General features: G+C 48.2%; 2 protein-coding genes across 6 annotated transcripts in view; one reads left to right on the forward strand and one right to left on the reverse strand.

The window, feature by feature from the left end:
* Positions 1–13,841: 13,841 nt before the first annotated feature.
* Positions 13,842–39,953, forward strand: NUB1 (negative regulator of ubiquitin like proteins 1). Of its 5 annotated transcripts, none has more exons than XM_021693019.1 (15): positions 13,842–13,860; positions 16,504–16,621; positions 18,662–18,829; positions 21,371–21,429; positions 22,436–22,506; positions 25,179–25,361; positions 25,539–25,630; positions 27,586–27,692; positions 32,833–33,019; positions 33,680–33,787; positions 34,517–34,669; positions 36,782–36,928; positions 38,382–38,477; positions 39,260–39,437; positions 39,660–39,953. In XM_021693019.1, exons 2-15 carry the CDS (start codon positions 16,505–16,507, stop codon positions 39,836–39,838), a joined length of 1,845 nt encoding a protein of 614 aa, XP_021548694.1. In that variant the 5' UTR covers positions 13,842–13,860; position 16,504; the 3' UTR covers positions 39,839–39,953. The 5 variants fall into 5 exon arrangements, with proteins under 5 accessions (XP_021548694.1, XP_044776129.1, XP_044776127.1 ...); XM_044920194.1 differs by lacking the exon at positions 13,842–13,860 and adding an exon at positions 14,050–14,059; XM_044920192.1 differs by lacking the exon at positions 13,842–13,860 and having other exon boundaries at positions 16,370–16,621.
* Positions 39,954–43,892: 3,939 nt separating this feature from the next.
* The window catches only part of WDR86 (WD repeat domain 86), a 22,553-nt gene continuing 14,663 nt past the window's right edge, over positions 43,893–51,782 (reverse strand). The window contains exons 4-7 of the mRNA XM_021692875.1: positions 51,174–51,588; positions 47,932–48,067; positions 44,304–44,407; positions 43,893–44,118 (exon numbers count right to left, since the gene is read on the reverse strand). Of these exons, the coding sequence (XP_021548550.1) occupies positions 43,948–44,118; positions 44,304–44,407; positions 47,932–48,067; positions 51,174–51,588 (826 nt within the window). The 3' untranslated portion in view covers positions 43,893–43,947. The remainder of the gene's footprint in view (positions 44,119–44,303; positions 44,408–47,931; positions 48,068–51,173; positions 51,589–51,782) is intronic.

Consider the following 51,782-nt stretch of genomic DNA (forward strand, 5'->3'; position numbering starts at 1 on the left):
GGGGGGGGGGGGGGGGGGGGGGGGGGGGAGGGGGCGCTGAAAAACCAACCCTCTAATCAGGGAGGTTGGTTCCCCTGGCAACCAGCCTCCATCCTGAGGTTTATCCTGGAGCCCCCAGCCCCAGCCATCTCCTTCACATCTAAAAAGACACTTGTCACTTCAGAGTTTCCAAGGTTTTGGAAGTCACATACCAGGAAGTGGGACAGAGAGCAAATATATATTGCTCATTATGTCAAAGGCACTGTTTTATCTCTGTGTTCATTGGGCACCTAGCCCACGCCACTGTCTATTTTTATTTAACTAAAATTTCTTTCTAGCTTCACACAAATGTGTCTTCTTTTCCTGGAATGTGCCGAGAATTCTCTATCTCCTTCACAGCCATGGCCACCTCCGACTTTGGACCATCGTTTGGATTGTAAACCTCTAGAGGGAAGAGGTCATGTTATTTATCTATTTGAACTTGAACACCTAGCAGCATTCAATAAATGTCGATTGCATGAATTAAGATAGATCTCCTGTCTTCTTGACTAGATTATAAGCTCCTTGAGGACAGAGCTAGGGTTAAAGTTGAGGGAACTCAGGGAGGTCATCCCTCAGGGGATGGGGGGAAATGAGGCCTGTAAGGGCATGTCCTCAAGGCCCTGAGGGGCAAGGCCACATGGGTGTCACCTTTAAGTTCAGTGCTCTTTCTCCCCTTCGTGTGTGTGTGTGTGTGTGTGTGTGTGTGTGATGGGGTAGGAGGGCAGAGATGGAGTGAGAAGTAGAGTCTGTCCCCCTGGGCCCTGGTGGCTGAGACAGTCATCTGTCCTTCTCCCCATTCTTGGTGCAGGTAAGTGTGTCGGGAGGAGAACCCCAAGAGTCTGTTCTTTAAAAATCGGAGTGGGGGCCTCTGGCTGGCTCAGTTGATGGAGCATGTGACTCTTGATCTCAGGGTTGGGAGTTTGAGTCTCATGTTGGGTATAGATATTACTTAAAAAAAAATCTTTTCAAAAATGAAAATGAAAAATAAAGATGAGAGTGGTTGGGGACATGTGATCAAAGCCTTCCAAAATTCCTGACAATCTCAGCAGCAGGCTGGGGCCGAGGTCCTAACAATAGTCTAAAAGGGGGAATTAATGGGTCAAGAAGTACAAACTTAAAAAAATGTAATATTCTTCATTTTCCCTCAAATTGTTGTACCAATTTATAGCCTCATTAACAAAGTAGGAAGATGTATATTTCTCAGATGCCCCAACCTCGTCAACCTTGGATATTATCGAGACTATGCCAATATAAAAGCTAATGATTCCTCATTGTGGTTAATTTGTGTTTCTCTAATTACTGGAGGGGTTGAACATCTTTTTAAATGTTTGTGGGTCAAGAAGACATATAAATGGTCAACAGACACATGAAAAAATGCTGAACATCACTAGGCATCAAGGAAATACAAATTTAAAAAAACCACAATGAGATACCACCTTACACCAGGCAGAATGGCTAAAATTAACAAGTCGGGAAACGACAGATGTTGGCGGGGATGCGGAGAAAGGGGAACCCGCCTACACTGTTGGTGGGAATGCAAGCTGGTGCAGCCACTCTGGAAAACAATATGGAGGTTCCTCAAAAGGTTAGAAATAGAGGTACCCTATGACCCAACAATTGCACTACTGGGTATTTACCCCAAAGATACAGATGTAGTGATACAAAGGGACACCTGCACCCCAATGTTTATAGCAGCAACGTCCACAACAGCCAAACTATGGAAAGAGCCCAGATATCCATCAACAGATGAATGGATACATAAGATGTGGTGTATATAGACCATGGAATATTACTCAGCCATCAAAAAGAATGAAATCTTGCCATTTACAATGATGTGGGTGGAATTAGAAGGTATGCTGAGCGAAATAAGTCAATCAGAGAAAGCCAATTATCATATGATTTCACTCATGTGGAATTTAAGAAACAAAACAGAGGATCATAGGAGAAGGAGGGAAAAATAGAATAAGATGAACTGAGAGAGGGAGACAAACCATAAGAGACTCTTAACTAGGGTGCCTCTGTGCCTCAGTCGGTTAAGCGTCTGCCTTCGGCCCAGGTCATGATCCCAGGGTCCTGGGATTGAGTCCCACATCGGGCTCCTTGCTCAGTGGGAAGCCTGCTTCTCCCTCTCCCTCCTCCTTCCCCCCTGTTTGTGCGCTCTCTCTCTCTCATGCTATCTCTCAAATAAATAAATAAAATCTTTTTTTAAAAAAAGGAGACTCTGTTTTTTAAAGATTTATTCATTTGCCAGAGAGAGAGCACAAACAAGGGGAGCGGCAGGCACCCAAAAGGAGTCTCTTAACTCTAGGGAACAAACTGAGGGTTGCTGGGGGGGGGGGGGGGAGATGGGGTAACTGGGTGATGGCATTAAGGAGGGCACATGATGTAATCAGCACTGGGTATTATATAAGATTGATGAATCACTGAACTCTACCTCTGAAACTAATAATACACTATATGTTAATTAATTGAATTTAAATAAAATTAAATTAAATTTTAAAAATAAATGTTTTTGGGTCATTTTAATTTCGGGAGGTAAAATCCTATGGTTGTTTGTTATTGCTGATGTTTAATAACAAAAATTCAATGGAGTAAATTTTATCGATCTAGTTGGTTTTATTAACCAACTCACGAACCAGGCAGCATCCTGTCTAGCAAGGAGACGAAGAGTACCAAAGGGCTACAGAGAAGGACAGATCTTTAAAGGTAGAGAGGGGGGCGCCTGGGTGGCTCAGTTGGTTAAAGGTAGAGAGGGAGTGGAAAAAAGGAAATTATTAGCAAAGAATCCATTGTTTTAGCCAAGGTGGAGGGGAGGGGGGGTCTATCCTAGTGCTGACCAGGAAATTCCCATGTTGACTGGTTAAAGGTCACATTTCTGGGGGGTTGAAACTGCAGTTAGGTTAGGTATTAAGTCTTGGTTTAGCAGCTTGGGGCCTTAACCTACGCCACCCTACTTTGGGCCTGTATTTTTCTTTCTCTTTTTTCTTTCTTTATTTTTAAAAGATTTTATTTATTTATTGACACGGAGAGAGAGAGCACAAGCAGGGGGAGAGGCAGAAGGAGAGGGAGAAGCAGGCTCCCCGCGGAGCAGGGAGCCCGATGCGGGGCTTGATCCCAGGACCCTGGGATCATGACCTACACCAAAGGCAGACACTTAACCAACTGAGCCACCCAGGCGCCCCTTCTTTTTAACACTGGATTCTTTTTTTATTTAAAAGAGCTTCTTCTTTTTTTAAGATTTATTTATTTATTTATTTTAGAGAGTGGGGGGAGGGGCAGAGGGAGAGGGAGAGAGGGTCTTAAGCTGACTCTGCACTGAGCGCAGAGCCCAACTCTGGGCTCCATCTCACGACCCTGAGATCATGACCTGAGTGGAAATCAAGAGTCGGCTGCCTGACAGACTGAGCCACCCAGGCGCCCCTCTTCAAGCTTTTCAAAAGAGAGAAGTAGAGGGCAGATTCTACTAGTGGATGGCAGCCTGCCTGTAGATCATGGAGTATCATGCTTGCACATAGTAGGTACTCAATAAACATGTGTCAGATTAGTGGACGATCATCAAGGATCCTGCTTGGTGAGGTGTGCAGGGACCGTTCTGTCCTGTTCTTTCTCTCCTGATTCTGGGCTTGGCTAGGGGAGTGAAACCTCTCCCTGCTTTTGTGGGGAAGGGAACCAAGGTGGAAATAGGACACAACGGCTCAATATGAACAGGTGTCCTAATCCTATCCGACTCAAGTTTTGTAGAGATGATTCCAGAGAACACACCAGAAGGGTGTGGCGTGTAGAACCTGGCACTTTCAGATCCTGCTAGACACTTCTCTTGAGCTGCGAGCCAACACAAATTCTGAATCTCACCACGAGAGGGAGCCCTAAACTAAGGATGAGGCTGAAGTTCGGTCACGTGACGGCTTCAAAGTTACCCTCGCAAATTTCGATTTTCCGCTTAAATTTTTCCTCACAAGTTTAAATGGCTGCAGGAGATGCAACTCCCCGCCTAGTGTTGTTATACATATTTTTTAAAATAAAACTATTATGTGACTCTTGGCTATGTGTTCAGTGATATCTAAATACCATACAATTTGATACCCACCATTTAAAAATATATAAAGTTCTCTTTTAACTTCCTCTTTCTTCATAAACTTATTTTTCCATTCACTTCCCTCATCTAATTTTATCATAGTAGAATATATATTACTTTTGGAAGTCTTTCATGGATTGTCCCTATCATACTTCTCAGCAACAAAAATATAAATTAAGGGCTACCTGCTCGGCGGGAAGCCTGCTTCTCCTTCTCCCACTCCCCCTGCTTGTGTTCCTTTTCTTGCTGTCTCTCTCTGTCAAATAAATAAATAAAATCTTTAAAATATATATATATAAATTAAAACTTAAAGAAATTTTATATCCTATGATCATGAGTCTCTATGTACTGAAAAGTGTTTTCTGGTTAGGGTTATCATTGCCATTGTTAGTAAACGTATATCTCACTAAATCAACATAAATATGTTGCAAATTTTGATAATTGTTAAACATAAAATGTCAATTTTCATTGGAGATGCCTCCCTTAATGAGGTGGATGAGGTTGTTTTTACTTTCCAATCTGCCAGAGTAGGACACACTGCTGACCAAATACACTCCTGTATGCACTGCTGAGAATGGATTTTGGGCTCTGTACAGCTGAGAACACCTGCGTGAGAGTGGTCAACGTTGAGATGCTGATTAAAGCCTGGATGAAAGCCTCTGAGCTCTGTCGTCTGAGGGCATGAATTTGGCTATTGACTACTTGTGAAAGCACATTACAACAAAATTTCCAGGTAGGTAAAACTTGACCTGTTCCTTCATCCTGCATCTAGGTAATCATCAGTCACTGTAAATTACTTTTCCTTATAAGCATTTGCATCCATTTCGTCCTCTCCATTAACTACCTTTTTTGTTTGTTTGTTTTTGTTTTAAGAGAGAGAGAGAGAGTGCATGGGGGGGGTGAGGGAGGAGGGGCAGAGAAAGAATCCTCAAACAGACTCTCCACTGAGCAGGGAACCCCACACGGGGCTCAGATCTCACGATTGAGATCATGACCTGAGCCAAAAAATCAAGGGTGGGCCACTTAACCGACTGAGCCACCCAGGTGCCCCTCCATTAACTACCTTAGCCAGGTCTGTATCTCCTTCTACCTGAGCCATGGTAGTGACGTCCAGACCCCTCTATAGTCCTTCCTGCACATAGTTATCAGATTGGTCTTACTTATGTCTCTTCTACCCTGCTCCTCTTTTGCAAACAAAACAAAACAAAGTTTCTGATCTCTTAGGATATGAAGTCTAGACTTCTGTGGCTATTATTCAGTGCTCCCTGGGATGTCCCTCTCTGTTCTCTTGAACACCGCTGGGCCTATTCTCATCCAGCATCCTCTCCCAATCTGGTGGGCCTCTCCCTCCTTGCTTACCACCCATGTTGCAGTCTCTTTGAACCAATGGGCAGTCCCTTTTGGTCAGGTCCTCTCCAGGAGAGATGGTCCCTTCTGGTCTGCCACTGTCTTCATATCATGGGAAGGGCATATGCAGTTGCTAACAGAGACAATACATATTTCTGCACTCATGTAATGTGCCATAAATCAGAGATAGAAATTTCAAGTAATTCTTCCTAGGGAATTATTATATATTAATAGTGTTGACTAAGCATCTGCTGTGTTCATCACTGTGCTAGGCACTGGTGGAAGAAATAGAAATTTAAGATATAGGTCTGTCTTCCCTCAAAGAGCTGATAATTTACTTGGGGAGACAAGAATTCTACACATTAAGATAGCAAATAAAATAGTATAGAACCAAGGGATGCCTGGGTGGCTCAGTTGGTTGAACGTCCGACTCTTGATTTGGGTTCTGGTGGTGATCTCAGGGCTGTGGGATCGAGCCCCGCATGGGGCTCTGTGCTCAGTAGGGAGTCTGCTTGAGATTCTTTCTCTCCCTCTCCCTCTGCCCCTCTGCTCTCACTCTCTCTCTCTCAAATAAATAAAATAAAATCTTTTTAAAAATCATACAGAATCCACATATTCACTATAGAGTTTTGAAAATAAAAAGTCCTAAAAAGTCGTATAGAATCAAATGCAAAATGAACCTGTTATCATGATATAAATTCTTTTCCTATGTTTTCCTTTTTTAATTTTTAAAACTAGAAGTAATACATACTCGTCAAAATGAAAAGTTTTGAAGTATACAGAGTAAAAGTGTATAAGTCCCTATTCACCCCCTTCTCAATCCTTCTTGGTGAATACCCTTCCAGATTCAATGGTCTTGGAGATAAATATATGTGTGTTTGTAAGCGCACATACACACTTACACAGTGTATTTTACAGCAGTGTCATAGACATATTGTTCTGCAACTTGCTTCTTACAATTTTGTACCTTCCCCTGTCCTACATGCATGCAAATCTACTCTGTCCTTTCTAATGGCTGCTATCGTGTTCCATAGTAAGAACATCCTCTCATTTATTTCTCCTTGCCTTCTATTGATGAACATTTAGTTTAGTTTTAATTTTTTCTTATTAGAGTCACACTCTATTCAAAATTGTGCAAATTCATTCATATGTATTCTGCAAACAGTAAAAACAAACACAGGAAAAATGAAGCAATAAAAGCAATAAGTAAGCATTAGTCGTTAAGAATGTAAGCTCACATTTTTCCTCCTCTTCGTCTCTCCTCTTCTCCCCCTCTTTCCCTCGGAAAAGGTAAATTTAAAAAAAATTATAATATCTAGGGGTGCTTGGGTGGCTAAGTCGGCTAAGCATCTCTCTTCGGATGGGGTCATGATTTCGGGGTCCTGAGATGAACCCTACAATGTTCCACGGGGAGCCTGCTTCTCCCTCTCCCTCTGCCCTTGCTCATGCTCTCTCTTGCTATCTCTCTCTCTCAAGTAAATAAATAAAATCTTTAAAATAATTATAGTATCTCATTCTGTTGGAAGAGAGAAAGGTATCAGTAAGTATAGGAAGTCTACGATTTGTACCTTTGATGTAGTAATCTACGGAAATACAACTGAACAAAACAGAACTAACAACCACAACAAAACACCCTTAGAAAAAGCTTCACATCAGAGACGACCTTCACCATTATAAATAATGAATACTTGGAAACAACCTTGTGACTAATCCTCCCCAATCAGTATCTATTTCTCTGTCTCTCACATCGTAATAGAATTCCCCACTTAGGCTGGCACAGGGCTCTCCAGATTGATTTCTACATTGCCCAGCCTCCTTTGCACCTCTGTGACCATGTGACCAAGTGCTGGCCAATGGAGATGTAAGGTGTGAAGCACGTGACTTCTGACTGAGTTTCCCCACCCCCTTCGCCTTTTCCCTTCTCTCTGCCTAGAATGTGGAAGTGCTAAGGAGGCCCCGAGCACTCTGCAGAGGAGGGAAGCTCCCTGCAGATGGCAGAGCAATGAGATAGAAAGAGTCTGTTTCCCTGCACCTTGGGGCCACCATAGCAGCCCTGGGCTGTTAGAAAAGCAAACAAAATTTCAATTTCCCTTTGTTATTTTGAGTCTGTTCCCGCAGGCAAGTCTGTATTGTAACTAACACAAATGCAAATGACCAACAATAGGAGATGATGGGCTGGTCTATTGTATTTCTACTTGGTGAGATACTAGGTAGCTATTGAAATTATACTTATGAAGGTATGAAATAAGAATAAAAACTCTTCAGATATATTCATTTTTTAAAGTATGATTTAAATTGCATATATGGGATTTTTTATATATATAAGAAAAACTCTTATTAAGAAAAATATACTGGAACATTTTACATGGAAATGTTAATAATGATTATAGTTTAGATAACAAAACATTGAGAGATTTATATTTATCTTCTCATTTTATCATTTAACTTTTTTTAAAGATTTTATTTATTTATTTGACAGAGAGAGTGAGAGAGGGAACACAAGCAGGGGTAGTAGGAGAGGGAGAAGCCCTCCCTCGATGCAGGGCTCGATCCCAAGACCCCGGGATCGTGACCTGAGCTGAAGGCAGGCGCTTAACCGACTGAGCCACCCAGGCGCCCCTATCATTTAATATTTTTTTAATAATTAAAAAATAAGGGGCACCTGGGTGGCTCCCTCAGTTAAGCGTCTGCCTTCAGCTCAAGTCATGATCTCAGAATCCTGGGATTGAGCCCAGCCCAGCAGGGAGTCCTCTTCTCCCTCTGCCCCTCTCCCTGTGTTAAAGATTTTATTGAACTCATGAGGGAACAAAGCAGATGTGATAACCAGCTCAAAAGAGGAGCCAAGGGGCCCTTGGTTGCCTCAGTCGGTTAAGAAACCAACTCTTGATTTTTGGCCTAGGTCATGATCTCAGGGTCATGGGATTGAGCCCCGAGTCCACGTCAGACTCCGACGTGGACTCGGGGCTCAGTGGGGAGTCTGCTTCAGGATTCTCTCTCTCCCTCTGCCCCTGCCCCACTCCGTGCTTGCTCACTCTCTCTTTCTCAAAATAAATAAATCTTTAAAAAAAGAAAAAGAAAATACACCTGTTGAATTAGACAGTCCCCGAAGTTTTAGGCAATAGGTTTTTTTTAGAAAATAAGGATGGTGGAGATTTCTGATTTTCCCTTTTTTTTTTTTTTTTTAAGATTTATTTATTTTAGAGAGGGAGAAAGCACACAAGCAGGGAGAGGGGCAGAAGGAGAGAGATAATCTCAAGCAGACTCTCAGCTGAGCATGGAGCCCGATGTGGGGCTCCATCTCTCCACTCTGAGATCATGACCTGAGCTAATGATTTTACCTTTTTAACTGTCATGCATACTATGTGATTTGTCATTATTTTCTGGAATCAAGTAAAGAAACAAAGTAAAGTAGTTTAGCATTCCACAGAAGGTTCTCAAACCATAAGCCTACAGCAATGACTAGCTACTTTCTTTTTTTTTTTTTTTAAAGATTTTATTTATTTATTTGAGAGAGAGAGAATGAGAGACAGAGAGCACGAGAGGGAAGAGGGCAGAGGGAGAAGCAGACCCCCTGCTGAGCAGGGAGCCCGATGTGGGACTCGATCCCGGGACTCCAGGATCATGACCTGAGCCGAAGGCAGTCGCTTAACCAACTGAGCCACCCAGGCACCCGACTAGCTACTTTCTTGCCATGTGTTCACCTTAGTTTTCATTCACCCTTGGACTTAAAATCACAAAACTAATATTGTACATCAAATTCTTTTTAACATTGAAAATAGGTTAAATGATAAAACAGAGATTATTCTGAACTTAGTTCAATAGTATGAATACCGGGGCAACTGGGTGGCTCAGTTGGTTGAGTGTCTGCCCTCGGCTCAGGTTATGATCTAGGGTAGAGCCCCAGATGGGGCTCTCTGCTCAGCAGGGAATCTGTTTTTCCCTCTCCCTCTGCCTGCCGCTCCCCCTGCTTGCGCTTTCTTGCTCTCTCTCTGCCAAATAAATAAATAAATAAATAAATAAATAAATAAAATCTTTAAAAAAAAATAGTATGAGTACCATGGTTTAATTTACTTTACCACCTCTGCCCTTATTTCTTTTCTTTTTAGAGTTGGAACATCACCAACCCACCTCTTGGGAGACAGATGAACAGAGGTACTTGGGCTAAATATCTGGGAGAACATGCCAGAGATTCGAAACCAGGACACAGAACTTGAGGACTGCATGCTTTCAGAGGGATTCTACCTGCTACCTGAGTCAGGTGAGCAGCCGAGCCCAAGGGATAGAGGGAGAGAAAGAATCTTGAAGCAGACTCCCCACTGAGCGCAGAGCCCAAATTGGATGCGGGGCTCAATCCCACAACCCAGTCTCTCAGTGTCTGAGATCCAGCCCCCCCAGCCCACGTTTCCTGGGAATCAGAGAAACTCTCATATCTGATATTTTCAAAATTTCTTTCAGCTTCTATTATCTTCCAGGGGGATTGAAATTAAGTATTCCCAATCAGGGGGGAACAAATCTCCCTCACCACCTGTTTGGTTACTCTGTCCTTCTGTGTTCTTCTCATCGAGCTAAGATGCTAAATAAAATGACCACGTCTCCAAATAAGGTTATCAGTGATTGAAAACCTACCAGACTGAAAGTGTGAGTCATCATTCAAATTCCCTGAAAATTCCAGTTTATAACCACTTCCCCCAAATTCCCATTTATAAATAGAAAAATCAAGAATGAACTGGTTTTCTTTTTAAATCCACTTCTTCATCTCTAAAAAATTAGTTTACTGCACAACTTCACGCAACACATGTATGTTGTTCTGATCAAAGCAATTCTAAATAAAGATGACCTGCTGAAACTTCCTGTTACTTTTCTAGCAAGAGCTGTTAACATTCAGCATGAAATTTCACTGTCACGTAAAGGATGTTTAATGATTTCCTGATTCAACTCCAGCAGAAGTGGCTTGATTCCTTGTTACTACGAAACCCATAGCAACAAAAACAAAAAGACAAATTAGGAAGAATTCCTCATCTTATGAAATTGCAGTCGAAGCCACTAAATGTCAGCATTAGGAATAACAGAAAGGAGGCCAGTTAATAAAATACAGCAAGAATGATAAAAGTTGAATTCCTGGGTCAAAGACAATATGCATTTTGATTTTGATAGTTACTGCCATATTGCCCTTGTAGGAGACATGCCAATTTCACCTTCCTGGGGTAACTAAGGAGGGTGTCTATTTCCACATAGCCTTGCCTTCACCGGCTGTCACTTTTTTTTTCCAATCTGATAGGCACAAGGTGGTATCTTGTTGTAGTTTGTTTTTGTTTTTGTTTTTAGAGAGGGAGAGAGAGAGAGAGAGGCAGAGGGACAGGGTGAAAGATTCTTAAGCAGGCTCCATGCCCAGCATGGAACCTGATGGGGGGCTCAATCTCACAACCCTGAGATCATGACTTAAGCCCAAATCGAGGCAGACACTTAACCGACTGAGCCACCCGGGTGCCCCAAGTGTAGTTTTAATTTATATTTATCTCATTTTGAGTGAGGGTACATAATCTGTCATATGTTTATAAACCATTTGTATTTCCTCTTCAGGAAACCATATTTTCAGAGCCTTTGCCCAGTTTTCTATTTTGGTCTTTTTCCTATTGAATTGTAAGAGCTCTTTATGTACCAAAGAGATTTGTCTTTGATGTGACTTGCCAGTATTCCCGCCCCCCCCGCCCAATTTTGCTGTTTGTCTTTTGACTAAGCAGCTGATTTGGTTCAACGTAAAGAACTTTAATCTTAGGGTGCCTGGGTGGCTCGGTGGTTAAGTGTCTGCCTTCGGCTCAGGTCATGATCCCGGAGTCCTGGGATCGAGCCCCGCATCGGGCTCCCTGCTCCACGGGAAGCCTGCTTCTCCCTCTCCCACTCCCCCTGCTTGTGTTCCTGCTCTCATTATCTCTCTCTCTGTCAAATAAATAAATAAAATCTTTGGGAAAAAAAAAAAAGAACTTTAATCTCGAGGATTTTCTAAGTATTTGTGTGCCCCAAGGAGGCTATTGAGATAGAAGACTCTTATTTGGACAGACACAGAAATCCACCAGCTTGGCATGCACTGGTGGGCCCATGGGCAATGCTTCCAAGCCAAGAGATGAGAAAAAGGGGACTGAAATTGCTCTGTATAGTGTGTGCAGCATCCTCTCCATCATGGGCGGAAACACTGGCAGACAGAGCACCTTTGGGAACATGTCTCTCCTCCTTAAAATGGATTTGGCACACATTCCACCTAAGGCTTCCCCGCCGGAGAATGGAAGGGCACCAGGAGGAGGGGTCCTGCCTCACCTCTCCTGATAGGGACTGCCCAAGGGTGTGCAGGTCCCCTTTCAGATGGTCTGTGCCAAGGCCCCCTGGTGTTATTCTAGATCCAATACATCATTTCGGAAATGTATGGCTGGGGCTAATCCCGTCCTGGGGGTTGTCCTGGTGTAGTTGATGTAGTTCTTGAATGTTGTTGGTGGTGGGGTCTGGAGTCGATGGCCAAGAAAGAATTCTTGAGATGTCTTCGGTGCAAAATGGTGGCTTTATTAAAGCACGGGGACAAGACCCATGGGTAGAAGGAGGTGCTGCCATTGCTCCCTGCTGCCCCAGGATTACGAGGAGCAAGTGATTTTATACCTTGGGGTTGGGAGAAGTCAAGAAGTTCTTTTTTTTTAAAAAGATTTTATTTATCTATTTGACAGAGAGAGACAAAGGGAGAGAAGGAACACAAGCAGGGGGAGTGGGAGAGGGAGAAGCAGGCTTCCCACCAAGCAGAGAGCCCCTTGTGGGGCTCGATCCCAGGACCCTGGGATCATGACCCGAGCCGAAGGCAGACGCTTAATGACTGAGCCACCCAGGCGCCCCGGAAGTCAAGAAATTCTTAAAGGACTTTCATATGTTCAAGAAGACTTTCAGGATCCTGGAGGAATGTTATAACCTGCCTGTCTCAAATATTTGTCAATGGGCTGCAGGTTATAAAGAGATTTAATTTTATCTACATTCCCTCTGCCTTTGTTTCCCACATCCTAGTGAGAGGGGCAGACAGATCCTTGCACAAGATTTTAGCCACCATGGCCCGGGGACTGGGTTATTATTATGCCCGGTGATAGAGAGTTAAGCAGCGGGGCGCCTGGGTGGCTCAGTTGGTTAAGCGACTGCCTTCGGCTCAGGTCATGATCCTGGAGTCCCTGGATCGAGTCCCGCATCGGGCTCCCTGCTCGGCAGGGAGTCTGCTTCTCCCTCTGACCCTCCCCCCTCTCATGTGCTCTCTCTCATTCTCTCTCTCAAATAAATAAATAAAATCTTAAAAAAAAAAAAAAAAGAGTTAAGCAGCTTGCCCAGGTACCCCCAGGCACTTGTTGGAGCTGGCTGCCAGCTAGCATGACCTAAGTAAGCTCTCAAGCCCCACGCCATCACAATGCTAGAGCAGGCCCAAGGATGGTTTCGGGATTCGGAAAGGATGGGCCAACAGCCTCATCCGAGCAAACTTTCTGAGGTCTGAGATGGACACCTTTCTTCCATTTCCCGTCCGCCTCTCTCAAAGCTTTTCCAGAACCTGTGCCCAACCACCTGGGTTCTACCAACGTTCCCAGAGCATTTCACAAGTGGCCCTTAATTTTTCTGCACCCTTGCCTTATTTTCTCACCTAGACATACGGACAGAGCCCAGGCATAAATTTATCTGCATTTACCACAGCGCTGGGCAGAGCGCTTTGGGAGTAGGCGGCTCTCCAGAGACCTTGGGGGTGGTAATGCGACGGATACCTGGTTAGCACCGCCAGCGACGCAGGAGAGAAGCGCCAGGGCGAGGAGCCGGGAAGTTCGGGTGAAGCAACCTAATTTCACCGTGAGGGGAGGCCCGATGGAGAGCGGGAGGAAAACCGGACGTTTAGGGGGACAGCCCGCCCTCCGGGGGAAAGGGTTCTTCCTGCAAGGTCCGCTGGCCTTTTTCAAGGCTTTTGGAGAAGTGAAGCCAGGTGCAATTTCCTCTGAAGTCGAGCAAACTGGGCCGGGCCTGCGGTCCCGCCCCGTCCCGTCCGGACACCGCCTCGGCCCCCGCAGGCGCGGCGCCGGACCTGCACGGCCCCGGCTGAACCCTCTCGGAGCCCGAGGCTAGAGGCCTCCGCTAGGCCCTGCCCCCTTGCCCTCCACCCTGCCCCACCCCGCCCAACCCACCCCGTCGTAGCCCCGCCCACCCGCCATCAATACCCGCCCCACATTAGCCCCGCCCACAACCTATTCCGACCCACCCTCTAACCCCGCCCACAACCCTCCTTCCTGGCCACGCGAGGGGGGTGCGGCGGCCGCAGCGGCGGGGGCGGGGCCAGCCTCACCCGGAATGAAAATAAACGGCGGCCGCTCCCGCATCCGGGTACTCGGCGGGTCGCGGCGGGCGTGGTGGTGGCGCAGGTGAGGAGGCGGCGGCCGAGCGTCCGGTCTCTGACCCGGGCCTCACCGGCGCTGTCTGGCGCCCCTGTCCCCGGCACGACCCCGACGCATCCCCCGCCCGGGGCGGGGCGCGGCCACAGCGGCGGGCAGCGGGCGGTGGGCGGCGAACGCGGAGGCTGGCCGGGGCTTGGGGACGCGCCGACGGTTCGCGCGGCCCTAGGTCTGCGCTGGGCTCGGCCCGGGTGGTGGGGTGTTTATATGGAGTTGTTCTGGGGGGTGGAGACAGAAGAAGATATGTATACCCTAAAGTAAATCTCGTTAGCCAGACAAAAAGCTTGAATCTTAACACTGCTATCCCATATATGTCATTTGGGATTCATATTTGCAGTCAAAGCTAGGTTTTCTTTGCTATTTAATGAGAAAATATGGTTGATTCTGCATTTCTCTGATCAACTGGTTCTGCATTTCTCATCTCCTTCCCTTACTCTTACCTTTTAATACAAGAATCTTTTATTACTCCGCTTAAAAGGAAATACAATGTATTTTGACTGTATGTTATATGTATATTTGAAAAGCTTTGGGTAAAGGTCCCCATAGATCGATTCAGTACGGAAGTGGAAGTGAAAATTTTAAAGTAGTTTACAACGTTTCACTTTCAGTTTGGAGCAGTAATATTAATGAATTTCTGGGCTTCCTCCCTCCCGCCCCGTTTTATTGAGTAATAATTGACATACATCACTGCTTTTTGGCTGTAATGTGAAACATTGTATGGCATGCATAATGAAACTTTCAGTTCTCTAGTTAAAATTGAAAACTGGTTGATTAAACTTCTTTCTTTTGATTTCAAGTATGTATCCTCTTTTTATTCTGGTGTCTCTAATTGAAATTTTTGTAAATTTCCAAACAGCAGATTAATCTTTTTTAAACATTAAGTCTCGTGCCTGTAGACCTCCATCTGTTCTGTTGATTTGCTCAATGGGTAGAGTGTGGGACACACAGTGTGTTTGTGAAACCCTTTGGGCCTTTAGTCAGACCTTCCAAAGAGTCCTCCATAAGCAGCCCATGAAATGATCATCCCTCCCCATTGATATTTTATCCAGAATTCATGAAGATTTATGAGTAGGGAACTATGTATAGTGGTTGTGTGAGTTATTTGTGTTTGAAAAGCTAAGTACTCATGCTTTTCTGTGTGAGCAGCAGTTTGTTAGTGCTTGAAGATCTAGGGTTCTCTCGTGGTTCACCTGGATGCACAGCAACCTCCTTATTGACATGTTTGTTCCCTACTCCCTGTCCTAATGACCCTCTTTCTTATCCCCCAGACTGATATAAAATAGATTTGAATTTTCTTTTAAAATATTCATTTATGGAATACATTGAAGTTAACAAACTTGATTTAAAAATTAGGTGAACTGGGTTTTGAGGGTGTGGAATACTACAGGCCCTATATAGAAAAAAGGAAAGTTATTTATCAAGGTTATGTTAACCCTTATATATATTTTTTACTCTATAGAACGTGTCTTCATCATTCAGAAGCTAATTACCCTTTTACTTTTCTTACTCCTTCTCTGATTCTTACTCCTTCTCTAGCAACCTTCCCCACCCCTTCAAATTGCTATGCTAAGTGGGAGATGAGTTAGACAACTCCTTTGCTGCCAGGGGCTTCTTTGGGAGAGACTAGTTACGTAACACAGGACAGACAAGCAGCAAAAGATTGCGGGACAAAATGCAAAGTCCAGTGTTGTAGGCAGAAATCCCAGGCTGGCTACGGCGCTGCCAAACTTTGTGACTTTGGCCAAGTCATTTTTACAAACCTGGGGCCTGGGTGTTTTCGGCTGTAAAATGATGATCCAACTAGTGTTAAATTTGAATAGTACATAGATCTGCTGTTTGCTTATTGCAAAATATATAAAATTTTTCTAGCAAAACTTTTTAATTTTAAAAATTCAGGTATAGAGAATGTTGATAGTTCACGGTTCCAGCTAGCTTTTATGTTTACCCTACCAAGGTGGTTGATCTTTGTGTTAAACTCACCAAAATACAAATACAAGAGAATTTATGTATCTGTGTTGAATTGTTTATGAAAGTTAACAGCTTTAGGGACTCATCTTTCTCTCATTTGATCTTTTCTCTTAGATCAGAGAACAGTAGTTTAAGAAATAGAAAAGTATAATAAACCTTGCTACGTATTAGCAACTTTGAAGTACATATTTTATGTAACGTATAATTTGTAACTATAGAGCGTATTTTAGCATGTGTATAGAATGTGTATATTTTAGAGAAGTTTAGAGCTAGTTAAAACCTAATCTAAAAGTAATTTAGAGGGGTGCCTGGATGGCTCAGTTGGTTAAGCATCTGCCTTCAACTCAGGTCATGATCCCAGGGTCCTGGGATCAAGCCCCACGTTGGACACCCTGTTCAGCAGAGAGTCTGCTTCTCCCTCTCCCTCTGCCTGCCACTCCCCCTGTGTGTGCGCGCTCTCTCTCTGTCAAATAAATGAAATCTTTTAACAAAAAAATAAAATGAAAAGTAATTTAGATTAAACAGGAGAGGGAGGTGTGGAGGGGAGCTCTTCTTACCACATTGAACACATCAATGTGTTTGGTAAGTTATGAAATGCTTTGAAAGTAGTGTGGGGTATTGCTCATGTACTGTTTTGCTTTCAAGAATGGCGCAAAAGAAATATCTTCAAGCAAAATTGACCCAGTTCTTAAGAGAAGACAGAATTCAACTTTGGAAACCTCCATATACAGATGAAAATAAAGAAGGTGGTTTGGCATTGAAGGTATTTTCTTTTAAGACATAAATAAATAGCAGTGTTGTAAGTCTCCTTGGTAAATAAGATTCTGAAGTCCCCGGAAATTTCCAGGTTTAACCGTGTAAATTTTTGGCATAATCAAAAGTATTAGTGATAAGCAGGTACCCACTTTTTACTAGGAATTGACAAACTTATTTCTGTTTAATAAGATTTTATTCATATGAGAATGTTCTCTAATTTCCCAGGCACATACTATTTTTAATACCTTCACAGTGTTTACATAGAATTAGTAACTTGGGAACTGATTTTACCCTGCTGGGGCACAGTCCTGATGCCACTAAGAGTGTGTATCACATGTTCATGGGGAGCAGCTGGTTGGTTTTCTGTTCTCCTTGCTAGTGTGGTTTGCTATAAAACAATTGTTTCCTTCCCCCGGCTTTTTTTATACTATGGCTCTCTTTCATTTGTCCAAAATACATTTTTCTAATACTTACATGTCAATTTTTTATGGTGACATCAGAAATGGCATTACTTTACGTGAGTGAGATTTCTAGAAATTGAAGTTTGCCTGCTTTTTCAAACAAAAACAGTAATCATTTTTGACAGAACTCTTATTTTGGAATATAGCATGTACTTCTTTGCTTTCTCCGTCCAAGTATCCTGAGATAAACGATGGAGTGTTTATCAGGAACTAAAGATTGTCACAAGGGCATCATATTGTCTAGTGTGGTGACACAGTGATGTGCTTGGGAGGGAAGAGTTTTCCTTCCTGTCTTTCCCGTTCCTGACAGGTCTCACTTTTTATTTTTTGCAACCCATCTTGTGACCTTTTTTCTGAATTTGCTTGTTATAATCCCTTGGCTCCAAAGCTAGGTATGGCATAATAAGAAAGCTGTTTGGTCTTTGTCCCCAGTGCCTGACACGGAGCTCCTAAAACCCTTGGAATAGCCCCAGTGGTAAGGGTGATAGGAGCATCTTTTGTGCCAATGAGGCAACTCTTGGTAATACCTTCAGGATGGGGCTGGTGGCCAAAAAGACCAAACCTCAATTAGAAGATGAGACTTCCAGGGCGCCTGGGTGGCTCAGTCGGTTAAGCATCTGCCTTCGGCTCAGGTCACGATCTCAGAGTCCCGGGATGGAGCCCTGCATCGGGCTCCCTGCTCAGCGGGGAGTCTGCCTCTCCCTCTCCCTTGCCCCTTCCCCCATTCATGCTCTCTCTCTCTCAAATAAGTAAATAGAATCTTTTTAAAAAGGAGAAAAAAGATTAGATTCTCAGCCTACTTTCCAACCTTGGGGAGAAGAGAGGGCTGGAGATTGAGTTAATCACCAGAGGCCAATGATGTAATCCATCATGCCTACGTAATGGAACGCCCATAAAAGCCCTTAAATGATGGGTTTCAGGGAGCTTCCAGATTGGCAAACATACCCATGTGCTGAGAGGGCGGCAAACCCCTACTCCTCAGGGACAGAAGCTCCTGCCCTCATGACCCTTCCAGACCCCACGTATGTACCTCTTCACCTAGACACTCGTCTGTGTCCTTCGTACCAAACTATGATTGTAACTATAGCATTCTTCTGAGTTCTGCCGAGTCGTTCTAGCAAATTATTTTACAACCAGTACCAGTGATTCAGAATTTTCTGTTAAGAAAGTTATTTAAGTCAAACTTGACTTGTTCTCACAAGTTAGAAAAATGAGATTGTTTTCTTTGTTTTTTTCTCTTTCTGTCCCCTCCAGGAGAGTTGATGACTTCACTGTTCCTTAATTTGTAATGTATTACAGTGACATAAGTCATGGTCCACCTTTCTTTTGCCATTAGAACAGTCCAGTTATTTTCGCATCTTCTGTTGGGTCTGTTTTCCTATTCTTTATTTGTTTTTATTTTTCCCTGCATCCTTTCTAGCCTCTGTACCTCTCTAGATGCCAAGCCCATCTGGATTTCCCTCTGATGGGCTGACCACCACTCCGCAGTTTTTTGCCTTAGAGTCCTTTATTAATGCACTGTTCTGTACTGTGCCCCTTTTTTGAGTTCGCACTACATTGATCTTTTTTCTGATTTTGCTTCACAGGACCTTGCTAAGAAGTACTCTGACAGGCTAGAATGTTGTGAAAATGAAGTAGAAAAGATAATAGAAGAAATACGTTGCAAAGCAATCGAGCGTGGCACAGGAAATGAAAACTATAGAACAACAGGAATTGCTACGATTGAGGTCTTTTTACCTCCACGGCTAAGAAAAGTGAGTAATTCTCCCAAACAAGTACATGTAGCAATGCTTTGTTAACTTAGTGATAAATTATGATTTTTTTTTTAAAGATTTTATTTATTTATTTATTTGAGAGAGAGAGAGAAACAGCACGAGAGGGGAGAGGGTCAGAGGGAGAAGCAGGCTCCCCGCCGAGCTGGGAGCCCGATGTGGGATCCCAGAGTCCTGGGATCATGACCTGAGCCGAAAGCAGTCGCTTAGCCAACTGAGCCACCCAGGCGCCCAATTATGATTTTTTTTTAAAGCTACAATCCAAAGTTAAGGTTCTTTTAAGTTACTTCAAATGCTGAGTGTTTATCAACTTCAAAGTTAATTTTATGGATTCTTAAACTGGAACATATACAGGGTAGGTTTGTCCCTCTTAGGCCTTCCAAACTTCACAAAGCCATGTATCACATGCTTACCTTTTCTAGAGTTTGAATGAACATTTAGAAATAATGGGGAATTAAAAGAGTACTTCCGGCTTTCCCAAACCGTGCACGGTAGGACACATCAGGAAAGATGTCTCCTTTTTTCCTGTGCTGATGGAGGCTAAAGGGTGCTCAGCTGAGTGCTCAAGCGGGGCCACCTTCTGTCAGGGCCATGTCCTCAGTAGTTCAAGTCCAGAAATGGTATTGGGGCAGGGAACCCAAAGGTCGCTGGCCTCTGAGGACTGATAGGTGTTAATCATTTTCAAAAGATATGAAAATATATATATGTGTGTCAGAGCTACCTCAGGACTCAGCAGTTTTACTCTAAGAGAAATGAAAACCATGTCCGTGCAGAAACTTGCTCATGAATGTTTATAGCAGCTCTGTTGACAAAAGAGCTCTGTTTGGCCAAAAGGTGGAAATTCCCCAAATGTCCGTCAGTGGGTGAACAGATAAACGAATGCACTGTAGCCACACAGTGGAATATCATTCAGCCATGAAGAGGAATGAAGTGCTGACACATCTTCAACATGGCGGAACCTCAGAAACATTATGAAAGAAGCCAGACACAAAGGCCACGTGTTGTATAGTTCCATTTGTATGAAATATCTAGAATGAGTAAATCCACTGAGACTAGATTAGTGGTTGCCTGGGGCTTGGGGGTTAAAGGGAGAGAATAGGGGGCACAAAATATGGTATTTTTTGGAGAGGATGATGAAAGTGTTCTGAAATTTGATCATGGTAATGGTTGTATAACTTTATAAATGTACTGGAAACGACTGACTCATATTTTAAACAGGTGAGCTTTATGAAATGTAAATTGTATCTCATTAAAGCTTTAAAAAATTTCTAGGAAAGGGCGCCTGGGTGGCTCAGTCGGTTAAGCGACTGCCTTCGGCTCAGGTCATGATCCTGGAGTCCCGGGATCGAGTCCCGCATCGGGCTCCCTGCTCGGCAGGGAGTCTGCTTCTCCCTCTGACCCTCCTCCCTCTCATGCTCTCTGTCTCTCATTCTCTCTCTCTCTCAAATAAATAAAATCTTAAAAAAAAAAAAAATTCTAGGAAAAATAAAGAGCTTTATGAGAAAAAGAAAATTACATATGAATCTACCGCAGGATGCCCGTTCATGAGTTCAAAGGGTAATATACCTGATAGGCCTCCTCTTTGCTAGTACCCAGCACCTGGGAAACCAGACCACCAGTCAGAAGGCTGGTTGGCAAGTGTGGAATCTGAGCAGATTCGCATGGTCTCCTAGGCTTTCCTAGTGATTCCAGTTTTTCCTCCTACGCCCCAGCCAGTGGGGAATGAAGAGGTTCCAAGATGGCGTTTTGCCACTCCCTGCTCAGTGGGCATGGTGCAAGGGAACGTGTCTTGTTCCCTGAGGGTGGCTGTGGTGCTGAGGTGGCAGGCGGGGCCCTTGTGTCGTATAGGCTAGCTCCCTTGAATGAAGACACATCACAAATCCCTCTGAACATCTTGCTTCCCCCCGGAGGCTGGAACCCGGCCTGGGGTGCACACTTCTGCCCCCTTGAGGGCTGCTAGGTCACAGGGTCAGCATGTGCCAGGTCATGTGCAGTAGCTTCTCTGCCAGGCATGCGTCACTTCAGTCCTTAACATTTTCTGATACCAGCCTTCCTGATTTTATAGACAGAGTAACAGCACCAGAAAGTGTCACGCTGAAGTACATTCTCTTCCTTTTTTTTAAATTTTTAAATTTAAATTCGGTTTAGTTAACATAGGGTATATTATTAGTTTCAGGGGTAAAGGTCAGTGATTCATCAGTTGCATATAACACCCTGTGCTCATCACATCACGTGCCCTCCTTAATGCCCATCACCCCATCATCTCATCCCCCCACCCACCTGCCTTCCAGCAACCCTCAGTTCGTTCCCTAGAGTTAAGAGTCTCTTATGGTTTGCCTCCCTCTCTGTTTTTATCTTATTGTATTTTTTTCTTCCTTTTTCCTATGACCTTCTGTTTTGTTTCTTAAATTCCACATGTGAGCAAAATCATATGGTTATTTGTCTTTTTCTGACTGACTTGTTTTGCCTAGCATGATACCCTCTAGTTCCTTCTGTACAGTTTCTTTGCCTTTTTTTAAATAGGATAGGAAAAACCTGTTGGAGACCCGACTGCACATCACTGGCAGAGAACTGAGGTCGAAGTAAGTATCTGCCCGGTGCCCCAGCTGCTCTCGGCCCTCCTACAGTGGCTCATGGGATCCTTTGCGACAATCCTGTTAGAGAGATAGGGCAGGTACTATTCTCCTCACTTAGTGGAAAGGAATATTGAGGCTTTGTGGTTACAGAACGTGATCAGGCTCACACTGGCAGTTCAGGGCAGAGTGAGAACTCAAGACTGGCACCATTTGCCTTCATTTCCTGGTATAACGAGACCAGTGGGAGCTCTGTGCCTGCCACTTAACAGGTACTTGATAACATGCTTGAATCAATCAATGAGTGATATACGTAGCCTGATATTCATCAGATCATTAGCTTTGAATTTTATTTCTTAGTGCATTCGTAACTTGCTGTGACATCCAGCAAAGTGTTTTAGCCAATTTCAGGCTGTTGGCCCATCTGTAAAAAGAAAAAATACCTGTCACGTACTAGTGACATTCTCACTTTTGAGAGCTGGTTGTTGGTTATGTCATCCACTTCTATATTTTTAAATGGTAAGTGTTTTGAGTACTTCCAGGGCTAGCCAGCCCTTGTTTCTGAAGCTGATTTTTCTCATTTTCTTTGGTCTACATCAGGGCTGTTAGGGATGGATTCAGGAGCAACATTCATTCAACACACATGAGTGGAAGATTGTTTGGAACAACCCTCTATTATGGGCTCCTTCAAGGAGACCGCAGAAAGTATAGAGAATGGATTTTCTCCTGACATGCAGCCAGGGCCCTCCTCTTCAGATGGATATTCCGCACGAGTGGTCTCCACTTCATAAGGAAACAAGTAGTAAAGCAGATAGTTTAAAAAAGAACATTGTCTCGTACAGTTTCAAATAACCATCTAGTAGGCTGGCTTTGTCGTAAGTGATGTTTGGGAGACAGTAAATTGAAATACTGGGCATTTCTGAGTGAAACGTTTAAAATAGCTGTCATGATTAAACTCTATTTAATGGATAATAATAAATTGATTACCTGCAGCCTCTACCGGTTTATTTTACAGAATTGCTGAAACCTTTGGATTTCAAGAAAATTATATCAAAATTGTCATAAACAAGAAACAGCTTCAACTAGGTATGTCGTGGCAAAGTGCAGATTTTCTGTCGAGTTGATGTAATGAATGCATCTTTTTTCTCACTGTTTTTCTATTTACAAATTTCTAGTGGTTTTACTGCATATATAATCTAAAACATTACTGTAGAGCTTATTAAAATAAAAACGTAAAGTAGAAAACAACCCTTCTAATCAGTATTTACTGTCTGTTCTGTGCTGGTGGGAAGAAAAGACGCTCATTACATGTCTGAGGAAATGTTATAGAACAGAAGTGTAGGTGTGTTCAGAGTGAAACGGGGGTTCCAGTAAGTTCTCTCCAAGGCAGAAGCGCTAAAGCTGAGTGAGGGCAGTGGGGCATGTTCCGATTGAGAGAACCTCATATCGGAGCCCCCTGATGTCAGTTTGAGCAATTGAAAAAGATCCAGTACAGCCGAGTATAGAAAGTGAGGGGAGGGTAGTGCTTTTTAAGGATGGAGGGCCAGGCAGAGGCCACAATGAAAAGGTTATGGCAGTTGTTCTCAACCAGGGGCGATTTTGCCACCCAGGGGACATTTGGCAATGTGTGGAGACATTTTTGGTTATTATGACTTGGTTGTGGGGTGGGGATGGAGGCTTGTGCTCCTGTCACTCAGTGAGTCAGGACCAGGGATGCTGCTGAACCATCACACAGGGCACAGAACAGCTCCCACAACAAAGATTCCCTTGACCCACAATGTCAGTAGTGCTGCTGTGTAGAAAACCTGGGCCCTGTGAACTCGTGCAGTGCTAGAATATTTGTCCTAAGAGAGGCTAGAAGCCACAGGTGCTGGGGGGTGACATGATACATTTGGGTTTTAAACATCCCTTTGGGTGCAGTAGGGGAATGGACTTGAAGGATGCATGAACGGACTTGGGAGACCAGTTAGCTGTTGCAGCCACTCAGGCAGGCACTACAATTGGTTTCCAGTAGGTTCTTAGGGCTTAGAGAGTCAGGTTCACATCCTAGCTTGGTGGAACACAGCCTGCACATGGCCCTAGCCTGCCTTCTCCGTGAGCCATTCCCCATCGTCTCTTTCAGGTGTCATAGATAGCTTTTCATTGTCCTCTCATCTCTGTGACACTTCTGTTTGTGATATTCTTCATTGGGCAGAAATCCTGGATTTTGTTGTTACCAGATCTGTCAATTTCCATCTTATTATTTGTGTTAAATAATCTTTCTCCTGGGGCGCCTGGGTGGCTCAGTTGTTAAGCGTCTGCCTTCAGCTCAGGTCATGATCCCAGGGTCCTGGGATCGAGGCCCATGTCCGGCTCCCTGCTCAGCAGGAATCCTGCTTCTTCCTCTCCCACTCCCCCTGCTTGTGTTCCCTCTCTCGCTGTCTCTCTCTCTCTGTCAAAAAATAAATAAATCTTAAAAAAAAAAAAATCTTTCCCCAAGGCCAGGGACACACAGATAGTCTTAAGGTCTTCAGTCTGTCCAGAGGCCCCCTTTGTATATATAAAAGCTAAGGATCCAGCTTTATTCTTCTGATATCACCTACTAAACTTGCCCTTTCCACACTGATACTTGGTGCCCCCTTTATTAGAACTCTATTTCTGCACTTCTCATTCTTTCCATTTACCTGTAGGTTTATTCCTGGACCAGAACCCCAGAAGTTTTTTTTTTATTGGGGTATAATGGACATACAACATTATATTAGTTTCGGGTGTACAATGTAATGATTCAGTGTTTGTATATATTGTGGAGTGAGCACAATAATGTCAACTCACATAGTTAAATGTTTTTTTTTCTTGTGATGAGAACTTTTAAGATCTACTCTCTTAGCAATGTTGAAATATACAATACAGCAATACAGTATTATTAACTCTAGTCACATGCTGTATGTTATGTTCCAGGGTGGACTTATTTTGTAACTGGCAGTTTCTACCTTTTGACCACCTTCACCTATAGAGTTTTTTTATGACTGTGGTTTTGTTGTAGTTTTAAAATCTAGTAAGATGAGTCCTGTTCTTGGCTCTTCTTTATCAAGGTGACTTGGCCATTGGTGTATCTTTATTTTTCTACATAAATGTTAGAATGTCAAGTTTCTCAAAAAAAAAAATCTAACGGAGTTTTCCAGAAAAATATTCAAATTTATATATTTATAGTTCATAATATTTCATTATTTTAAAATCTATATGCATCTATGTTTATTCTTCATTTGGGTGGCTGTTTATTTGCATCTTTGAGTTAATTTTTGATAGGTTTGTGTATTTGATTAATTTTTCATAGAACCAGCTGTTGATTTGGTGAATATGCTTTCATTCTGTTTCATTGATGTCTGACACTATCTTTATTAACATTTTATGTGTAAGGTCCTGGGTGTAAGGGCCTTTTTAACTCAGGACCACAGAGTTAAAAAGAACCCAAGAGGTTTGCCTCGAACCGCCACAGTGAATTACCTCTCGCAGGGCCCCGCTGCACTGTGGCTTCTCATCTCTTGCTGTGAACTGGGTTTATTATTTCTCCGATTAGAGGGTATGAATATTCACTGGCCGATTTTACTTTCTGCTTAACAGTGACAGAATTATACAGCCAGACGTCATGTGTTCTCACCGAGCATGTGGCGTGGTGGCTCGAGAATACTGACTTGGGTTTAAGAGTTCCATTTAACAGAATGGCCTGTGACCAGTGCATTTATGGCTCTTTCCATGATAAGCATTTCGGATTTTTACAGGGAAAACCCTTGAAGAACAAGGAGTGACGCACAATGTGAAAGCTATGGTGCTTGAACTAAAACAGTCTGAAGAGGATGTGAGGAAACACTTCCAGGTTGAAGAAGAAGAGCAAAATGAGGCCGAACTAAAAGAAAAAAGAATTCAGAGGACCAAGAGAGGCCTGGAGATACTGGCGGAGAGAGGTACACAGAGCTCTGGGCTCTTTATTTCCCTCTGGCTGTAAAGGGACGCTGGCCGGGGGGGTGCACACAGTGGGCACAGTTCTTACGGACTCGTCTTCCCCACAGTCTAATACTCGTAATGTCCCATCACTGCTTTCTAGTGTTGAATTAATGGAGTTCCTTTCGGTTTTGTTGCAGCTGAGATGGTGGTGGATCCAGAAACCACACCGTATTTAGACATAGCTAACCAGACAGGCAGATCGATCAGAATTCCTCCTTCAGAAAGAAAGGTAGGTACTATAGAAATTTATGGCTGGCGCGTTGATTTGCTGTCAGAACAGAAGTGGTTTTCTAGCTATTTTATCTTGCACTGTCATAAAGGATTAGAAACAGTTTTCCGTGGGAGCTTCTAAACAGGATGGAAGCCTGTGATGGCACTTGCATCCAGCAGACTCAGCCTGTGATTGTCGGTGCAGTAGAACAGAACGGCTCGATGGCATGTCCTGCAGCAGTGACCGAACATTCCCAAGTGACGTGATGCACTGCCCTCCACACAGGTGGCTCCCCGTGGCAGTGCTGGTTTGGGTGTGGGTTTTTGTTTTTTTTTGTTTTTACCAGAGGGCCATGCCCTCTAAGGAATGGATCAGAATAGGGAGCTGGGGGTGGGGAGTGGGGCATGCAATTTGGGAAAAGTCTGACAGGTGATTCTGCCATCTCTCCCCTGCCTTCCCCTTTCCCCATTTGCTAATTTGGAATAGGCAGGAGGTAGTTTTTTCTTTGAACACATCCCAGGGGGTCTTCACAGCAGCATTCTACAGCTGGGACCCTGAGATTCGTATCTGAGCTGGAGTCCAGTAGCTTCCGATAACGAAGAGCTGTAATGACTATGGGTCAAGTCAATTTTAATTTTTCTGTCTTTAAAGGACAAGTATGAGTAGGCTTCACTATATGACTTACATTGTTTAAAATGAAGGATTAAAGTTAAGTTTTAATAAGAGAACTTGGTAGCTATGTTGCTACCAAGTGGATTGATGCTTGTTTGTTTTTAAAATGTTGGTAATCATTTGCCCACAACATATTAAATGATGATATCCAGGGGCGCCCGGCTGGCTCAGTTGGTGGAGCATGCAACTCTTGATCTCGGGGTTGTAAGTTTGAGCCTCATTTTGGGTGTAGAGATTAATCTAAAAAATCTTAAAAAAAAAAAAAAAAGATATCCAGACTTTTTGGAAAACCATTACAAGACTGAATTATATAAAAATTCAAATTTAAATATTAATGAACTTAAAAACATTTTCGGATTGCCCTTTTTTTAAAAGTAAGCTCTGTGCCCAGCATGGGGCTTGAACTCACAGCCCCAAGATCAAGAATAGCATTCTCTACTGACTGAGCCAGCCAGGCACCCATGGATTGCCTTTAAAAAATTGTTTTAGGAATACTAGAGTTGACAGATACTTCAGAAAAAAACTTGATTAAAACTAGAAATTGAGAGGCGCCTGGGTGCCTCAGTCAGTTAAACGTCTGCCTTAGGTTCAGGTCATGATCCCAGGATCCTAGGATCAAGCCCCGTGTCCATGTCCAGCTCAGTGGGGAGTCTGCTTCTCCCTCTCCCTCTGACTCTCCCCCCTGCACTCTCTCTCAAATATTTATTAAAAACAAAACAAACAAACAAAAACTAGAAAGTGAAATGAATGGGGTTTTTTTTGTTTGTTGTTTTTAAGATAGAGAGAGCATGAGCAGGGGGCAGGGCAGAGAGGGGGGTAAAGAGAATCCCAAGCAGGCTCTAGCGTGGAGCCCGATGCGGGGCTCGATTTCACAATCCTGAGATCATGACCTGAGCTGAAACCAAGAGTCAGATGCTTAACCAACTGGAGCCACCCAGGCACCCCATGAATGCTTTTTTTCAAAGAGATACAAGCGTTACTAGCTACTTTCTTATTTATTCAGTCTTACTGATACTAGAAATAGATCTAAATCAGCAGATACTAAAATAAACTGACCGAAACAAACGGACAAGTGCTAGTTATGACCCTGTCGGCCACATTAAAGTGAGTGCTTGATCTCAGCATTGAAATGAAATGAAATTTTGATTATATTTTTCTTAATTTTGGCTTTTGGATTGAGTTGTGATCTTGGGTTTTTTTTAAATCTTTATTTGATTTCTTTAGACTTGATATGCTTTTAATATAATTTGTTTTATTATAGTTTAAAGTGATGTTTTTTTTAAATCCATATTTTTTTCTAGGCCCTTATGTTAGCTATGGGATATCATGAGAAGGGCAGAGCTTTCCTGAAAAGAAAAGAATATGGAATAGCCTTGCCATGTCTGTTGGATGCTGACAAATATTTCTGGTAGGCACTTTTGTACTTGGTGAATACCAGTTTTAAGGAAGATAGTCCAGATTATACACAGCACCGTCTTTCCCCCTGTACACTTCAAACTTGAGGTTTTCACCCAAGACAGTGGTTAATGTGAAGAGAGTAGTTGTGACGTAGACCAGTTTGTGAATTATTTCATCCCTTCAGATTTCTAATCTCCCTTCACATTAACCTGTAAAGAATTTTATAAACACGGACAGCCCGCACGTAGGAGGTCTGTCTGTTTTTTGTGCCGTGTCGTCGGTCTGCACTATGGTCATGCGTCTCCATCATTTTCCCCGGGTGGTTTTGGTGTGGATGTTGATGACCATTCCCCACATCCATTGTTTCATTAGGGGCTGCAAAATAGTGATCCCTTATTTTTCCTTCTGCATTTATTGCTGGGATTCCTCCGAAAAGAAGTGTTTTTCCTCATCGGCTATTTGGTTACAGTGAGGTACAGTTTGTACAGAAAGAATAAAATACTTGGTTCTTTCTTCTTATTTTCAGAATAAATGAGGTGCTTCCCTAGAATTCTCCAAAGAGGATATCACCAGTGAGGTTCTCTTTCCTTTTTTTTTTAAAGTATCGATGTGAACTCGGATTTTAACACATTTGATGTGTTTCAAGCCTCGGTGCTTAAGTTGACCATCTGTGGCCAACCGGTGGGTCCTGTCCTGCACCCTTTTGACCTGATCCCAGTGGTGTCTGGTGTCCAAAGGTGTTCCAGACTCCTCCTGCGTGTTTCCTGCCCCAGACCAGGGATCAGCGGTTTCCCAGGGGCTCCTGATTCCTCTTGATGGGAAATGGTGCTGAGAGACGACAGTCCTGGCAGAGGAAACATTTGAAAAGTAGCCTTGATATTTAAAAATGGATGTTTGGCGAGGAGGGGGCAAATCTGAAAGTAAGCGGAACAAGGCTTGGTTGGTTCCTCTTGGGTTTTCTTACTCTGCTTCTTTGTCTCCGCGACTGCGCTGTCTTCATTCTCGTTGGCCATACGTGGTGCAGCCTCAGAGGTCCTTCAGACGCAGATGCATTTTTCATTTCCTTCCGTAATTGTTTGTAATTTTTATGGAAAATTTCAAACATATATAAAAATAAAGATTAGTGTAGTGAATTCCTATATATATATATATTTTTTTAAGCTTTTATTTATCTGACAGAGAGAGCGAGCACACAAGCAGGAGTGCGTCAGGCAGAGGGAGAGGGAGGAGCAGAGAGCCCGATGCTGGGCTCAATCCTAGGACCCTGAGATCATGACCTGAGCAGACACTTAACTGAGCCACCCAGGTGCCCTCCTGTGCACTTCTAATCCAGCTTCAGCAGTTACTGAGACACTGATTTTGATTTGTCTCTGTGAACCTTTCTCAGTCTTTTTATCCCAGACAAATCCTTGAAATAATTTTCAGGTCTCCAGGAACCCCTGAATAAAAATAATTGTATCTTCAGTTCACAGTACATTAACATGTTCAGTAAGTAGTAGATATAATAACCCAATAATAGTCAGTGTCTCCGTAGAGAATGACATTTTTTTTCCTGAAGCTCTCCTTATTCAGGCTGACTTACTAGCATAATTTTAGTGTGAGTTTTTCCTCTTAGTAAAGGAGATCAGCTCTAGCGCAGGTCAGGGATGTGGGTGGAAGAGACTTCAGTTCTGTTTCCTTTCCCACCTCCAAGTAGGCTGAAAGTTCTGACAGAACTTTGTTCTACGTCTTGGGGAATGGTATGTAGTATGACCAAATGTAGTTTTCTTTCCCTGTTTACAACAGAAAGTGGGAATTCTGCTTTGGCCAAGATGGACTAACAGGGACTAGATGTACCCTCTCACCTGCAACAACTGAAAATGTGGGCAAAGTGTATGAACACTTCAGTTCTCTGGCAGGTTAGGACAGTGATTCCTAAGGTGGGGAAACACACTAGGGGAGCCCTGTCATTGTTTCTGCTCCCTGCCTAGAGAGTCTCTAGACTGCAGTGCAGGCACGAGAAAGCCAGCGGGGGCCTCCTGGTCTCCCTGGAGTTGGAGAAACGGAGCTAGGAATCCAGGCGGGCCAAAGTGCAAGAGGGGAGAGCAGCCTGAGGGAGGAGGTCCGAGAGCTTCAGAAGGTCTCCTTGGAGTATTCTGTTGAGTAACGATCCACACATGCTGTGAGGAAACCACCCCAGGCAGGGGAGAACACCACCGGAGAGGAGCAGAGAACAATCTTCAGAGTTCAGAAGGCCAAGAATAATTTGTGCTCCCACCAGCCACAGCAAACTTTTTGATCACGAGGCATCACAGAGAGAATTCAGAAGGGTGTTACCTCAGCAGGAGGGCAAGATTATCTCTAAAGGCTGCTGTGGTCCAACCTGACAAAGCTTAAAAGCAAGCCTTAAAAGGATCACCCTGTTTTTAAGTTACTTAACTGCATCCCAGACAAAGCTCAGTAATATCACAATACAGAAATATCCAGTCACCAACTAAATATTAACAGTCACGCAAAGAAGCAAGAAATTCAACCCATAATAAAGAGAAAAATCTAGTCAATGCAAACAGACCCAGGAGTGACACGGAAGATAGAATTCATCAGCTAGGACATTGAAACAGTTACTATAACCGAATTCTGTACGTTCTGGAAGGTAGAGGAAGGATGGAGCATGTTAAGTAGACACGGAACGTCCACCAAAGAGCCCTACTGGAATTGCAGAGATGAGTAACACAGTGTCTGAGGCGAAGGGCACTGGGTGGGATTCAGTGCAGATTGGACACCGCAGAAGAAAAGATGGGTATGTCCGAAGATGGGGCAGTAGAAATGGTCCAACAGGAAACTGAAAAGACAAAAATAAAAAAAATAGACACAACATCCAGAGATTGTAAAGCAGTTTCAGATGACCTGATATGTGGATAATTGTAGTCCCTGAAGAAGGAGGCAGCTGGGCCCCCCCACAAAAATCTTAAGGAATAATAGCCAAAATTTTTCCCAGTTTGATGAAAATTGTAAACCCGCAGATGAAAGAACCATAATGAGTCCCAAGTACAAGAAATAGGAAAAACACCACACTGAGGCGCACTGTAATCCAATTCCTTCAAGCCAGTGATTGAAAGTGACTTCTTAGTCAACCTTCCCCGAGAAAAAAAGTGGAGATACGTAAGCTTAGCTTGCCTTTCTTGAAATTGGTATCTTTATTTTACGTAAAAATTTAAAACTCGTAAGGCAAATAGAATACATTTCTGTTAATTAACTGACTTCAGCCCAAGTGGGATTTAATTTTTCTAAAGCTAGGCTCTGTAGGCTTAATTTAAATAAATGTTGCTCATTTATTTTATTATTTTTATTTTAATTAATGTTTTTAACAAGAAAACTTATTGACCCTTGAGTGTGAGAACTACTAAAACCATAAGCCAAGGCAGTATTAATAAAAATATGCTCTAAGATACAATTTTATACAAGGCCTTAACATTTTGTTTTTTTCTGAGTGACACGATCAGGTTCAAATACAGGCCTAATAGTTTCAAAATTATTAACTATAAATGTTGATTTTGTGATCCCTTTTATAGGCCTCTACCTGAATAGAAAGTGTTTTTGAAACTAAAAGAATGACATGTCCTTCGCTAGTCTGAGACTTGTGCTTGCTTTTATGCTGCACAGTAGTCCCTTCTGGACTGAACTTGCACACATGATTCTGTTTTTACCTGAAGTGAGGCAGTTTCTGTCCTTGCTCTTCATGCATATTAAACACAAATGAGCCCACGCGCACAGGTAGGGCATCGAAAACTGTGACAGAATGTCCCCTGCTTTCTCAGCGACGGCAGGATCATCTGTCACAGAAACAGGAGTCTAGAATGTAAGATCAGACCACAGTCCACAGAGTTTTTCCTCCTCAAAGGCAAGTTCTCAGGCTGAGCAGGCAGTTCAGAGACACTGCCCCCTGCCCAGGCACGGACCTGTGTGTGTGCATGTGTATGAAATGTAGTGGGCACCTTACACAACCTTCACCAGGGGTAGAAACAGTGAGAGAAAGATATAGCAAGTGACTGAAAAGCCTGCTCTGGTGTATTTCTCCCGCATCCCAGTAGACTGTCCCACTCAGGAGACTCCTGCTTCGCAGTGTAAATGACACCATCACAGTCCTTTGGTTTTTCTTTGTTTCTTCCAAGCGGATTTTGATAGGCAAGGTGGGAAGCTTGAGGGCATGTAGGTTTTGCAGTTTTATACAAGAGTGGTCTTATCTTTAATAGAATACCCAGGAAAACAAACAGGCAAGACCTTTCAAATTTGTTCCGAATGTTTTCCTTTTTTGTTGACAAAGTTCTGACTTGAGGTCTAGGTGTGCATTATGAATTTCTAAAAATCACATTTTAAAAGCAGAATAAATAAGCTTGATGTCCATCTTTGCCAACATTCCATTGTCTTGTCTTCCCCCCTTCTTTGGAGCTGGGGATAGCTACAGAGTAGCATTTAGCCTGCGCCTGGGTCCCCAGCTCAGCTAAGCATTTAGACCTGGCATTTTCTGGATTGTTTTTCCTCCCAGCTTGACTGTGATTGGACATGAATGCCTTGTTTTCATCAGTTGAGGCATTCACAGTAAGTAGTGAAGGGCGGGGGGGGGTGGTCTTTAAAGCATTGGTTCTCAACTTTGGCTGTACTTTAGAATCACCCAGGGAGATTTTCAAAATACAATATCCAGGCCCTATCTCCAGAGGTTTCTGTTATAATTTGGTGTAGATGGGGTCTCAGCACCAGTGTGACCCAAAAAGAAAAAAAATTCCTCACTTAAAGGTGATTCTGATTTGCAGTCAGGGCTGGAAACCTTTGCTTTAAGCCGTGGTCTCCTCATGTTTGCTGACCTCATGTTTTCTGACACAGTGATGCCAATTTCCACTTCCTGCTGAACCTCGTTCCCAGTGTAGCAAGGGTGTGTTTATGCCCCCCCCCCCCGGGGGGAGTGGTATTAAACTTATTCCTGAGCCCTAACTGCTTTTTTCCCATTGGGAGGATTCTGATTATAAATAGAGCTCCCTTCGTAAACATTGGGGTCTGTGCTGTGGACTAGTCAGTCTTTGGGAATACAGCAGAACCTGGGAAGGACTTCTGGTAATCCACAGAAAGGTTTTTGATGCTCCTTTTCTGTGGTGTCGTTTCCTCTGGCTCCGCAGTGCGTGCTGCAGGGAGCTGCTGGACACGGTAGATAACTACGCGGTGCTCCAGCTGGATATTGTGTGGTGCTACTTCCGCTTGGAACAGCTGGACTGCCTCGACGATGCAGAAAAAAAATTAAACTTGGCTCAGAAATGCTTTAACAATTGTTACGGAGAAAACCATCAGAGACTGGTCCACATAAAAGTATGTTACTGTAATTTGTTTTATGTATTATTGAGCCCATTTCTACCACTTGAGTTTATTCCTGTTAAAAAATTTAGACTGCTGCCACAAGGTGATTTGATAGTAGTGTGCACGGTGCTCTTTCTAAGCTCTCCTCGAAGGGGATTGTGAAATGTGTTACAAGTTGGGCTGTTAACTTTGGTCTATGCAGTGCTTAGCTGGAGGAACACAGTTTTCCAGCCCTAGAACCCCGTCGATGATCACCCCAACCAAGAGAGCTGGTCTTATGGAAGATTTAAATGCAGAAAAAATAGGCCTTTTGAATGGTAACAGTTACACGAGTGAGTCACAGCTCAAGAGCTGTGTCATCAGAATTCTGCTTGGAAATTTCAGGGCAGCATAAAACATCCCTGGTTTGGGTTTTTGTATACTTCCTTTCTGACCAGAAGGACCACTGTCCTGGGTGCCTGGACACAGGTGTTCTGGCACCATTTCTTCCTTGTGGGACAGGGGGTGTCCTTGTCCTCTAGGATCTCTACTTTTGCCCTCAGCAGTAAGGGAAGATCTAAACATTGTAGGGATGCCCCCGTAGAGATGAAGGGAATTACAAGTGTGAATGTTACAGATCTGTAATTAGAAATAAGACAGTTTTATCCTTTTTCCCCCCACCAATAATTTTAGGGGAACTGTGGGAAAGAGAAGGTATTGTTTTTAAGACTTTACTTGCTTCAAGGTATCCGAAATTATCACAGTGGAAATGGCGAAGAGGCTCGTGACTATCTCAACAAGGTAAGAAAATGAATACTCCAAAGTTGTAGCCATTTTTTTCATGCCCAAACATTCAGTGTTTCATCAAGTCAGTAGTTTGTGACTAGTGAGGAACATGCATCTGTCCCCCGTGCCCTCTGCCTCACACACGCCAGAACCATACTTGTATTTGTTAGGGTGCAGGTGAGGTGCTGTAATGAGGAAACCTCAAAAAGACAGGGACTTGACTTGGCTGCCAGTTTCCATGTCTCATCTAGCAGCGTAGAGGTGAGCTGCTCGGCTACCTGTGTGTGGCAGCCAGTCCTCTTCCAGCCAGCAGAGGGGGCAAGAGAGAGTCCCAGGCTGCCTCTGGAAGGACCAGAAGTTGGGGCTGTCACTCCTGCTACAGGCCACTGGCCTACACTTAACCACCTCGCTACACCCAGTTGCAGGAGATGGTGAGGAATGCCATGTGCACAGCTCAAATTCAGGGGATTTGATTACAAAAACGGAACAGGTAGTGGATACCAGCCCCTCCCATAATACTCAGCCTGTTTCCTTCTGTTACGTTATGATACATCACGTGGGCAGAGTGGTGTCTGTATTCTTTTTGAGCTAGCTGATAATAAGCAGAGTTCAGAGTTTTTCTCTAAAAATCTGACACACCGTAATTCACATTGGGTACAAAGCTTATTTTTTTCGGGTTTTAGCTTTGTGGTAAGCTTTAATGTTAAAGTTGCATGATTCTTGTATTTTTTTTCTTGTCTGTAGGCACTTCAACTCTTTAAAGAGCTATATATTGATCCATCCAAAGTTCACAATCTGTTGCAGTTGGGGTTTACTGCCCAGGAGGCCCGGCTTGGCCTGAGGGCATGTGACGGGAACGTGGACCACGCGGCGGCCCACATTACCAACCGCAGAGAGGTACCTTAACGTGCTCTCGGCGACACTGGGTCTCGGCCTTTGCGTAGATGTGAAACTTGAGGCAATAGTCAGCCTGTTTCCAAAATGCTATAGCTCTTGGGTATGAAAGAAGAGAAAATAGTGTTCTGTGGTAGTTATAATCACAAGGAGCTCCTTATACTTCAGATTGGAAAGAAACAGGAGAAATTTGTCTTTTTAATTGCATTAATTTTCAGGCAGTGCAGTTTCCTTCGTTTTCTTTCCTGCCGTGGTGGTCATAGCTCATAAGTACATTATCCAAGTAGCCTGTCTGTGCATGTCTCTCTCTCTCCACCGTGGTAGATTTCTGGAAACCATTTTAAAGGGGGCTTTGTTTTCCCATGGAGCCACTGTGACAGTTTGGGACGGCATTCTCAGCTAGAAACATGAGTCAAGTCACAGGAACAATTAACATTATGAAAGCAGAGGTACAAAACTGCAGTCATTTGAAACAATTACAAATAAGTAGATTAAAAAAAACTTTATAGATTTTGGAGTTGGAGGGCCTGTTACCGTATCTAATGTTGCTACGTTTACAGTACAAGAGCTGAGGTCGAGAGAGAGTTAATGATGAGGTACTGAGAAGTGGAGCCGCTGTGTTCTCCGAGAAGTCGGTACCGATTTTCTCGCAAGCCCTTTCTAGCCGTAAACTCCAGTCATGGAAGTCTCCCCCGCCGCCTCCACTGCATGGCGCAGTGCGCTACCCCATCCTCCGCCCCGTCGGCTTTATTTGTCCAGTTTCTAGTGTAGAGGGAAACATCAGAAAAAGTACTTTCCTCCCGTGTCTCTACATGATTAAAAGGAGGGCGGCCTAGACATCCATACTTAGAAGAACAGTACTTCGAGGCTCCGACTTTGTGTCAGATCCGAGTGGGATGAAACCTGAGCCCAGTGTCTGCTGGCCAGCAGCACCGTTCTGTGTGTGTGAATGTTCCGCACATTTCTTTCGGACTATAAATGGAAGAGCTGAAATCGGAAGCAGAGGGTGGGGCAGGAGAAAAGCAGCGTATGCGGCGGGTAGGTGCGAATCCAAGTCGAAATGCGAGTGGTACGGAATCGCTTCGCTGGCCTATGTGGTTGTGTAGTGGGCAGGACAAGGGCAGTGTGGGGACGTTGGGGGCCAGGGCGTTGGGACCCTGAAATCAAGAGTTGGACACTTAACTGACTGAACCACTCAGGCACCCCCAAAATCCGTTTTTTTTTAATGACATTTGTTTTTAGAACAAATTCTTAACTCTCCTGATTGGGGTTGGGATGGGAGAGAAGAGGCTAGAACCCTCTGTAGAAGGCACTTCTGAGACTCAGGGTCAAGAACTGTGGGATTAGATGATCTTTGTCTCCTGACATTGAGCATTCTGGAGGTTTTAAACAGTCTCATAGGGCCTAGGAGGCACCTGGAGTGGGGTGGGTAGATCTGCAGCTTTGGTATCACCCAGGACACTGCCCCCCGTCACCCATCCAGACTCCACATTTTAACAAGATCCCCAGGAATTAACCAGGGGCCAAGAAGGCCTCCCAGCCATGCAGGAAGCTCCTCTACCCCCTCCCTGGAAGAGGGTCTGTCCACTTCTCTGGCCTGGCAGCGATGAGCTCCTGGTTCTGAGTAGCCTGTTCTGGTGCTGGGTGGTGGTCACCAAGAGGCGCGCTCCTCCCGCCGTGGACCTCTAAGGGGTCTCCAGCTCCCACTGGCCTGCCCTAGGAGCAGCGCCGGGCCCCCTACCCTTGCAGCCCTCATACTGTTGATTGGCCAGAGAGAGGTTCATCCCCTTCTTTTTTTTTTTTTTTTTTAAGATTTTATTTATTTATTTGAGAGAGAGAGACTGAGAGAGAGAGCACATGAGAGGGGGGAGGGTCAGAGGGAGAAGCAGACTCCCCGCTGAGCAGGGAGCCCGATGCGGGACTCGATCCAGGGACTCCAGGATCATGACCTGAGCCGAAGGCAGTCGCTTAACCAACTGAGCCACCCAGGCGCCCCATCCCCCTTCTTTTGTTTTTCACTTTGCCTGGCAACCCCAAGAATCCTACAGACCAGAGATTGAGCAGGCTTCTTACAGAATCTCAATCCCCAGCTCTGTGACTGTTTTTTTCCTAAAGGAATTGGCCCAAATAAGGAAAGAGGAAAAAGAGAAGAAAAGACGCCGGCTGGAGAACATCAACTCTTTGAAAGGAATGGGCTACTCTGCTCACGCGGCCAAGCAGGCCCTGCATCAGGCCAGTGGGAACCTGGATGAAGCCCTGAAGGTAGCGCCCCCCCACCCCCGGCCTGCCCTGAGCACCCCTGTTTGTGGGCCAAGGGGCCCCTCCTTCACTTACACTCCTCTCCAGTGTCCTTCCGTGGTGCGTGGAGCCCCACTGCCAGGGCCTTTCTCCTCAGTCCCAGTTTAGGTCTAAGGGTCAGTCTCTCGTTCTCGAACCCAGTGATGGAGCCAGAATGGCGGAGCCCACGGGGCAGAACTCTGTAAGGTTTCCGTTTGCAACACCAAGAGTTTAGCAGTGATGTGGAGGAAGAGAATAGTAATGAAAGTTTTAGTATAGTTTTCTTTTAATTAAAATGTTTTGTTTGAGTATCGTTTTATTTATTGATTCAGTCAGTACATGTTGCCTCTCTGTCAGTACATAGAGCCCACAGAGTACTGGGGAGACAGAACAGAGTGGAGGAAAGGCCACCACGTGGGAGCATGGCACATGGGGGGCAGGGGGGTAGCCGAGTTGTGGAGGCAGGCAAGCGGGGTGCCTCTCCGAGCAGCCACAGGGCAGCGTGGGGCTGGAGGCGCAAGGGAGCGGGCGCCCTGGGGAGCTGCCGGGGCTGTGCTTGCTGGGGCCAGGGGCCGGGTGGGCAGGGGTCCCCTTGTTTGCCCTGCCGAGGAGTTCATACTGGAGCCTGCCCTGCGTTTGCCTTTTATTCTCAAGACCTCTTGTCCATTTCTCAGAAGTTTCCACAAGTAAATGTTTATGTTTATATGTTTACACATATAGACACACACACACACATATATAAACATATAATTTATAAATGGATTTGAGTACCCAGTTTGGCTTCCTGTGTTGGAACAATATAAAGGCAGGAGGTTCTGCCCGCGTTGGGCGACTGATGAGGCCCCACCATAGGTTTGACTGCACGAGTCGCACCGTGACCCATGCCACCAGTCTAGAAGTAGGTAAAGGGAATTTCCCCGAGGGTTTGTGAGGCTAAGAGAGGGTATCCTGTGATACGAAATCAAGGGTCCACAAAGCTCTGCTTTCCTTGACATTTTCAATCTAGCTCATGACACTCCCAAAGAGAAATGACATGGGTCAGCCCTGCAGGGCCCGAGAAGCTTTTGTTTATTGCCCTGCAGGACCTGTCTCCCTGGAGGCTGAGCTCTGACACAAGGGCTGTTTTCTTGGTTTCTTTCCACCCGCTCACTCTCGCTCACTCTCGTCCCTTCCTGCTTCCTCAGGATCTTTTGTCCGGCTCATCTTGCTCCTCCTTCAGACCTCAACTCCGATGTTCCCTTTGCGGGAAGCCTTCTTTGACACCAGCATCCCCACCCCGCCCCTGGGCTCGGGCCCCTTTTCTCTGCTTCCTTCACACCCTTTGCCTGGTGCCCCCCAGCGCCCTACCCTGTCTGCTGGTGTGTCCTGTGGCTCTGTCCGCCGAGCACCGAGTAGGTGAGCAGGTGTGAGTGAGGAGTAAATTCCTGTGTGTTTTTAGATTCTTCTTAGTAATCCTCAGATGTGGTGGTTAAATGATTCGGATCCTGAAACCAACAACCATCAAGAAGGTCCTTCCCAGGAAAACATTGACCAGGTAAGTGAGGATGTGTTTGCGCCCCTCCCCCTGTACAGCTTGTTGGGGGGGGGGGGCCTGGGTGACAAGGCTGGTGGCAGGACAGGGCTGCAGGCTGACTCCGGCCCACCGTAGGAGGCCAGCCAAGCCCGCGGCCTGCGATCGGTGGAAGGCGAGCAGGAGGTCTTTCCTTCGAGAGTAGGAAATAGAGCAACTGCACGTTCTCTCTGTGGGCTTTTCTCCTCTCTCATGCCATGGTACTTTACCCACCAGCCGTGGCGCCTCTGTCCATGTCTCCCTCCCCCATCGGCGCACCGAGCCTGTTGTGACTGCCTTGCTAAAGGCCCTAGTCTCCAGGAGGAGCACGTCGTGTCGGCCCACAAGCCCGTTGCCTTTCTGAGAGGCCCGGGCACGGGCATGTTGGGCTCAGTCTTCCTCGATCCTTCCAGGCGGCGCCGGGCACACGCTGTGCGCTCAAGAGCAGTGTGACAGGAGGCCCGTGCTGTCCACGCCAGCGGTTAGACATGTATTGCCTGTAGGGCTGTCCTCGCTGGCCGGGGGTGGGCCGGAGTGCTGCACGTGGGTCGCCCCCCACCCACCCAACCATGTTCTCCCCTAGCTGGTGTACATGGGCCTCGATGGCTTGCTGGCCGGGGGTGGGCCGGAGTGCTGCACGTGGGTTGGCCCCCCCCGCCCCGCCCCACCGTGTTCTCCCCTAGCTGGTGTACATGGGCCTCGATGGCTCATGGACCGGAGTGCTGCACGTGGGTCGGCCCCCCACCCCCAACCGTGTTCTCCCCTAGCTGGTGTACATGGGCTTCGATGCGGTGGCAGCCAGCGCTGCCCTGAGAGTGTTCAGGGGAAATGTGCAGCTGGCCGCTCAGACCCTGGCCCACAACGGGGGGAGTCTTCCTCCTGACCTGCAGCTCGCGGCGGAAGACGCTTCCTCAACACCATCCACATCCCCTTCCGATTCCGCAGGTAGGTCTGGGCTCTCTGAAATCCGAATTGAGAGCGGCCTGCTAGCTGGAGCGGCCGCGGGGAGAAGGGCCTGCCCTCCCGGGTGCGGGCGCTGGTCTGCGTGGCACGGCCAGGGAGGGCCCTGGGGACATGGACGTGGGGCAGTTCCGTCCTTCTGTGGCGTTTTCTCCTCCTCCTGCCCTTCTCCCCTTGCTCAGCTGTGACCACGCTACTCCGTTGCAGGTACCTCTAGTGCCTCAACAGATGAAGATACGGAGACAGAAGCTGTCAATGAAATATTGGAAGATATTCCAGAACACGAAGAAGATTATCTTGACTCCACTCTGGAAGATGAAGAAATTATTATTGCAGAGTACTTATCCTATGTAGAAAACATAAAGTCAGCAACAAAGAAAAACTGAGTAATGAGCAGAAATAAGTACTGAGTTTCTGCTTATAAATTCTATCATTATGAAAAGTCGAATGCAGGTCTTTTTTTCCTTCTTTTTATCTGATTTTGCTGCAAGAGTGCTTCCTCCTTGGGTGTAGGGGGTGGGCGGGGAGCAGGGGCTCCTGTGAGGGTAAGAGGAGGCTGGGGGAGGGGCGGGGTGCCAGTCCCCAATGCTGACCTCGGGGAAGGAGCTGCCTCTGGCCTGGTCCTGTTCTTCCCGGCGGCCTTCACATGCTGCACCCTAACAGGTCTTCCCCGCTTGGTTTCTTTTCACCCGGAAATGGGAAGGGCAGTTCTGGAGAATAGGGTGGTCCCCGGGGGAAAGTCTCCAGGAAGAGCTGATGGGGAGGGGAAGCATCCAGATCCATCTCCTCTTCATTTTGCCCAGCTCTCCTGCCCTTCTGAGATCACTGCCGAGCTCTTCCTCCCGTGATGCAGCTCTGCCTTCCTGCTTCGGCCTCGCTGGCCCATCTCTAAAATTCCTTTAAATCTGCAGCCATTCCTGGCGCTTTGGGGGACTAAAGATGAGGCCTCAGCTACAGTAGCTGCACCGAACTGTGGCCGACTGGAAGTCAGTGTTCTGTACTCTTAGTTTAGTAAAACGTGTATTTGAAATTCAAGGTTGAAGTTGAGAATTTATAGCTGTTCAAAATTCTTTACAAAAATAGTCTTTTATTAAATGGGAAAGTCTAACCAAAGCAATTAATTTTTAATTAGCATTTTCAGACGCTGTGCTGTCATATTAAACTCACTGCTCGCTGAGGTATCTATCAGAGAGTAAGATGTATTTTCTCCAGATTTGTGGGGGTTTTTGGCATACCTGTGTCACAGAGGACTATTTCTAAAGGTGTGTAGTTAGCCTCTTCATGGCCCAAATAAGCACACTCAGTGTGCGGTACGTTCCTCTGGAGATGTGTGTTCAGGGAAAGCCGGGTCCAGCCCCAGGACACGGCTGGCAGCAGCAGGGTGCTGAATCGAGTGTGTGTTCCTGACCCTCTTCCTGCCCTTCTAGAAGTCGCTGGAAGCTCCTGCGACGGAGGGCAGATGGTCACATTGCTGCCGTCAAGGGGCTGGCTGAAATGCTTTGACTTTTTCACTAATCATTTTCATAAAGCTTGAATGGCAGTCCGGTTTGAATGGGTGGGAATCTTTTCTGTCATTTTTAAAATGGATGATACAAATGGAAATAAAAGGCGGAAAATATATTCAAAAATTGTCAGCTTAACTTTGCAATAAGTTGCTCAAACTCCTAAACCGTTCTAAGTATTGAAAATGTCTGGGTGTCTAGAGCTTCATTTGGATTCAAGACGTGTGCTTGCATGGCGTTCTGTGAAGAAATCGAAAGCCACATTGATGTCTGTTATAAAAAGATGAAATGTAGAAAGCAGAGCTGGAGCTGATGGCGGGGAAGGAGCCTGCGTGGGAGGGGAAGGGGGGTGCGCTGGTGGTGAAGGGGCTGACGGCCGAGGTGATGCGGGGGGTCTTCCAGCCTCGCCGGGACCATGTCATCCTCGGATTTCGGGCCTGAGTTGCAGCTTCTGGCTAACTAGTTACTGTCCTGGTCTTGGGCCAGGCATGGCTTCTAGCTTCCCAGATGCATTCTTAGTGACCCTAGAAAGGCTGGAACGCAGAAGCACGCTAGCAGGGCTCTGACATCACTTCAGCCAGTTCTCAAGTAAGGAGGGCTGCCCATCCCAAGTCCGGAGACAGGCTCTGGTCCTGGCTTTGCCTCCAGCTGGTGTGTGAAACTAGACAGGCAGTGACCAAGTGCCACTCCCAGCTCTGGAGGGCAAGAGAAGCAGCAAAGGGCATTTGTGATGAAAATGTCCCCAAGTAAACAGGAGTGGGCTGAGGCCGGAAGAGTCACAGAGGAGGTGGGCCTTGGAGGCATCTCAGCTTCCTGTCAGACTCTCCGAGAGTTTGAGAAGAAAGGAGAACATTCCAGACCTGGGACCAATGAGCAGGTAATAGTCGGTGTAGAACAGGCCAAGTGTGCCATATTCATGAGGTCACGGCCGTTCTAGGCCCACCAGAGGGTGGGGCGGGGCAGAGGATGAGGTGGAAAGGACTGCGGAGTCCAACTACAGAGCTCCCTGAAAGGCAGGGGGTCTAGATTGGAGTGGCTGAATGCCCAGGCCCTTAGAGGACTCCGAGCAGGAGTGGGACGCGGATGTCTGCACTCTTCACATCTGATGCTGATCGTTTTCTTGTGAAATTCCGTCTGCTCTTGGCTTTGGTGACACTAACCCCGCCCCTGTTTCCTGCCCATGTGTCCATAAGTACTTCTGTCCTTCCCCCCCACACCCATCCAGCCGTATTTATCAAGGGCAAAGAATACCTGGTCATCTGGTCTTAACATCCTCAACAGCTAACAAAGCCTTGTGTGTTGTAGAAATAAAAATCACCCAAATTTATTCTGCTGTATGAATACAAAAACCAAACGACAAACAGGTTTCCGTTTCCTACTCTCTCCAGGAGAGGCAGGCCGGAGAACCAATCTCCAGCAGCTCCCGTGCTATGATCCGCACCCGGGGGCTCTTTCCCCGGGTGCATCCTAGCCCGTGGATAAGATGGGGCATCTGAGGTGACGTAGGAGCAGGAGCGCAGCAGCGGCTGTGAGCGTCGGTGCGCGTCTGGTTACTCAGGCCGCCTCTCCGTCGGCGCAGTGGAAATCCTGGCGCAGGTACTGCAGGTGGGCCGTCTGCCGGCCCTCCCGGGAGCCCCGCCGGTGGGCAAGGCGCTGCAGCCGCAGCTGCGGGCCCCGCCAGGCAGCCCGCGCCCCAGGCACGGCTCCCAGAGGCGGGAGCACCGGTACCGCTCGAGGCCAAGGATGCGGCCGCGCGTGCTTCTCGCCAGCCAGCCTGCTTTCCTGGGGAGGCCCCCGGGTTCCCAGGGCTTGGGGGTGTGGCCTAGAGCACAGTCACAAAGGTACGCGTCCCTTCCTACTGCCCCCGGTGCCAATCCTGTATGTATTCATGGGCGGGGGGGGGCGGGGGGGACCCGCCTTCAGGCCTGGACCTGGCCACCCCGGGGAACACGGGTCCTGCCGCGCATCCTGCTGAGGAAATAGCTCTTGCGTGAATGCAGGGCGGTGCCCGCTCCTCTGCACCAGAGGCTCCTGTCCTGGGCGAGATGCTGAGCTCTCAACCGCAGACACTGCAAGCTGCCTCTCCTGCACCAGGCGAGGGCTGGCAGAGCGCCCCCTTCAGGGGATGAGAGGGCAGCTGGGGGCGGCTCCCCTCGGGGCCTCTCCGGAGCCCGGGCCGCGTTGCCCCGTGAAGCCCCTCCGGGCGAGGACTCCAGCTGCTCTCGGGAGTGATGCCCACGCCTTCACCGCGCGCAGCGTCGGGCTGGCTCCTGCGCACGCGGCCAGGCGGCTACTGCCCCGGCCTTTCTACCGCAGACCCAGCCCGGAGGCAAGAGCCCTCCTCGATTCATGCGGACTTGCGAGCTCCAAAGCAGGGGTGACGGATCCCCGTCGTCACTCAGACGGGCCGAAGGGCCGGTTCCTTGCTCCCTGGCCTCTCCCGTGGCCACTCCCCACACGAGTGACACTGCAGGGGTCATCGGGCCGCAGCCCCTCACCACCCCCTCGAGGAGGGGCAGGCCCAGGCCGGGTGTGTGAGGCCCCCGGTTCCGGGAACCCCTCCCCCCTCTGACAGGAAGCTGAGAGTTTGCAGAACAAAAGACATATTCCAGAGCACTTGGAAGGACGTGTATTTCGGCTCTTCACTAGTGTCCTCAAGACAGTTTGCCAAACCAATGACAATTGCGGCTGGGCGGCTTTTTGAAGAAATCCCATTTCCCTTCAGGACGGGCTTGGCTTCTGGGGACCTCAGGCTCTGGGGGCTGTGTGGCGGCAGACCCTGGGTCGGGAGGGTCCCGCTGAGTCAGGTGCAGACCTGAGTGCAGGGCAGCTCTGCGGCGGGGGGGGGGGGGGGGGGGGTTGGGGGGGGGTGGGGACAGAGACGTGGTCCCCGAGGGCGAGCACGGTCGCCGTCCACGGGACGGGAGGGGGCTTCAGAAGTCCACGGAGCCCTGCCCAGGGCGGGGGTGGGTCGGCCCGCGGTCTCGGGGCGCTCAGGCGGGCTGCAGGGGCGCGGCGGCGCAGCCCACCTTGTTGCTGAAGAGGCGGGAGCGGCTGCGCGCGGGGGCGGAAGGGCGCGGCGGCGGGGCGCACGGGAGGCCGCGCACGTCCCAGAGGCGCAGCGCGCCGTCATGCGAGGCGGTGTAGAGCACCTGTTCGTGCACCTGCGGGCGCGGGGCGGCGCGTGGGGCGGCGCTGCGGGAGCGCCCGGGCCGCCCTCCCCTCCGCGGTGCCCGCAACCGTCGGTGGCCTCGCCGCCGGGGGAGCCCGGCCTCGGGGTGCCGGGGTGGGGGCCGGCCTGCCCCTCCCCGCCGAGGCAGAGCCCAGGAGCCGGGCGGGGAACGCCTACCTGGATGCAGTTGATGACGAAGGCGTGACCGCGGAACACCCTCTGCAGCGCTCCGGAGCGGGCGTCGAAGGCGCGCGCGCGGGCGTCCCCGCTGCCCGTGAACACTGTGGACACAGGGCGCCGCTGGGCCTCCCGCCCGAGAGCCGCCGCCTTCTCCCGGACGCCGCGGGGCCGGGGGCGGGGGGCACGGCGGGGCAGGCCCGGAAGTGACCGGGACCCATCGGCCCGCCTCACCGGGAGGTCTTAAGGTTCAAATGGGAACTAGCAGGAGCTCCTTGCAAGGAAGGAGGCGGCACCTTCATTCTCCTGCTACGTGCCTGGGAACTCAGGGGCCTGCTGCCCTCCCTGCAGCCAGCTCTGCAGGACTGTGGCTGCTGAACCTGCCCTGGGCTGCAGGGCCTGCCTGAGCGGCCCTCTCCGGGCCTTCTGTCCCTCCTGAGTACCACCTCGGCCCAGGTCCCCTCTCTCAGACCGTTTGGTGAAAGCCTTTGGTGAGGCCTGGCTTCCCTGCTCTAAAGCCCCTGCCTTGGGGTTGGGGGGGAGGTCATCCACCTCCCATCATCCGAGCTGCCTACTGTAATGCCATCCTTCCCCTCCTCAGTAATGAACTTGGCTCCGAACAGAGCCTAGACCCTCTGGCGTTCGCTAGAGCACCCCTGCCCAACCTCTTCTGGGGAAGCCCCGGGATTCGGCCTTCCTTGCGCCTTTTCCTACATTAGAACTTAGTTCAAGAGTTCTCAGACTCCAGTGAGCCCCCGAGTCACCTGGAGGGTGGTTAAGGCAGATTGCTGAGCCCACCTGAGTTTCTGTCTCAGGAGGTCTGGGGTGGGGCCTGAGAGCCCACATGGCTAACCAGTTCTAGATGCCGCTGCTGCCACTCAGGGACCGCTCCGAGAACAGGGACCGCGCCAAGAACAGGGCCAGCACCGAGAACAGGGACCGCGTGGAGAGCGGCGACAGCGCCGAGAACAGCGACCCCGCCGAGAACAGGGACCTCGACGAGAACGGCGACCGCGCCGAGAACAGGGACCGCGCCGAGAACGGCGACCCCGCCGAGAACAGCGACCGCGCGGAGAACAGGGACCAGAAGAACTCTGTTGTTTACGTATTGTCCTCGCCTCGGTTCTCCCAGAAGCTGACCCTGACACTAGGATTTGAGTGCAAACATTTCTTTTTTTTTTTTTTTAAAGATTTTATTTATTTATTCATGAGAGACAGAGAGAGAGAGAAACAGAGGGAGAAGCAGGCTCCCCGCTGAGCAGGGAGCCCGACGCGGGACTCGATCCCAGGACCCTGGGATCATGACCCGAGCCGAAGGCAGACGCTTAACCATCTGAGCCACCCAGGCACCCGAGTGCAAACATTTCATTTGGCAGGGCATTCCACGAAATGGGAGAAACAGGATGGAAGGTGTATGAGTGAGCAGGTGACTGCAGGGGGACCCTGGGAGAAGGTGCAGACCCCGTCTCAGAGCTGTGCCCCCGAAGGGTGGGGCAAGTCACTGGTTGAGGGCCCCTCTTGTGGGTGTCAGCTCCCAGCCCTCCTCCCACCTGCTCCTCACAGGAAAACAGTCGAGGGCAGAGGACCTGAGGTGCAGCAGAAAGCAGTGCCCCAGGTGTGGTATGCACAGCATCTGCCGCACCCGCCCAGCAGCCTGAGCAAGCCCTGGGGGATCCCCAGCCTCAGGGATCTCTTCCTTACCCCACTTACTGCTTCGCCTGCCTGTTCCCAGCCTGGCTCCAGATGCTACCAGTGGCCGTGGCTCTAGAGGGGAACTGGGTCTCTTCTGTTCCTTTCCTGCTTCCCCTTCCCCAACCCAGTGTGGCTGCTGGGCATCCCGTGGATAGGAAGAGGGTCAGGGATTAAGTCTGATCAACCTGCAGCCCATTGGCAAAGACCACGGACCAATTTCCTTAATAGTGGGCAGCAGATGGGGTCCATCCCAGCTGCTGCCAAGGGGAGGCGCTCTGGGCGGCTTTAATCTTTTTAAATTAGAGGTCCCGACTTGGGAGCAGAGCCATCATCACACTCACAGACTTGGACCCAGGAAGAAGGAAAAAATAATTTTAGGTGTCAGACACCTAAAGCCCAAGGGTATCTTGGGCTCTATTTTCAGAGATCCACATTCTATCTTCATCTAACATCTGTGCTGTGAAGTCAACTTGAATTTTCTGCTGTGACTCCCCCCACCCATCTGCTCCCTGAGAGAGAGAGAGTGAGAGACAGAGAGAGACAGAGAGAGAAAACGGGGGGGGGGATGAGGGAGGCTGGTGGCAAAACATAATGCTGGGGACTGTTTTGGGAAAGAGATGTTCAGGAACCTGGGAGCCCCACTCCCATGTAGGTGTGGTGAGGTGTCTGTGTTTCGGGGGTGCTTCCTGGAACAGTGTCTGTCTTCTGGGTGTGTCTGGGGTGTGAACATGAGCCAAGCCTGCAGGACAGAGCCAGCAAACCCCAGGTGTGTCAGTTTGAGACCTGTGGGACAGCTTGTTGCCTACCCAATAAGCCATTCTGCCCTTCTTTCTATCCAAAATAACCTGATTAACCCTGGCAGCAATATCCCCAGATAAGAGATTTTATTATTCAGTCCCTCTTGTAGGCAGCGGTCAAAGAGATGCATGCAAAGTCTCTGGGTAAGGCTTCCAAGAAAGATCTTTAAAGGGACCCACTCAGCTAAGAGACACATCCCTTTGCCCTTCCCTCTTTGTCCTGTCTGCCTACAATATGACACGGTGGCTGGAGCTCCAGCAGCTATATTAAACTATGAGGGCCCCTAAAAGTTAGAAGACATGTGCTAAGGGTGATGAAAGCAAAGTGATCAAAGGAAACTGGGTGGCTGATAACTTTGTGGAACCATCCATTCCCGCCTAGACTGCCAGCCTCAGAAATTCTACCTGAGAAAAACAAACCACTATTTCTTTTAAAGCACTGTTATCTGGGCTTTCTCTTATCTGTTGTCAAACCTAATGCCAGGTGAAGTCAAACCCATGTGGCCCTCCAGTCTGGCAGGAGTGAGTGCTGTCAAGGTCTCATTTCAAGAATTCGAATGTGTCCGTGAGACGATGCTCTTAACCCTGGGCGTCCTGGCCATTCAGGCTGCTGCATGTTTTTGTGGAGTGAAGCTGGGGAGGAAGCCCCACACCCTTGTTTGGACCTTCTTTGTAAATAACCCTGGAAGGGCGCCTGGGTGGCTCAGTCGGTGAAGCGTCTGCCCGAATTCGGCTCAGGTCATGATCTCGGGGTCCTGGGATCGAGTCCCACATCGGGATACCTGCTCAGCCGGGAGCCTGCTTCTCCCTCTGCCTCTGCCCCGCCCCCTGCTTGCGCTCTCTCTCTCTCACTCTTTCTCTCTGTGTCAAATAAATAAAAATAAGTAAAATCTTAAAAAAAAAAAAAGCTTAAAAAAAAATAACCCTGGAGGCACACGTGCATGGAGGAGGCTCGGCTGCTGACCACCCCGAATGGCCGCTGAGGCTCAGGAGGGAACGGTCCAGTAAGAAGTAGGGCACAGAGGCCCCGAGGGCGGGAGGATTTGGTGGGGGCGAGGAGGGACGAGCCCAGGCAGGTGCGGGCTGGTGGGGGCAGCGTGGGGGCAGCGTGGGGCCAGCCGGGAACAGGAGTCACTTACAGGTGCCTGCGTGGTACTTGAGGGCGCTCACGCTGTGTCGGTGGGCCGCAAACGTGCGCACGCGCTCCCCGGTGTCGGCCAGCCAGCACTTGACCGTCCTGTCGGCGCTGCCCGAATACACGTGCCGGTTCACGAGCTGCGGGGGAGGAGGGGGGGTGGCGCTGGGCTCTGGTGCTGCTGGCCGTGGCAGGTGACTCGGAGCCCCCTCCAGACCGCTCTGTGTGACGGGGGAGGGGCCCCTGCAGGTCTCACTGGGAACGTGGACGAGCGGGAAAGACCCTGCCTGTGAGGACCCACCCAGCTGCCGGCTCCAGCACCCAAGAATCTTGTCACTTTGCCCTCGGCCCCGTCACTGACTGCTCCCCCGCACCGGAAGTCGGCATGCCGCCAGGCTCCCGTGGGGGGCGCAGAGAAGGCCCGCGCAGCGCTCAGCACTAGGAGTAAGGAGCACGGAGTGTTCGCGCGTGTTGTTACTGTTGTCAGGCGTCTCTCGTCGGCGGTTCCTGCTGAAGAACAGTCGGCGCCTGAAAGGTTCCGGTGAACCCACCTGTAGCTACGGCCGGCCGCACCAGCCGTTCCCTCGATTGTCCCGGCTGAGGAAAGGGCTCCCGGGGCTGCCCGGGTGGGGAGGGAGGAGCCCTGGAGACAGGCTCCCCGACTTCCCGCCTGCCCCAGCTGACCAGAGTGGCATTCACACCCCTGCTCGGTGTCGCAGGAGGAAAGCAAGGGCCTGGGAGAGAAGGCATGGCTGGGGGAGGCCCCTCACAGGAGCACCCCTTGCCAAGACAGCCAGTGTCCTGGCCCAGGGAAAGTGCGAAGACGAATAAAATATTTCTGCAGGTTCCTCTAGACAAAATCCCCATGCAGCCAAGAGAGCCGCCACCCAGCAGCTCTGGTTAGCAGGGAGGCAGAGGAGAACCAGAAATCAGGTGAGGAGGGTGGCTGTGAGCCCTGGCGAGAGACATTCGTGCCAGAGCCGGGGCCCAGGGACCCCTGGAGCCTTAGGAAAGAGGAGGCCCTTCTGCTGGGGCAGCGGGCAGCAGGCCTGGTGCGAGTACAGGCCCTCGGCATCCTTGCCATGGCCCATGCCCTCCTAGCTCCAGCACACACCTGCCCAACGACAGCCACACTCTGGGCCCCTTACCACTCCAGTTCCCGCGGCTGACCCAGGATCCCCCTATAATTTCCCAGTTTAAATCCCAGAGGACAGGACTCTGACTCGTCCAGATTATATTTCTGCCCCAGCCACAGCACAGGTCAAACTTGGCTTTGGGCCATTCACCACAGCAGAGGCGGTGGGGTCTCGGGGAGCACGTACGGCCTCCTGCCCCAGTGTCTGCCCCATGCCCCCATGTGTCCTGACCCATCAGCCGTCGCTCCAGAGGCAGCCCCAGGCCTCCAGGGACCACGCTTCCCAAACTGCCCACTGAGCCTCACAGACCTGAAATTAAGGGGGCTGGCGTGAGTAGCCTGCGGGCTGGAGGCCCCCGTGGGACACGGGGCACCTCTGCGCCGCTCAGCCCATGCAAGGAAGGCGCTGAGCTTCCACGGCGCAAAGGGATGACACCTCCTGTTCCCCACGCAGCGTGTCCCGACAACGTGGGGTCTGTCACACTGTTTAAAAGTGACCCAGCAGCACGATTTCAAAGTACAAGTCACGAGTCCAGAGGCCCAGGAAATGCTCCAAGCGTGTTGTCCTTGGCTGCCTGAGACCTCACTGTTCACTTTGGCTGCTTTCCTACGAGGACATCCCTGGGGAGCAGCTGGGGGAGGCCCGAGGCACATGGGGAAGCAGACAGACCCTGACAGGGGCATGTCACGAAGGACAGGGCCTGCAAGACTTCCCTCAGCCAAGACAGCTCTGAGGGGACAGGGCTCGGGGCCATCTCCCTGCGATCCATCCAAGCAGGTGGCAGGACGAGGCCTCTGCTGTGGGGGCCCCCAGGGTGCGGGCCTCTCCCTGCTCAGCTCACGGCAGCAGATGCACTTGGGCAGGGGAATGAAGCCGCTGGGCCAGGCTGCAGAGCACAGCTGGGCTCCGGACACGCTGCCTCCGGGGTAAGACTCCCCCACCCCGGCAAGGTACAGACCCTGTCACGCCTTTATAAGCTGCTGGCTAGAGGCGCCTGGGTGGCTCAGTCGGTTAAGTGTCTGCCTTCAGCTTAGGTCATGATCCTGGGGTCCTGGGATCGAGCCCCACGTCAGGCTCCCTGCTCAGCGGGGAGTCTGCTTCTCCCTCTGCCCCTCACCCTGCTCTCGTGCTCTCTCTCACTCTCTCTCTCAAATAAATGATTAAAATCTTAAAAAAAAAAAAAATAAGCTGCTGGTTACATGTTCAGTCCTGGGTTCCAGTCTGTCTCTGCCCCTTACCAGCTGTGAGGCCTTGGACAAGTTGCTTACCCTCTCTGAGCCTCTGTCTTCTCATGTGTAAAATGAGAAAAGATAAGCATGGGCAGCATATCTGTTTGATGCCCAACAACAACAGCACAACCTACCAGACACCTGTATGTGGGTCACGTCTGGGCCACGTCCACCACTAGTTTATGAGATCCTCACGACCACCAAGGGCGGGCGCTTTCACGTTAGAATCCCTGGTCCAAAATCTTGGGGCCAGATGTAGTTCAGAAGTTTTTGGATTTTAGCAACATGCTCATGTTTCTACAGCAAAGGAATTCATAGTCCCAGGAAAAGGGGTAAAGTGAACTCCAGCTAGCCTATCTGTGTAGGCCTGGCTTTGCTGCCAAGTAAGTTTTGGTGCCAAGCCTTAAAAACACACACACACACACACACACACACAATTTCGTGTTGTGGAACTTTTGGATTTAGGAATTATGGACCAGGGTTTCTGGGTAGACATAATCCTCCCTTAACATGTAAAGAAACCAAAATTCCTATGTTGACAACAGCCTTAACCCTCGTATCTGTGAATGTGAGTGTATTTGGAGACAGGGTCTTTAAGGAGGTAGGTAAGTTAAAACGAGGTCATTCGGGTGGAACCTAATCCAGTAGGACTGGTGTCCTTATAGGAAGGGGACGTCTGGAGGCAGAGGGACGACCACGTGAGAATACAGCCAGCTACAGGCCAACACCTGGATCTCAGACTTGCAGCCTCCAGGGCGGTGACACCATCCGTCTCTGTCGTGCAAGCCGCCCGTCTGTGGTCGTCTGCTACCCGGGCAAGCTAACTAGCACGCGGGGTAGGGCTCAGAGGACGACCCGGGGGCCTCCCCAGCAGATCTCACCTCCAGACAGATGACAGAGCCCTGGTGCTCCCTGAACACCCGCAGCTGCTCCCCGCTCAGGATGTCCCAGGCCCGGATGGTGGTGTCGGTGCTGCCGGTGAAGGCGGTGTGACTGGGCGTGTCCAGCACAAGGCAGAGCACGGCCCCCGTGTGGCCCCGCAGCGTCTGGTGGCAACAGCCACTGGCCACCTGCCACACCTTGGCCGTGCCATCCGTGCTGCCCGTCACCAGGAGCCCCCCAACCTCCTCGGCGCACGGAGCCCCAGGCAGGTCCCAGGGCGCGGAGTAGGCTAGGGTCAGCACGCAGTTGCGGTGGCCCCGGAACTCCTGGGACACCTGCCCCTCGTCCACGCTCCAGGCTCGAGCTGTGCGGTCGTAGGAGCTGCTGAAGAGCTGGTTGTTGGCGACCAGGATCCTGGTGGGAAGAGGGAGAGGGCGGGGGTCAGAGCACGCAGGGGTAAGGGGCAGGGGTCAGAGCACGCAGGGGTAAGGGGCAGGGGTCAGAGCATGCAGGGGTAAGAGGCGGGGGTCAGAGCACGCGGGGGTGGGGCAGGGGTCAGAGCACGCAGAGGTAGGGGCAGGGGTCAGAGCACACAGGGGTAAGGGGCA

This window comes from Neomonachus schauinslandi, chromosome 12 (genome assembly GCF_002201575.2).
Source record: "Neomonachus schauinslandi chromosome 12, ASM220157v2, whole genome shotgun sequence".
In the NCBI taxonomy this organism is placed as follows: Eukaryota; Metazoa; Chordata; class Mammalia; order Carnivora; family Phocidae; genus Neomonachus; species Neomonachus schauinslandi.

What these genes read in the sequence shown, in the direction of transcription:
- NUB1 (XM_044920192.1), top strand. Translation starts at nt 16,448, where the DNA reads ATGAAATGCTTTGAAAGTAGTGTGGGGTATTGCTCATGTACTGTTTTG. An exon ending in TTCCTCCTTCAGAAAGAAAG is followed by an intron (nt 25,631 to 27,585) that starts GTAGGTACTATA and finishes ATTTTTTTCTAG; the next exon opens with GCCCTTATGTTAGCTATGGG. An exon ending in GATGCTGACAAATATTTCTG is followed by an intron (nt 27,693 to 32,832) that starts GTAGGCACTTTT and finishes CTGGCTCCGCAG; the next exon opens with TGCGTGCTGCAGGGAGCTGC.